General features: G+C 52.6%; 3 protein-coding genes across 3 annotated transcripts; 1 reads left to right on the top strand and 2 right to left on the bottom strand.

Annotated features, from left to right (window-relative positions):
- The first annotated feature begins 3,331 nt into the window (after positions 1 to 3,331).
- Positions 3,332 to 6,114, top strand: LOC133748478 (cone-rod homeobox protein). Its single transcript, XM_062177278.1, has 3 exons — positions 3,332 to 3,446; positions 4,328 to 4,479; positions 5,461 to 6,114. Exons 1-3 carry the CDS (start codon positions 3,347 to 3,349, stop codon positions 6,112 to 6,114), a joined length of 906 nt encoding a protein of 301 aa, XP_062033262.1. The 5' UTR covers positions 3,332 to 3,346.
- A 21,141-nt stretch (positions 6,115 to 27,255) lies between these two features.
- On the bottom strand, positions 27,256 to 50,542 carry SULT2A1 (sulfotransferase family 2A member 1). The gene is made up of 6 exons (XM_062177036.1): positions 50,401 to 50,542; positions 43,287 to 43,495; positions 40,628 to 40,754; positions 36,419 to 36,513; positions 35,846 to 36,029; positions 27,256 to 27,567 (listed from the first exon to the last, which is right to left on the bottom strand). Exons 1-6 carry the CDS (start codon positions 50,534 to 50,536, stop codon positions 27,458 to 27,460), a joined length of 861 nt encoding a protein of 286 aa, XP_062033020.1. The 5' UTR covers positions 50,537 to 50,542; the 3' UTR covers positions 27,256 to 27,457.
- Positions 28,708 to 31,889, bottom strand: LOC133748315 (uncharacterized). The gene is given in 7 exon segments (XM_062177035.1): positions 28,708 to 29,251; positions 29,253 to 29,537; positions 29,539 to 29,836; positions 30,180 to 30,557; position 30,657; positions 30,909 to 31,392; positions 31,394 to 31,889. Coding segments are annotated over 7 exon segments (1,923 nt in total). The 5' UTR covers positions 31,624 to 31,889; the 3' UTR covers positions 28,708 to 29,004.
- Positions 50,543 to 69,700: the final 19,158 nt, after the last annotated feature.

The following is a 69,700-nucleotide window of genomic DNA, read 5'->3' as shown; positions in this document are numbered from 1 at the left end:
TGTCTCTCCCTCTCTCTTTTTTTCTGTAACTCTGCCTTTCAAATAAAAATACATAAATCTTTTTAAAATAAATATTTTAAAATTATTTTCAGAGAGAGAGACTGAGAGAGAGAGAACTTCCATCTGCTGGTTCTCTCCCCAGATGTCCACAATAGGCAGGGCTGGGCCAGCCAGAAGCCAGGAGCCTGGAGTTCCATCCGGGTCTCCCATGTGGGTGCCAGGGGCCCTAGCACTTGAGCCATCACCTGCTGCCTCCCAGGGTGTGCGTTGGCAGGAAGCTGGATCAGAAGCAGAAGGGCCAGGACTTACACTCTGACATGGAATGTGGGAGTTCCAGTATTTTTTTAATTTTGAAAATAGGTATATTGTCTTTCTGTGTGGAATTTTTTTTAATGATTTTATTTATTTACTTGAGAGGTAGAGTTTGACAATGAGAGGGAGAGACAAAGATCTTCCATCCTCTGGTTCACTCCCCAAATGGCCACAATGGCTGGAGCTAGGACAATACAAAGCCAAGAGCCAAGAGCTTCTTCTGGGTCTCCCATGTGGGTGCAGGGGCCCAAGGACTTGGGCCACCTTCCGCTGTTTCCCCAGGTGCATTAGCAGGGGGCTGGATGGGACACGGTGCTGCCAAGACTCGAACTGGCGCCCATATGGGATGCTGCGCTGCAGTGCTGGCCCCTTTCCATGAACTTCTTGAATGTCCCTCGTATGTTTGCATTTCAAAATTTTGGGTGAGGCCGGCGCTGTGGCTTAACAGGCTAATCCTCCGCCTTGAGCGTCGGCACACCGGGTTCTAGTCCCAGTCGGGGCACCGGATTCTATCCCGGTTGCCCCTCTTCCAGGCCAGCTCTCTGCTATGGCCCGGGAGTGCAGTGGAGGATGGCCCAAGTGCTTGGGCCCTGCACCCCATGGGAGACCGGAGAAGCACCTGGCTCCTGGCTTCGGATCGGCGAGATGCGCCGGCCGCAGTGGCCATTGGAGGGTGAACCAACGGCAAAAAGGAAGACCTTTCTCTCTGTCTCTCTCTCTCACTATCCACTCTGCCTGTCAAAAAAAAAAAAAAAATTTTGGGCACCAAAGTAAAGTTATTCCACGAGCTAAGGGAAGTCCTGTTCATCCCGAGGGGCAGGAGGCGCTGGGCTGTGCGCCGAGCTCAGGGACGGCTCCCCGGGAGGCCGGGAGGAGCAGCGGGGGCTCCTGCCGGGGGTGGGGGGGGGCACAGGTGCTGCTGGCCCCGGGCGCTCGCCGGGGGCCCACGGGGAGCCCTGCAAAGCTCCAGCTTCCTTTGTGCAGATTTCGCGGTTTCTGTTTTGGGAGAGGCAGCTACACCGTGAGGGCGGTGAGGGCCCCCCCCACCCCGGCCACCTCGCTTCCTCCCGCCCTAGAGGGAGCTTGCACCTCAGCTAAATGGCACCTGCCGCCACGCATGTGCAGACACACACGCACGTATATGTACACACATACAGGAGTAAAGTCGCGCTGTGTTTTAAAGCTTGACAAGCGGGGCGGGCCTTTGGGCTGGTGGTTAAGATGCGCGCACATCCCCTATCCAAGTGCCTGGATTCCGTTCCTGACCCCAGGTTCCCGCCCGTGCAGACCCTGGGGGGCAGCAGTGATGGCTCCAATAATTGGGTCCCTGCGGCCCACCTGGGAGACCTGGACTGTGCGCCTGGCTCCTGGCTTCTGCCGAACCCACTGTGGGCAGTGAACCAGATGTCTCTCTGCTTCTCAAATATACACAAAATTTAAATATGAGTATAGGCTGGCGCCGTGGCTTAACAGGCTAATCCTCCGCTTTGCGGCGCTGGCACACCGGGTTCTAGTCCCGGTTAGGGCATCGGATTCTATCCCGGTTGCCCCTCTTCCAGGCCAGCTCTCTGCTATGGCCCGGGAGTGCAGTGGAGGATGGCCCAAGTGCGTGGGCACTGCACCCGCATGGGAGACCAGGAGAAGCACCTGGCTCCTGGCTTCGGATCAGCGTGATGAGCCAGCTGCAGTGGCCATTGGAGGGTGAACCAACGGCAAAAAGGAAGACCTTTCTCTCTGTCTCTCTCTCTCACTATCCACTCTGCCTGTCAAAAAAAAATCTTAAAAAAAAAAGAGTATAATGGTCATGTACATGCATTATACATTATATAATACATCTCATGCTCATAAAGGTGATAGCAGTACTTTGTAGTGAGTAAGATATTATATATGTAGCATCTGGTCATATATGCTATGTAACATACACAGACGAACACATCTATGGCAAAGTGTAGCTAAAAATATTTAAAAACCTGACTCTCAGATGCAAATATAATAATCCCAGGTGGAAGATCTACTGAGGGGTCGGCATTGTGGTGCAGCGGATTTCGCCGCCACCTGCAGTGCCGGCATCCCATATCCCAGCGCCCGTTAGAGGCTCGGCTGCTCTGCTCAGCTCTTGATCCATTTCTTTTTATTGCATAGCCATAGTGCCTTTTTTTTTTTTTAAAAAAGATTTATTTATTTATTTATTTGAAAGTCAGCATTACACAGAGAGAAGGAGAAGAAGGAGAAGAAGAATAAAGAGAGAGAGAGAGAGAGATAAAGAGGGAGAGGTCTTCCATCCGCTGGTTCACTCCCCAGTTGGCCTCAATGGCTGGAGCTGCACCAATCCGAAGCCAGGAGCCAGGAGCTTCTTCTGGGTCTCCCACGTGGTTGCAGGGGCCCAAGGACTTGGGCCATCTTCCACTGCTTTCCCAGGCCACAGCAGAGAGCTGGATCAGAAGTGGAGCAGCCGGGACTCAAACTGGTGCCCATATGGGATGCTGGCACTGCAGGCAGTGGCTTTACCCATTACACCACAGTGCCGGCCCCTGCTCAGCTTCTGAGCCAGCTCCCTGTTAATGTGCCTGGGACTCTACAAGGGTAGTTGAAGCGAGGAGCCCGGAACGGTACCCAGGTCTCCCATGTGAGTGGCAGGGACCCAAGGACTTGAGCCCTCACCTGCTGCCTGCAGGAAGCTGTGGTGAGGACCCGGGGCCGGGTGTGGTCACAGGCACCTCGGCAGGGGACGAGGGCATCCTCCCCGCTGGGCTGAATGCTCCCGACCCTGTCCCTGTCTCCACCATCAGGTGCTTGGGTGGAGCTGCTGCCGAAGCCGGTGCGGCTTCAGCCCACTCCCCAGCGTCCCAGGGGAGCCCCGGCAGCCTTAAGCTTGGACGTGCAGAGAGGTCAGAGATGGCCCGAAGCTAGGAGACAGAGGCAGGATTCGAACTTGAGTCTGAGTGTCGCTGGGTGCAGAGTGACTGGCGAGTGTGTGTCTCACCCCCCTTTCTCTCGCAGGCTCTCTGCCCCGGGCCCCAGGGCCCTAGAGATCATGATGGCGTATATGAACCCGGGGCCCCACTACTCCGTGAACGCCTTGGCCCTGAGCGGCCCCAGCGTGGACCTGATGCACCAGGCTGTGCCCTACCCGAGTGAGTGCCGAGCCGCCCCCACTCCTGGGGGCCTCTGGGGTCCCTCGCCTTCTGGAAGATGACGCTTAGAAGAGGGGGTGACACTGGGGCTGCATGGCAGCTCGGCGTGCTTATCTGCAGGGGCAAAAACACCACGAAGTGTCCCTTAGAGGGGCGGGGAGAGAGTGCTGGACGTGGCCGGAGAAATGAGGAAGGTGACTCTCTGGGAAGCAAGTCAAGGGTGCCTTCCCTCCAAAGCTTCCTTTATACAGATTCCTTTATTTGAAAGGCAGAGGGACAGAGAGAGAGGGGGGGAGGGAGGGAGAGCGAGAGATCGAGAGAGCGAGCTTTTCTGCCTGCTGCTTCACTCCCCAAATGGCTACAACAGCTGAGAGCCGAGAGCCAGGAGCTCCATCTGGGTCTCCCATGCGGATGGCAGAGGCCCACGGACTTGGGTCATCTGCTGCTCCCCCAGGTGCACAAGCAGGGAGCTGGATTGGAAGTGGAGCAGCAGAGACTCCAACCCCGGGCTCCTAAACAGGATGCCCGCCCCCCCCCCCCCCAAAGCCACAACACCAGCCCCCAGGCCCCATTTCTAAGAGAAGGGAGCAGTCAGTTATTCGGGGCTTTGTTTCTGAGTGTGAGCTTGACCCACACGGGCAGGGTCACGCTCCACCTGCCCGTCTTAGGCATTTTAGAAGGCGAAGGAGCGAAATCAGGCACCTGCTCCCCAGCTGGAGCCAGTTCCCCGGGCGGGGGGCACGGAGACCCTCCGCCCGTGTCCCAGAGCGACAGAGGGAGGTGTGGAAGGGCAGGGGCCAGGCGCCCGGGGTACTCCCGCCGCAGGGGCTCCCCCCAGCAGGCCCGGCTCACCCGAAGCCCTCCCCGCCCCCTCCCGCCAGGCGCCCCCCGGAAGCAGCGGCGGGAGCGGACCACGTTCACGCGGAGCCAGCTGGAGGAGTTGGAGGCCCTGTTTGCCAAGACTCAGTACCCGGACGTGTACGCCCGCGAGGAGGTGGCGCTGAAGATCAACCTGCCGGAGTCCAGGGTGCAGGTGGGAGGCTGTGCGCCCCGGGCCCCTCCCGACCCTCCCTGCGGCCAGGCCTGGAGGGTGGCCCCCGCATGTCGCCCCCCTCCTGCGCCCACTCGGACCCGGTCTCAGCCCACTGCAGCCACAGCGGCTCTCTGTGCAGCGCGCTCCCGCCTCGGGACCTTTGCGCGCTCTGCGTCCTTCAGCGGGAATGCTTATTCAGGTCCTGCCACTTGGTCCGGGTCTTTGCTTACCAATCAATAATCAATCCGGCCGCCTCATTCACCGAGGAGGCCCAACTGACCACAGCGTTTGCGACCGCAGCCCCCTCCCTCCCCACTGTGTAGCGCCCCCTTTGTCGCATGCGCCAGATTCTGAAATTCTGATTTACTGACTGAGCTCCCCTGGGGATCCCCGCGGTAGCAGGGCGTGGTTAATGCATGTTTAGGAACAGGTTGCATGGGTGGGTGGAAGAACGCATGGTGCTCGCATGGTCGTGTGTGTGTGTGTGTGTGTGTGAATGGCTGGGAAGACGGCTCAGTGTATGTGTGTACTCACGGATGGCTGCGTGTGTGTTTGTAGGACTGGATGGGTTCTTGCCCCGGTGCGTGATGCGTGTGTAAGTGTGTGACCGTGTATCTGTGCACACACGATTGGATGGAGGGATGGGTGTGTTTGCGTGTGTAAGTGTATCGCTGGAAGCCCGGTCAGACGTGTGTGCGATGGATGAATGGATGCACGCGTGCGTGCATGGACCGGTTCATGTACATGATGTGTACACGTCCCACCGTGCACACGTAACTGCATGGCCAGTGCCTATGTTGTCTCCGTGTGGCTGCCTGTGCACGTGTGTGATCAGGGGTGGGCGCACACGTGGGTAGGGGGACATGCATGTGTGCGCACGCATGTATGCCCCTTGTGGGCGGCCGCATGCTCCGAGGTTGGGGGCACAGCGGGGAGGCTCATCGCGGGCCTCTTCCCCACCCATCCCCGCTCCTCCCCCAGGTGTGGTTCAAGAACCGCAGGGCCAAGTGCAGGCAGCAGCGGCAGCAGCAGAAGCAGCAGCAGCAGCCGCCGCCGCCCGGGGCGCAGGCCAAGGCTCGCCCGGCCAAGAGGAAGGCGGGCGCGTCCCCGCGGCCCTCTGCTGACGTCTGCGCAGACCCGCTGGGGCTCTCCGAGGCCTACAGCCCGCCTCTGCCCGGCCCCTCGGCCTCCCCCACCGCCGCAGTGGCCACCGTGTCCATCTGGAGCCCGGCCTCCGAGTCCCCTCTGTCCGAGGCGCAGCGGGCGGGGCTGGTGGCCTCGGCGCCGTCTCTGACCCCGGCCCCCTACGCCATGACCTACGCGCCGGCCTCCGCGTTCTGCTCCTCCCCCTCGGCCTACGGGTCTCCCAGCTCCTACTTCAGCGGCCTAGATCCCTACCTCTCTCCCATGGTGCCCCAGCTGGGGGGCCCGGCCCTCAGCCCCCTCTCAGGGCCCTCCGTGGGGCCCGCCCTGGCCCAGTCCCCCACCTCCCTGTCGGGCCAGAGCTACGGCGCCTACAGCCCCGTGGACAGCTTGGAATTCAAGGACCCCGCGGGCGCCTGGAAGTTCACCTACAACCCCATGGACCCGCTGGACTACAAGGACCAGAGTGCCTGGAAGTTCCAGATCTTGTAGGAGACGCTGCTGAGTGCGGAGGCTGGGGCCGCGCCTCCCCGTCCCGGTCCCCGTCCGTCCGCCCGCCCGCGTCCAGCAAGCGCGAGGTCCGGTCCACGCCAGGTGCAGCTTAGCTGCTCCCAGTCCCGCCGGGTCGTCTGCAGGGAGCGGCTCCCGCTGCCTGCCCCTGGCTCAGCCCCAGGCCGGGGAAGCTGTGGCCGCGTGGACTCGCAGCCGGCTTTGGGGGGCTCCATTTGTCTCCTCTCCACTTGGGCTCTTCTCTAGCGCACGTTAGGGATCCTCGTAGAAATCCCCAGGATGGACTTGGAAGGCCAGCCGCAGCAGCCCGCTAAAACGCCCCCTGGGAACTGGCAGACTTCGAGGATGGCAGCTCTGCGTCAAACCACAGGGGATCCCAGAGCGCTCCTGGGAAGATGGCATTCGAAGAGAACGTTTATTTTGGTGCAAATGAAAAAAAAATTGAAATTAAAAAAATATTTAATAAGACACATGATCCATGATCTTTCTGAAGATTATGCCTATGGACACACACCCATATGTTTTCTTTAAAAAAAAAATATATTTATTTGAGAGGCAGAGTGTCAGAGAGAGAGAGAGAGAAAACTGCTGGTTCACTCCCCAAATGCCTGCGACCATCTGGGGCTGGGCCAGGCCAAAGCCAGGAGCCAGGAACTCCATCCGGGTCTCTAGCGTGGGTGGTAGGAATCCAAGCACTTGGGCCATCGTCCGAAGCCTTCCCAGGCACATTAGCAGGCAGCTGGATCGGACGCTGAGAAGCCAGGACCTGGACCGGGCTGTTACGGATGTGGGCATCCCAAGCGGTAGCTCAACCCACTGCACCACACTACCTGCCCGCCTGTTCCTTTTAAAAGACATTTGTCATCCACTCGCGCACACACGTACCAGAATGTGCACGTTTGGTGGGAGATGAGGGCAAGTTGCTCCTCCAGCTCTCCTGTGTATTTTCTGAAGGCATTGTCCCCTACACCTGGGCAGAGCTGGGTGAGCTTCGTGGGAGTGCACTGGCTGCCAGTGTGGGTGTGCCAGTGATGGCAATGAACTTGGAGTTGGGAAGAGATCTGTGCCGGCGAGCGGGTGGGTGCAGGCGGCACCAGCCCCCGCGTGCCAGGAGCAAAGCTCGCCGTGAGGAGGGGTAGGGAGGGGTGCACACTGTGTGGACCCCTGGGGGTGCCCACAGCTGCAAGAAGTCAGTTCCTGTCTCACGGGCCTGGGTTGTGAGCCCCATGAGCAGCTGAGACATGGAGGATGGCTAGGGGGCCACACATGCTGGGCGTCTGAGGGTGGAGTCCAGAAAACACGGGGTGTGGGGAGGACAGGGACAGGGCGGGGTGACCCTGAGTCTAGGGTCTGTGCAGGAGGTGGGGCCTCTGCTCTGTGCTGGAGTCCGCTGTTGGGGACAGGAACCTGCATTCGTGGGGGAGGCGAAAGACACAGAGGAAGCTTGGCGTGGGCGCCGCGTTCACCGCCACCGTCAGACCTTGAGGGACCCTGGTCCCAGAGGGAGACTGACCTGGGGGGAAACCCAGCCGGGGGCGCTGAGCCCCCTCACCTGTGCCCGCTGCATCAGCCGCCACTGGGGGTGTCCCACGCACGTCCCAGCCCCCACAGCCCGGAAGGTTGAGGAGGCGGCGAGGGGCGGGGCGCGAGGCCAGGGGCTCCCCCTCCCCCATCCCGCTCCTCCAGTCTCAGCACTCCCTGAGACAGGACTCGAGGCTGCGACCAGACTTTGTCCCGGAGCCTGGGGCCTGGTAAGAAGCAGCTCGGGGAACGTTTATTTATTGCCTTTTGTGCTAAAATGCACACAATTGTACAAATTGAAAGTATCCATTTCCCCCCCTCTTTTAAAGTGCACCATTCACTGGCGTGATGCGCACCCACAGGAGCGTGCGGGCCCGTTGATAGGAACCTTCAAAACAGGCGAAGCCAGGGGGCAGACGCGTGGCTGCTGGGCGGGGCCGGCTTCCTGGGCTCACACATCGAAGGCAGGTGTTCCAACAAGAGCGTGGCCACTCATATCCAGAGCAGAACTGTTCACGGGAACCCAGAGACAGAAGCACCCCAAGTGTCTCTCCACAGACGGCTGGGTCGACAAGCCGTGGTCTGGCCCGCCACGGGACAATTACTCAGCCCTGAAAAGGAATCAAGAAGCAAGCATGGCCCGATGGCCCCAGGGAGCACCGTGCTAAACGCCTAAAAGGCCCCAAGCTGGAAACCTTCCAAGGGCCTCTCCACCGCGAACACTGGCACGAGGGACGGAACCACGGCCCGGGCGGGGGATCCTGTGTGACGAGACCCCAGGAAGGACACTGGGGTCGGACAGTGTGGGATTTGTGCCAGCGGACACCAGGGCGTCCTTTTCTGGGGGCGTGTGTATTGGGGGTGTTAGACACGTTCTCTCCCTCGACTGGGGCGCTGGCTCAGGACTGCTCACTTGCAGCAGGTGGGTTCACGGACCGTGAATTACCCGAGAAGAAACCACGGGGCAGGCTGCTGTCTGCCCAGCGCTGGTGCTGGCTGGTCCCGTGTGTCTCTGTCACTTCTCCGTCAGGTCCCAGGTCCCAGGTGAGGTCACTGAGGCAGAGGTGACCCTCGGGGCCCTGCCCTGGGGAAGGATGGGGCCCACCTTTGTCTGGTCAGCTCCTCCTCTGGCCCTGCGTCCTACTGCCTACTTCTCGTCCTGTTTCTTCCTTTGGGGTCTTTCCTTCTCCGTGCCCCTTCCTGCTCCCCCCTGCGCCTCTGTCCCCCCACCTCTGCACCCCGCTCTCGCCCTCCACCCTGCCTGTTTCCTGTGTTCCCGACCAGGACTAATTTAGCAAATGCCTCAATCCTCTTAAGGACACCAGTCCAACCTCAGCAGAAGGGCTGGGGATTAGCGAGGATTAAGCCAGACCCGCGGGGGAGGGGCCATGTGGAGCCCCCTCCCCGGCCCCGCTCTGCAGGAAATCATTCCTGGCTGGGACCCACTAGCATCAGCCCCCTCCCCTCCCCAGCCCCGGTTACAGGTGCATTTCTCTGTCGCTAGCTCACTGGGTCTCCACAGCACCCTTCCTCCTGCTCTGTGGACCAGGAGGGGTTTACGTGCCTGGGGTCCAGTCCCAGCCTGCCCCTGGGCTTTCCTGGCTTACAGAGGAGGCGCCAGGCCAGCTGTGTCCAGGGCCTCCAGAGGGGATAGGTTTTCACCTCCCATGGAGCACAGAGGAGATGGAGAGGCAGAAACAGGGAGGGAAATGTGTCGAAGAGAAGCAGGGATGGAAGCCAGCATGGAGGAGGAGGCCAGGGAGAGGGAGAGAGGGCCAGGCAGGAGCTGGGAGGGGCCGCGGGCGCCGTCCCACACATCCCCCTTAACAGGTCAACGTGGGGTTTCCATGGCAGCCCAGGACTGTCCTGCAGGAGGGACCTTGGGGCGGGGACAGGAGTGAGTCACCGAGCCCTCGGCTGGAGCTGGGGTCTGCACGTGGCTAAGTTCCTTCGGCTGTGGCAGGACTGAGTTCTCCCCAGGCTGCCTCAGAGCTTCTGGGAAGTGGAGAGCTCTGGGCACCTCCGAGGCCCCACAAACACCTTCCTGTGACCCGGGATCCTCAGCCGATCCTCCATGTCCCTGCCCCGGCCCCCCGCCAGCCCCCTTTGCCCATTGTGCTGTGGCCACTGTGGCTTCCCCTTCTTTGTCTCATATGGCCGCTGCCCGTGCTGTTCCCTCAACCTAAATGCTCTTCTATGCCTGGCTGAATCCTCAACATTTAAATTTTTTTATTTTTAAAGATTTATGTATTTATTTTGAAAGGCAGAATTATAGACACACACACACACACACACTGGGGGGGTGTCTTTCATCTTCCATCCACTGGTTCACTTCCCAAATGGCCAGGGCTGGACCAGGCTGAAGCCGGGAGCCTGGAGCTTCATCCGAGTCTCCCACGTGGGTGCAGGGGCCCAAGCACTTGGGCCATCTTCTGCTGCTTTCCCAGAGCATTACAAGGGAGCTGGATTGGAAGTGGAGCAGCCGGGACTTGAACCAGCGCACGTATGGTATGCCGAGGAAGCAGGTGGCAGCTTCACCCCCTGTGCCACAGCGCCGGCTCCACCCTTCCTCAGCAAGGCCTTTCTCTACCTCCTCCAGCCCAGGCTCGAGCCCCTGCTGCTAGTCCGATTCTCTCACTTAGCCATTGGTATAACAGAGGTGAGCGGTGACAACGTATCCAGTGCTTGTCACAGGCCACGTGTGTTTCCTAGTGTTCGTGTGTTCATGCGTGTGCATGCTTGGTGCAGCAGGATAAGCCGTGCCTGTCTCGGAGCGCCTGGTTCAAGTTAGCCTCTGCGTCCCATCCAGCTTCCTATTAACGCGCTTGGGAAGGCAGCAGGTGACGGCTCGAGTAGTGGGACCCCTGCCAACCACGCGGGAGACCCAGGTCGAGTTGTGGGCACCTGGCTTTGGCCCGGCCCAGCCCTGGCTGTTGCAGCCATTTGGGGAGTGACTCAGCGGACAGAAGCTCTCCCTACGGGGCTGGTGTTGTGGAGTAGCGGGTTAAGCCACCTCTGAGATGCCTCTCCGAGTGCAGGTTTGAGTCCCAGCTGCTCCGCTTCTGATCCAGCTCCCTATGAATGACCTGGGAAAGCAGCAGTGGAGAATGGCCTGAGTCCTTGGGACCCTGCCACCCACGTGGGAGACCCGGATGAAGTTCTTGGCTCCTACCTTCTGCATGGCCCAGCCCCAGCTGTTGTGGCCATTTGGGGAGAGACCCAGCAGATGGACGATTACTCTGTTGCTCTTTTCAAATAAATGAATAAATCTTTTTAAAAAATTATTTGTTTACTTGAAAGGCAGACTTACAGAGACAGAGACAGAAACAGAGGAAGAGAGAGAGAAAGAGAGAGGGAGAGGGAGAGAGAGAGAGAGAGAGAGGTCTTCCATCCGCTGGTTCACTTCCCAAATGGTTGTAATGGCCAGAGCTGCGCCGATCTGAAGCCAGGAGCCAGGAGCTTTCTCTGGGTCTCCCATGCAGGTGCAGGGGTCCAAGCACTTGGGCCATCTTCCACTGCTTTCCCAGGCCATAGCAGGGAGCTGGATCGGAAGTGGAGCAGCCTGGACTCGAACTCGGTGCCCACATGGGATGCTGGCGCCGCAGGGGGAGGCTCAGCTCCCTACGCCACAGCGCCGGCCCCACGCACCATGCACTTCTGCGAGTGGGGACGACTTCTTAAGCCTCATCTGCAGCCTCTGCTGGCCTCAAGCGCTTGTCCTGCAGCGTCCTCCCCTCTCAGCTCACAGAACAGAAGAGAGTTAGGGCCTTGCTCTGGGTCAGGCTTTGACTTGGGGACCTCCTGGCTGACAAGATGTCTATTTGAGAAGCAGAGCTTCCACCTGCTGATTCACGTCCCGCATGCCTGTGACCGCGAGTGGGCTGGGCCATTCCGAACACTAGGATGTGGAGCTGCACCCAGGTCTCCCACTCGGGTGGGTGGCAGGGACTGAAGCACCTGCTGCCCCCAGGGTGTGCATGAGCCTGGACTTGGGCACGGTGTGCGTGCCGCAACGCCTTCCCCGGGGAGTTTCTTCCTTTTTCTTGCCCTCTCCAACAAGCAAAACGTTCCACTGACATTTCTTTAAAAATTACAGAGAGGGGGACCAGCTGGTTGAATCTCACAGGCCAAGGAAGTTACTAGATTATCCCTTGTTAACAGCAGGGCCAGCTTGATGGCCACGGTCTTTGCAGCTGCTCGGGGAAGTGGACCGAAGTGGCCGCTTAAGGCGGCGTGAGAGGGAGCCTTAACTCAGCCGCCGCCCACTGGCAGCCCAGCAGACTTGTGCCGCATGGGCAAATCCAGCCATGAAGGGGTGCTGAGCCTCTCCATGTCTGGGCCCTGGAGGGGCCACTTGGAAAGTGGACAGCAGTGGCCAGGGTGGCCTCAGCGGGGAGGCTGTTGGCTTGTGCCCGCAGGGGAGATGGTGTTGGGACGTGGGCTCCCAGCTCCAGGAAGGAATGGGGGTGGCTGGAGGTGCTTTTCCTGTGACGGGGCCGAGTGTCCCTGGGCTGCAGCCCCGGAAGGGGGGGCCCAGCCTCTCTCAGCCCACCTCCAGCTGCCCAGCTCCCACTCAGCACAGGGCCCAGTATGCAGGTGGTGCTCAATGATGGAAGGGTGAATGATTCCTCCTGGGTGGGAAGGGTGGGGTTGGGGGTGGGAGGGTGGAGACAGAGAACCCTCCCAGGGCGGGGCCAGGTGGGCAGGAGGGAGGTGGGATTTAAATCCCGGGTCCCAGGAGCACAGGAGCAGAGCTCGGGCCAGGATGGACGGTCCGGATCCTTGCCTGGGTGAGTCTGGGGCTGGGGTCCGGCAGCTCTGTGTCCTGCAGGGTGGGGGACCTCGGCCCTGCCTGTGTTGGGTTCCTTCAGTCCCTGGTGGGAGGCTTAGGCAAGGCAGCCGGGGAGGGCAGCAGGCTGAGGCGCTAGGCTTGGGAGCCTGTTGCACCTGCCCTTACCTGCGCAGGTGAGCCGTGATCAAGTCCATGCCGAGGGTGTGGGTGCTGAGGCCCAGAGGGGTGCAGGGTCTGACCAGGGGCTTGTGGGCCCAAGGCCAGTTTCTCTGGCTGCTCCCATGTTCCCACCTGTGCTGGAGGGGCTGCCCAGGAAGGGAGGTGGCCTGGGGATGTGTGTGGGGTTCATCTGACCTGCTTCTCCCTCCTGCCCCCAGGACCTCCAGGGCCGTCATCACCCAAGAGACCCCCGAGAACCCCAGCGCCCCCGGGGCCCTCAAGACCCCCAACGCCCCTGGAACCATCAATGCTCTCACTGCCCCTGAGACCCCCAAGGTCGCTGGTGTCGCCAGCATCCCCAGTGCCTTTGGTTTCTGGGAGATCCTCAACACCCCCAGAACCCCGAACACCTGTGGGGCCCCCGAGACCCTCAATGTCCCCAGGATCCCCAACATCTCCAGGACCCCAGAGATGCCCAGTACCCCTGGTGCCCTCAGGACCTGCGGTGCCCCCAAGACCTGTGGCGCCCTCACAGCCCCCAGTGCCCTCACCACCCCCGGGGGCCCCGAGACTCCAGGCGCCAAGGCAGAGGCCGTATCGGCATACCTTCACGGAGGTGCAGGTGCGCCGGCTGGAGCAGTTTTTCCAGGAGGCCCAGTACATCTCCCAGTGCCAGCGCGTGGGCCTGGCGGCCGAGCTCAACCTGGACGAGTACACAGTGAAGGTGGGCCCTCCCCACCCCTCAGGGACCACCGCCCACCGTAGCTGTCCCCTGGGCTCCCTTGAATCCGGGGGACCCTCCGAGAGCCAGTTGCACCCCTCCTGCCCCCTGCCCCTCTTCCCCAGGGGCCTCTGGGTCTGGGGGTGGTGGGTGGGGCTTGAGACTCACCTGTCTCACCTGCTCAGAGGCCCCGCCCCTTTCTCATCTCTCTGTGCCCCCTCCCCTGCCCCGCCCTGCCAGCTGTGGTTCAAGAACCGCCGGGCCAAAAGTTCCCAAGAACAGAAGCAGGCAGCGCTGAAGTCCAACGTCACGGTTGCCTCTGCGGACTCCACCAGCCAGGTGGACCCAGAGGCTCGCAGCTCCCAGCTGTCCGGCCCCACAGGGCCTTCTTCAGCAAGGCACCGCGTCTCGCCCAGCTATAGGTACCGGGGGTGCCCCCTGCACCCCGTCCTGATTCAGAGCCCTATGGACCGCAGCTCCAGGCCAGGCCGTAGGCCACCTCGTGACATCCCACAGCCGCCTTTGCCCCCGGATAGCTCCGGGGACTGCTTGGTCCCCAACAGGACTGCTGTGGATGACCAGGAGGAGGACATGGAGAAATGAGGCCAGGCTGTGGGCCCTGCAGGTGCCTGGCCGCCAGCTGCCCGGGGTCTGCTGCACAGATGCCCCCTAGCCCCAGACGCCTGAGGCCCGAGAATGTCCCACCTGGCTGCTGGGCCCCACGGTCCGTGTCGTTGTGCTTGGGGCTGGCTAGCTGCCTCCTGCTCCTGGCTGTTCTGGGGCCCCCGCAGGGCTGGCCCAAAGCTTCTGTCTCAGACCTGGGGCCCCAGGCATCCGCCTCTCATGGGACAGGAGTCTTCCGCCGATTTTATTTTCCCCATTTTTGTAGTTGACTTGATCCTCTTCAAATAGTTGTGATTTAAATATAAAATGTCTTTGATTTATAGCTACATCCTATTTTATGAGCTTGTCTTCTTTTTTTACTTTTACTGAATATATTAACCTTTATTTATTTGAAAGGCAGAGTTACAGAGAGGCAGAGGCAGAGAGAGAGGTCTTCCATCCACTGGTTCACTCCCCAAATGGACGCAATGGCAGGAGCTGGGCTGATCCGAAGCCAGGAGTCAGGAGCTTCATCCAAGTCTCCCACATGGGTGCAGGGGCCCAAGGACTTGGGCCATCTTCTACTGCTTCCCCAGGCCACAGCAGAGAGCTGGATGGGAAGTGGAGCAGCTGGGACTTGAACCAGCGCCCATATGGGATGCTGGCACTGCAGGTGGCAGCTCTACCTGCTATGTCACAGTGCCGGCCCATGAATATATTTTTTTGATGGGGTAAATCTTAATGTTTGTTTTACTATACTCCTGTATCTTTATTATTTTAACTTTTTCAAAAATAAGTAAAACTAACAGATCTTCTGTTTGCTGGTTCACCTCCCAGATGTTGCCACTGCTGGGCCAGGCTGAGGTCAGGGACCAGGAGCCCCATCCAGGTCTCCCACGTGGGTTGCAGGGGTTCAAGCACCTGCTGCCTTCCCAGACCATTAGCAAGGCGCTGGCTGGGAAGTGGAGCAGCTGGGTCTTGAACTGGCGCCCACATGGGATGCTGGTGTTGCAGCCTGGTCAACTCTGCCACAGCCCTGGCGCCTGTCCTCTACCTTTACATGGAGATTTGCACATTGAAACCTTAATAAAAGAAAACAAGCTGAGGTAGTCTAAATGCAAACACCGCTTCACAGGTGAGACTTTGCCCCACACTACCCCAAAGGCTGCCGAATGTCGCCTCCTGTAGACAGGGTTTGCAGACTGCTGCTGTCTGTGGTACGACGGTTGGGTCTCTCTTCTCCTCCTGTTGCCAATTTCAGTTGCGTGGGAGGAATCCCGCTCAGTCTTAAGGTTCTCGATGCGTCCCGTGTTTTCCCAGCAGAGCGTCACTTTCCACATTTGGGCCCTGAGTATAGATGGCTGTGCATGGTGTGAGGGAGGGCTCCGGTCTCGCTGTTCCCTCTCGTGAGTGACCTGCTGTCCCACATTACTGCTGCCCAATGCCACCTGTGTCACACAGAGGGCTCTGTGTTATATGGCACGTGTTTCTGCACTATTTTTTTTTTTTTAAATCAGATTTAGCTTTAAACATTTTTAGACAGTTTGAAAGGCAGAGAGATCTCCCGCACACTGGTTCACTCCCTGAATGCCTACAATGGCCAGGAGCTCTGTCCAGGTCTCCGGTGTGGGTGGCAGGGACCCCCCCCCCCCCCAGTTCCCATTAGCAGGGAGCTGGAATGGAGAGCAGGGCCTGGGCACTCTGATGTGGGCCGGCATCCGAACCGGTGCAGCACAGGTTCCCGGCCCCAGACTCCACACTCTGTGTTGGTGAGCTACACTGAGCTCCTTTCTGATCTAAAATGCTGACCGCGATGGACTGCATAGCAGGTCTCCATGGGATTCGGTAGGCAACGTCCTCTCGGCTTCTGTTGGATCTTTGTCTTGGCGATTTCCAAACGGCCCCTCAGGTTTCTGTTGGACATCTGTTGGAATTTCCGCCGGAATCACAGAAAATGTGCGAATGCCGGGGCAGCTGCTGGGCGTTACCTGTTCAGACACCGCCCTGGAGGCCCACAGCCCGGACTGGTGTGAGAGCTGATGCCAGGCTCTGCCCCCAACTCCCGCCTCCCGCAAATGAACCCCCAGGGAGGCAGCTGAGATGACTCCAGTGCTTGGGCCTCTGCCACGCACAGGGGAGACCCAGATGGAGTTGCCTGCAGGGTCTTAGTCCACCCGTACCAGGATGCACTGGGCCTCTCGCCCGTTCCCCAGCCTCCCGATCCGGGGACAATCAGATGCAGCGGGGAGCCAAGTCTAGCAAGAGCTCGTTTATTTTGCGCATAACAGAACCTGTCCCGGTTGCCCCTCTTCCAGGCCAGCTCTCTGCTATGGCCCGGGAAGGCAGTGGAGGATGGCCCAAGTGCTTGGGCCCTGCACCCCATGGGAGACCAGGAGAAGCACCTGGCTCCTGCCATCGGATCAGCGCGGTGCGCCGGCCGCAGCGCGGCGGCCATTGGAGGGTGAACCAACGGCAAAAGGAAGACCTTTCTCTCTGTCTCTCTCTACTCTGCCTGTAAAAAAAAAAAAAGATTAAAAACAAAACAAAACAAAACAGAACCTTTTATAGCACAAAACTGCAGAGTCATTGGGGCAGGGCTAAGGACCAACCAATCACTTAAATGGTCATTTTACGGGGCGATTTTTACAGGACTAGCCACATGTCTATATACACATCATCAGTTGTCACTTGCCCTGATGTTGTGCAGCCAATCAGCCTTAGTGACAAACACCTTTGAGTTCCGCCCATCTCACTTCCTCGGGGCGCCATCTTCTTTGCCCCTCTCGCAGGGTCCACTGGCGAAGAGGCCACTGGCATCATCGTGGGCAGCCTGGTCCCTCTCCATCTGGTTCCCGATGGTCCTCTTGCTGGGGGGCTGTGGCGGCCGCACGAGCTGCTCCAGGATCCACTCCCCCTCCTCACGTTTGCTCATGGCCCTGGGCACAGCGGCACCATGGCGGCAGCTGTGCACATGCTCCAGCGCACAGTCCCACTCCTCCAGCGCCTACAGGCCATAGATGAAGTCCTCATGCAGGCGCTGCAGCCAGCCCTGTGCCTCCTGGAGCCCGGCGCGCTTCATGTTGATCCCTCCTTAGCACCGCCTGGGGCCCCCGTCGTCTGCACCACCCGGTCCAGGGGCCAGAGCCACTGTCCGCCATGGTGGTGGCCGGGGCCATGTGCACACTTGCCGGGCCCCTCCCTGTGCCACCATCCCCAGGACACCTGCCGATGGGCTCCGCGGGCCCTGGCTCGGGTTAGTTCGTGGTTAGTTCTTGGGCTTGGCTCCGCGCGGCTCCGCATAGCTCGGCGGGGGTGCCCTGGGGCAGCTGTGCGTGTGGAGCCCCCGGGGCCTGGCCTGGCTGCGCCATGGCCGCGCTCATGCCCGCAGTTCCTGGCTTCTGGCTTTGGCCTGGTTCTGCCATGAGTATTGCAGGTATTTGGGGAATGAGGCAGCAGATAGGAGATGGCTTTCTCTCTGCCTTTCAAATAAAACACAATGAATAAAAATGATAAATGTGGGACTGCTGCTGTGGCTCAGAAGGGTAAAGTCGCCACCTGCAGTGCTGGCATCCCCTATGGGCGCTGGTTCGAGACCCAGCGGCTTCTCTTCCAATCCAGCTCTCTGCTGTGGCCTGGGAAAGCAGTGGAAGATGGCCCAAGTCCTTGGGCCCCTGCACCCATGTCGGAGACCTGGAAGAGGCTCCTGGCTCCTGGCTTCAGATTGGCACAGCTCTGGCCGTTGTGGCCATCTGGGGAGTGAACCAGTGGATGGAAGACCTCTCTCTCTCTCTGCCTCTCTGTAACTGCCTTTCAAGTAAGTAAATAAATTTGAAAAGATAAATGCTGGGGCCGGCACTGTGGTGCAGCAGGTTAAACCACTCCCTGCGACACCAGCATCCCGTTTGGGCGCCAGTTTGAGTCCCAGCTGCTGTGCTTGCTTTTCTTTCTTTAAAGATTTCGTTATTTAGTTGAAAGTCAGAGCCACACACAGAAGAGGCAGAGAGACAGAGAGGTCTTCTGTCTGCTGGTTCACTCCCCAGATGGCTGCAATGGTCGGAGTTGTGCCGATCCGAAGCCAGGAGCCAGGAGCTTCCTCCGGGTCTCCCACGTGGGTGCAGGGGCCCAAGGACTTGGGCCATCTTCTACTGCTTTCCCAGGCCATAAGCAGACAGCTGGATCGGAAGTGGAGCAGCCGGGACTCGAACCAGCGCCCATATGGGATGCTGGCACTGCAGGTGGTGGCTTTACCTGCTGTGCCAAGCACCAGCCCCTGCTCTGCTTCTAATCCAACTCCCTGCTAATGTGCTGGGAAAGCAGTGGAAGATGGACCAAGTGCCTGTGTCCCACATGGGAGACCCGGATGGAGTTCCAGGCTCCTGGCTTACAGGTTGCTGCAGAGTGAACCAGCGGATGGAAGATTCTCTCCCTCTCCGTCTTTCAAATAAACAAATTTTAAAAACAGTGGTTTTGGGAGGAACTGATATCTTTCCAACACTGAGTTTTCCAGTCTACTCATTGTGTTCTTTATTATTATTATTTAATTTGACAGAATTAGATAGAGAAACAGAAAGGTCTTCCTTCTGTTGGTTCACCCCCCAAATGGCCGCTACGGCCATTGCGCTACGCCAATCTGAAGCCAGGACCCAGGTGATTCTTCCTGGTCTCCCACGTGGGTACAGGGTCCCAAGCTCCTGGGCCATCCTCCACTGCCCTCCCAGGCCACAGCAGAGAGCTGGACTGGAAGAGGAGCAACCAGGACTAGAACCCGGCACCCATATGGGATGCCGGCACCACAGGTGTAGGATTAACCAAGTGAGCCACGGTGCCGGGCCCCGTACTCATTGTATTCTTATACCGTGTGGACTTCTGCAATTTTTAAAAAATTTCTTTTACTTTTTTTTAAAAAGATTTATTTATTTGAAAGAGTTACACAGAAAGAAGAAAGGCAGAGAGAGAGAGAGAGAGAGAGAGAGAGGTCTTCCAACTGTTGGTTCACTCCCCAATTGGCTGCAACGGCCAGAGCTGCACTGATCTGAAGCCAGGAGCCAGGGGCTTCCTCCATCATCTACTGCTTTCCTAGGCCATAACAGAGAGCTGGATTGGAAGAGGAGTCGCCGGGTCTCGAACCGGCACCCATATGGGATGCCAGCACTTCAGGCCAGGGTGTTAACCTGCTGCGCCACAGCGCCAGCCCTCAACTTCTGCAATTTTACCAAGATTCTTCCCCAGGTTGCTAAGCCACAGAGGCCCTGGACACCCCTTCCTAGTGCGCCATCTTTGTTATTGTTTGACATTTTGGACAGTATTTTTTCTTTTTAAAATTTAATTTTAACCTTTTAAAGACTTATTTATTGGGGCCAGCATTGTGGTGTATGTAGCCTGTAAAGCCTCCACCTGTGGTGCTGGCATCCCATATGGCATCAGTTCTCATCCTGGCTGCTCTACTTCCAATCCAGCTCTCTGCTATGGTCTGGGAAAGCAGTAGAAGATGGACCAAGTCCTTGGGCCCCTGCACCCGTGTGGGAGACCCGGAGGAAGCTCCTGGCTCTTGGCTTCAGCCTGGCTCAGCCCTAGCTGTTATGGCCATTCGGGGAGTAAACCAGTTGGTGGAAGATCTCTCTCTCTCTCTTTCTCTCTCTCTGTTCGTAACTCGCCTTTCAAACAAATATTTTAAAAAATTAATTTACTGGCCAGCGCCGCGGCTCAATAGGCTAATCTTCCGCCTAGCGGCGCTGGCACACCGGGTTCTAGTCCCGGTCGGGGCGCTGGATTCTGTCTCGGTTGCCCTTCTTCCAGGCCAGCTCTCTGCTATGGCCTGGGAGTGCAGTGGAGGATGGCCCAAGTGCTTGGGCCCTGCACCCCATGGGAGACCAGGAGAAGCACCTGGCTCCTGCCATCGGATCAGTGTGGTGTGCCGGCCACAGCGCGCCAGCCACGGCAGCCATTGGAGGGTGAGCCAATGGCAAAGGAAGACCTCTCTCTCTGTCTCTCTCTCTCACTGTCCACTCTGCCTGTCAAAAATAAAAAAAAAATTAATTTATTTGACGGGGCTGGCTCCATGGCGCAGTAGGTTAATCTACCTGTTCTAGTCCCAGCTGCCCCTCTTCCAATCCAGCTCTTTGCTATGGCCTGAGATAGCCGTGGAGGATGGCTCAAGTCTTTGGGCCCCTGCACCCGCATAGGAGACTGGGAAGAAGCACCTGGCTCCTTGCTTTGGATGAGCTCAGCTCCAGCTGTTGCAGCCAACTGGGGAGTGAACCAGCGGATGGAAGACCTCTCTCTCTGTCTCTCCCTCTCACTGTCTGTAACTCTACCTATCAAATCAATCAATAAATAAAAATCTTAAAAAAATTAATTTATTTGAAAAGCAGAGATCTTCCATCTGCTGGTTCACTCTCCAAATGCCCACAACTGCCAGGGCTGTGCCAGGCTGAAGCCTGGAGCTCTATCCGGGTCTCCCACGTGGGTAGCAGGGAGCTGAGACCTTGGGCTGCCTTTCTCTGTCTTCCCTGGTGCGGCAGCAGGGAGCTGGGTGGGAAGTGGAGCAGCCGGGACGCGAACCAGAGTGCATACAGGGTGCCAGTGTCGCACTGCAATGCCTGTGCCTGTCTCCTTTTCAAAGTCTCCTAGGGGCCGGCACCTTGGCATAGCAGGTAATGCCGCCGCCTACAGTGCTGGCATCCCATATGGATGCTGGTTCAAGTCCAGGCTGCTCCTCTTTCGATCCAGCTCTGGCCTAGGAAAGCAGTGGAAGATGGCCCAAGTCCTTGGGTCCCTGCACCCACATGGGAGACGGGGAAGACTCCTGGCTTCCTGCCATTGCGGCCATTTGGGGAGCGGATGGAAGACCTCCCTCTCTCTCCCCCCTCCCCCCTCCCTCCCTCCCTCTCTCTCTCTCTGCCTCTCTGTAACTTCCTTTCAAATAAATAAATCTTCAAAAAAGAAATCCCCTTTGTCTTGTGCACAGGATTCAGTTGCTCTATTAACTTTGTGTCTAGAAGCCTAGCTCAGTTCCTTTCCACTTCTAATAACTTACTGGACCTTACCACGGGAGGTGAAGTTCAAGTTCAAGGTCACCGTGAGCCCCATCCCTCCCTGTGACCGTGCCCCTCGCCTCTTCATCCTCGGCCATTCAGGTCCCACAGCCGGTTCTCTGACCCTGTCCTGGTCCCATTTAGCAAATGGCTTAATCCTCTTAGGCCCGCAGCCTCAGCATGCGGGGTGGGGGCAGGGTGGGGAATTAGATCAGGTTTCTGGTGGGGAGGGCGGAAGGAGGACACGTGACAAGCCGTGTTTGTGTGTGTGTGTGTGTGGGGGGGGGCAGAGCGTCAGGATGCGACGCAGGCACAGGAGTGTCATCGCCACACTGCGGCCAGGCTTCGCTTGTGGACGTCCAGCCTGGCGTGGTCTGAGTCCCACCCTGGGGCTTCCTGGGAATGCAGAGTGGGTTAATTCACCCCTGAGTGGGGGCGGACATGGCCCTGAGCTGTGGCCAGCCGGACGGAGAGCAAGCGGCAGAATCAGAACAGGGTCCCCCCTCCCTCATCTCCACTCCATTCCACCTGCTCCTCCCAGGCAGCCCCAGCCCCTCCTGCATCTGGGGTCACGTGTTCCCATGTGCTTTTTTTTTTTTTTTTACCAGCAGAATAGACAGTGAGAGAGACAGAGAAAGGTCTTCCTTTGCCGTTGGTTCACCCTCCAATGGCCGCTGCAGCTGGCGCACCGCACTGATCCAAAGGCAGGAGCCAGGTGCTTCTCCTGGTCTCCCATGGGGTACAGGGTCCAAGCACTTGGGCCATCCTCCACTGCACTCCCTGGCCACAGCAGAGAGCTGTTCTGGAAGAGGGGCAACCGGGACAGAATCTGGCGCCCCGACCGGGACTAGAACCCAGTGTGCTGGCGCTGCAAGGTGGAGGATTAGCCTAGTGAGCCGCGGCGCCGGCCGTGCTGTGTCCTGAGCATCCCCTGTAGAAGCTTCTGGAGTCCTGGGGGGAGGGGGAGGGGCCTCCTCGGCAGGTGCTAGAGCTTCCGCACATCTGGGCTGGGCCACAGCCCGCATTTCCTCTGATCTCCTTGCTGGTAGGAGAAGAGGAGGCAGCCAGCTGTCTCACCTGGGACCAGGGCCCCGAAGTCGCCACCACAGATGGCCTGGGAGCTACCACAACACTTTGGGTGGTTTCCATGGAGATGCTTGTGGACCCCAGCAGCGCCCCCTGGGGGAATCTGCCCCACATGGAGAGAGCGTGTCCGTCTTTTGCTCCTTCAGCCAAGGGGTCTTAATTCTGCTCCAGGCGCTTGGAGTGGGGTGGAGGGGAGGCGGGCCGACGTGTCCTCTCCCGGCCAGGACTGGGGAAGGTGGACCCTGGGAGCCCGGGACAGAGAGTGTCACTGAGTCAACAGGGAAGAGAGAAACTGCGTCGAGACGTTCAGGGAGCAGCCTGGGCTCCAGCCGGGCCCAGAGACACGGGACCCCCTTGCCCAGGTGGGACAGAGCCAGGAGAAGCCGACAGGAAGAAGGCCACAGTTGTCCAGGCTTCTGCACGTGAGTCTCTGCGGCTCCATTGCCAGGAGAAAGAGACTGCAACCAGAGAAAACACGAGAGGTGGCCCATTCTCCAGCAGGGGCAAACTGAGTCTCCACAGGATGCCCAGGAGGGGGCACTGTTTGACAGAGAGGAGGCGGGGCTCCCACAGGGGTCTCCATCCAGCGAGAGCCACCTGGCCCGGGTCTGCCGGTGCTCCTCGGGCCCCTGCGGGCTGCCCAGCCAGAGCCTAGGGCTTTGGATCTAGTTTGTGGCTCAGTGCGTCTGCATGGGCCTGTGATTGGGCGTTCTTAACCCGTCACCAAGTGCTGCTGAGGCCACCAGTGACATTGCTGCTATTAGCTGACCCCACATTGGGGTCACCTGGGGGACTTCTCCCAGGCCAGCTGACAGTGTCAGGGTGGGGTAGGGGCGAGAGTGGGAGCTGTGGTTTTACTAAATTTTTGGGGGGTCTGACCATTTAATGGAAGGGCTTGCAGGTGGAGCTGAAGCAGTGCGGGCCCCGAGGAGACCTGGCGCCCTGAGCCGGGCCAGCTGCTGCTGGCCGTCGTGTTTCCCAGGCAGATCTGATCACCGCCATTCCGTGCCCTGCCCAGCCCTGCGTGGGCTCCACAGAGCTAAGGTTTCACTGCCATTATTTTATTTCCCTAAAATAAAATTCACTAGTGTCTTATCTGGTTGCTGCTTTTCACATAAATCGATTGCTACAAAACACTTAGAATTACTTTTTAGTAATTCTGAATAAACGTGTTTTCATTTTATGTGTGAGAGAGATTTCCCACCGCTGGTTCACTCCTCAGGTGTCTGCAATGGCAGGGGGTGGGATGCTGGAACTCAATCCAGGTCCCCCAGGTGGGTGGCAGGGGCCCAAGGCCTTGAGCCTTCATCTGTGCCACCCAGGGTGGAACTGGGAGTGGAGCCCGGACTTAAACCAGACACTCCACGGTGTCCCAAGTGGTGTCTTAGCTGCTGTGGCAGAGCTTGGCCCCATAAAAACACTTTTAATGGTTACCAATTTCTTTTACAGTAAATGAGCCCCATAGTCACTAGTAAACTTGTTAATTCAAAATATTTTCAAAACTCCTTTTAAGGGACTCTTTCCCTGAAATCCTTTGGGAAAACATGCTTGTCTGACAGGAAACAGAGCAAAAATGGACTGTTTTGTCCATTACTTCAGTGTCCCCAGAACTGTGGGGTCAGATCAAAGAGGGGGCCCATTCAGAGGCACCCACAGAACTGGAAGAGAAGGCCCTATCCTCCATGTGTTGTGACATCCCTTGGCCACCAGGGGGCAGTGGCACACCACTGTTCCCACGCTGGGGACTTCGGGGTGGGATAGGGAGAGATGGGCACATTGTGTGGGTGAAAAACAGGGGAAAGCCACCGAGGTAATATTATTATTATTATTAGTAGTAGTACTACATCAGTGTAAGTTAACCTAAAGCCAGACAGCTAGGAAATGCTAGTTTGGCCAGGCTGGTGGGAACGAGCTCTTTGGAAGCGGGTTTACAGCATCTGTGAAATCTCCACACGCATCCCATGACCTGGCAGATCCACTCCTGGGTGTAGGATCCCGGGAGGAAATGTCCACCAAGACACACAGAGAGACACCAGCTTCCCCACGGCCCGTGTCCAACGTGATGGCTCGAGGAAGGCCCGGGGCATTGGCCCGGCCCTGAATCCCACACGGGAGCGCCGCTGTGAGGTTTCACGTGTGCCCGTCTGCCCCAGGCTCTGGCAAGTGTGCGCGTTGGTAGCAATGCAATTCAGCTGCTCCGTCCTCACCAGCCCCGGGCAACGTCAGCACTTCTGCTTTTATTAAAAAGTTTGAACGTTTTTACCCAAGAGGCAGAGAGGAAGGCAGACAGAGAGGACTCCCACCTGCTCGCTCACTCCCAGGGGAGCTGGGAGCCGGGAACTCCATCCGAGTCTCCCACGTGGATGATGGCAGCCCAGGCACCTGAGCCATCGCTGCTGCCTCCCGAGCTTTGCCCAGAAGCTGAGTCAGGAGCGACAGCCAGGCCTGCCTAGGTATTTTTCTTTCTTCTTGTAGCCATTTTACCAGCCATGTGCTGGTGTCCGACTACGTGCTGCTAAAGGCCAACAATGCAGCTGCCTTTATTTCTACAAAGGTTTATTTATTTATTTGAAAGGCAGAGGGAGAGAGAGAGAGAAGATAGACACAGAGCGATCTTCCACCCACTGGTTCACTCCCCAAATGGCCGAAACAGCGAGGGCTGGGCCAGGCCGAAGTCAGGATCCTGGAACTCTACCCAGGGCTCCCACATGGGCGGCCGGGGCCCAAGTAGCTGGGCCATCAGCTGCTGCCCCCTAGAGTGCCCATCCGCGGCAAAGTTGGATCGGAAGCGGAGCAGCTGGGACTTGAACCAGGCACCTGGACAAGCGGTGCTGGCGTCCCAACTGGCCAGTTAACCGCTGAGTCAGCTCCTTTCCCGCGCAGTCACTTTCTGAGGTCCTGGAAGTCGGGGCTTTAAGGCGTGCATCTGGGGAGGCCCTCGGCCCACGGCAGCAGGTGGGCCTCTCTGCTGCCACCTGGGGGCAGAGAGCCGCGCGGCGCTCCGGTAAGCCTGAGCGGGCTCCTCTCCCCAGGTGCTGGTAAGGGCTTGCCCCGGACGCCAGCAGTGACTCCCAGCAGCTCCTCTCTCTCCTCTCCCTCCGCAGATCCGGCCACCCGGGGCCTATTTCCGCAGACAATTCTGGTGTTGGGCGGCTGGTGGCTGTGGTAGCCATGTGAACCCTCGGGGCTGCCTTGGCCTCACTCGTCTGATGCTGGCCCGGTCCTCTGTGACAGAGAACCCAGACGGGCTCAGCAGTCTTTCTGAAAAAAGTTTTTTAGAGATTTATTTATTGGGCCTGGCACCGTGGCTCACTTGGCTAATTCTCTGCCTGCGGCACTGGCATCCCATATGGGCACTGGGTTCTAATCCCAGTTGCTCCTCTTCCAGTCCAGCTCTCTGCTGTGGCCCGGGAGGGCAGTGGAGGATGGCCCAAGTGCTTGGGCCCTGCACCTGCATGGGAGACCAGGAGGAAGCACCTGGCTCCTGGCTCCTGATCAGTGTAGCTCCAGCCATCGCGGCCATTTGAGGGGTGAACCAACGGAAGGAAGACCTTTCTCTCTGTCTGTAACTCTGTCAAATAAATAAATATAAAGAAAAAAAGGGATTTATTTATTTATTTGAAAGGGAGGGAGGGAGGGGGAGATGTAGCTTTCATCGGCTGGGTCATTCCCCAAATGGCCGCAATGACCAGGGATGCGCCAGGCTGAAGCCAGGAGCCAGGAGCTCCATGTGGGTCTCCCATGTGGGTGCAGAGGCCCAAGTGCTTGGGCCATCACCTGCAGGCACACTTGCGTGGAGCTGGCTCGGAAGCAGAGCAGCTGGGACTTGAACTGGCGCTCAAGGGGCCTGCTGGCATCACAGGCAGTGGCCTACCCCGCTGTGCCACAGCGCTGGTCCCCCCGATGAATACTGTGAAGTCACAGCAGCTGGAATGATTAGGCCTTTTGGGTGAAAGTAGGGATCTGTGGGAACTATGGGAGAAACAAGTCCGGTGACATTTCGTCGAGACTGAAGACGAACGAGCCTCAAGTTCACGTCCAGCTGTCCCTCCTAGGAAGATGCTCGTCTGCGTTTGTGTCAAGGCTGTGGGAGGGAACACTGGGGAGCAAGGAACCCAAAGTCCTTCAGGGGAGAAGGGGTAACCCGGTTACACGCCGAGCCGGGGCCGCACGCCCCCACCAGGATGGAGCCTGGGGAGAAGGTGAGGGCTACATCTGTCCTAACGGGCGCATCCCAGCACACGCCGCTCAGAGACGTCTCCACCGTTTCCACGAGTACCGTCTATCGTTCACGGGCAACAGAACGGAGCCGAAAGCTTGGAATCACATTCTTCCAGGGCGGCTCAGGAAATGTGGAGATGCCTGTGCAGGCGAGAATGGGCCCCTCACTGACTCTCTGGGTTCTTACTTAAAACACACACTGAGGAGGCCGGTGTTGTGGTGTAGCAGATTAAGCTACTGCCTGGGCTCCGGTTAAAGTCCCGGCTGCTCCACTTCTGATCCAGCTCTCTGCTATGGCCTGGGAAAGCAGTAGAAGATGGCCCAGGGGCCGGCGCCGTGGCTCACTTGGTTAATCCTCTGCCTGCGATGCCAGCACCCCATATGGGCGCCAGATTCTAGTCCCGGTTGCTCCTATTCCAGTCCAGCTCTCTGCTGTGGCCCGGGAGGGCAGTGGAGGATGGCCCAGGTGTTTGGGCCCCTGCACCTGCATGGGAGACCAGGAGAGAGGCACCTGGCTCCTGGCTTCAGATTGGTGCAGCACCAGCCATGACGACCATTTAGGGAGTGAACCAATGGAGGGAAGACCTTTCTCTGTCTCTCTCTTTCACTGTCACTCTACCTGTCCAAAAAAAAGGATTAAAAAAAAAAAAAAAAAAAGAAGATAGCCCAAGTCCTCGGGCCCCTGCACCCACATAAGAACTGGAAGAGGCTGCTGGCTCCTGGCTTTGGATCGGCAGAGTTCCGGCAGTTGCGGCCATCTGGGGAAGGAACCAATGGATGCAAGAGAACTCTCTCTCTATCTGCCTCTCTGTAACTCTACCTTTTAAATGAATAAATAAATATTAAAAAAAACCCACAGGCACTGAGGGTTCGGGCGGTAGCTGTTACATTGTTCACGCAGGATTCTGAATCTGACATCTTTGAGCATTGAAAACAAAACACTTGTGTGTGTGTGTGTGTGTGTAAGTGAAAGGGGATTACCCAGGTAGTTTTTATTGTTTATTTTTATTACTATTGTGTTACCCTGGTAAATTTTTAACAAGCGTGTGCTCCTTCCCCTGGGTAATTCAAGGCTGTGGGGTAAAGGGTTAGGTTTTGTGCCCAGGACCCTTGGTCACGCACGCAGACACAGGGATGGGGAGGACACACGGCGGGGTCTGGGCAGGGCCCAGAACATTCTGGACGTTGTTACCATGGGAACAGCTCTTGGGGGAGACCTGCCATCTTCTCCTTGAAGACTTTGTCGAATTTTTCAGCTTGGGTTACTGTAAAGTGATTTTTCCAGTCCCCAGAGATGCCTGGAAGACATGAGACAGGGGCTGGGGTCAGATTGGTTGTAAGGCCCCAGCATTGTCTCCTGGCCAGCCTCCCCCTCCTGCCTACAGGACGCAGACAATGTCGCTGATACAGCAGCACCACCAGGGCCCCTTGGAGGGCGCCCACACCTGTTCGCTACCTGCCTGGGAGCAGTTTCCTACTTCCTCTTCTTCAGCCCATCCTGGGCCCTCTCCAGCGGCGATGGCGCCATCCGGGAATCCTGATGCATCCGGAATCCAGCTGCCGTTTCCACCGCCCTGACCCAAGCCAAGGTCATTTCTCACCTGGATTCGTGTCCTGGGCTTGTAACTTGGTCCCCGGGCCTGCGACCTCTCTCCCTTTACAGGTTATCCTCGGCGTTCCCTGGGAAGCTAAGCCGGGGGCAGCCCCTTCCTGCCCAGGTTCTCTGAGAGCCCGGGCTCCCTCCACGAAGGGGCTCTCCGTGGCCTGGGCCCCTCATGTTCCCCACACTCCACTCCTTCACTCTGCTCCGTGGCGCTGAGTTTCCAGATCTGCCTCGCACCTGCCAGGCACCCCCGTGCCTCAGACTTGAGCTTCGTCTCTGGGACATAGCCGGGCCTCGCCCGCCTGCCAGTGCAACCTCCTAGTGAGGGCTCAGCACCCCATGTGAGGCAAAAACCACCCCCATCCGGCCACGTTCTTCCCCAACTCTCATCTTGTGTCCCAAGCTCTGTGTGTCTGTGTGTGTGTGTGTGTGTCCCTGATGACAAAGTCTGCATTTTCTTTTCTTTCTTTTTTTTTTTTTTTTACTGGAAAATACTTTCTATATCTTTATTTTAAAGTGTACATTTAGGATAAACAGTGCTGAAAATGTATAAAAATAATTTCTGAATTAATCCAACTTCAATATTTACATGGTCCCTTAAAAGATTTTCATTTTATTATCATCAAAATGTATTTCAACAACTTCCATGGTATTCTTAAAAATCAGGAATCTAAAGATTTTCTAATAGAAAAATTTTAGTATTCACCTACAGAAAAATAATGAAACTAGGAATGATATCAATAATATTTAAAATATGTTATCTCAGCTATGCTATGCCACACAGAAGAATAATCCTTACACTAAACTAGAATAATCTCGTGTTGGCATTTTTTAAGAATAAAGCACAAAAAGATTTTATAAAAGAAAGTATCTCATTGTAAAACTTATAAAGCTGAATGCCAAACAAATATATCTGAGGTCTGATTTCATAATATCAAGTTTTCATATGCCCTTTGTAAACACACACTCATTATAGGCTATCAACTTGGAGCCAGTTACCACTAAAAGATAGAGTAAAAAAACAAAAATTTCAGTGCAAAAACATATTACCTACTGACTTAGACAATTTTAATATAAAATTCACAACCTGAACCCCATATTATGAAGTGATCCTATAAAGACTAAATGAATTCTAAATAACAAGCTCTACAACAGGAGTCAAGTTTTCCTTGTTACTATTCTCTTTTAATGCTTTCTTCTGATTAGCTTTTACAGTGTCATGAGGAGAAGCTGATTTGAAGTCAAATGGTGTTATTGCTACAAGAGGACTCATTTCTTTGTCCTTTACGTCTTGGACTTGTCGACTATAAAGAAAAGTCCTAGAGAGGTCAAGGGTGCGTTGCTTGCGGCCTTTCAGTGGGTAACGAAGACCCAGTGTTGAAAGCTGAAGGTCTAGCAGCAAGGGCCTTGGTCCAAGAGAGAGAAAAGGGTATTTTTCTAGTCAGAGAGCCTTTTTTGTTTTTCTTATTATCTTTAACAGAACTGGAAGTTTTTCCTAACTTTGAACTTAGAACTTTAGCTCCTGCTGTTGGAGCAACCAATTCATCTACTATAGGCTTTGGAACAACATCTGATGTTTTTATGGGGACACTAAGATCAATATTTGAATCTATCCCAGGAGACTTCATTTCAGATGAATTGGGCTCCAAAGAATCTTTCTTAATGAGAGTTGTCTACAGCAATCGTTTCTGCAATCAAGTCAGAAAGTGACAAATTCTCGCGGTCTCTTGTGGGAGATTTATGAAATGCCAAGGATGAGAGAGATCCTGTTAATTCTGATATCCCAGTTGAAGACTGACAGCGATTTGCCAGCTGGGACAGGGGAAAGGATCCCAAACTTCGATCTGTGAAACTGGAAGATGACTGCTGGTTACAAAGATCAGATAAAGTGACACAGTGACTTGGATTGTTTCCTTTGTTCTCCTGAAACAGTTCAGCTAGGATGGGCTTTCCGGCTGGGGCAACTGTGAATTTTTTTTTTTTTTTGACAGGCAGAGTGGACAGTAGAGGGAGACAGAGAGAAAGGTCTTCCTTTGCCGTTGGTTCACCCTCCAATGGCCGCCGCGGTAGGTGTGCTGCGGCCGGCGCACCGCGCTGTTCCAATGGCAGGAGCCAGGTGCTTCTCCTGGTCTCCCATGTGGGTGCAGGGCCCAAGCACTTGGGCCATCCTCCACTGCCTTCCCGGGCCACAGCAGAGAGCTGGACAGGAAGAGGGGCAACCGGGACAGAATCCGGCACCCCGACTGGGACTAGAACCCGGTGTGCCGGCGCTGCAAGGCGGAGGATTAGCCTACTGAGCCGCGGCGCCGGCCGAATTGTCTTCTTCTAAGATGTGATTCTTGTCACCTGGCCCAACTAAAGAAACACTTGCAACTTCAGTCTCTTTACTAGCATTTAAATTATCAAGAGTCATATTTTCCAATGAGCTAGTTAAGTGCAAATGCTTATTTAAACTTACTAACTTGCTTTGTACTGGAACGTTTGGTAAATCAGGTAGTAAGTTATTTTGAATGAACACAGAATTATCAGGTGGTGTACTCTTTATCATTAAAGACTGTAAGTCTGGTACTCCTTTGAATGCAGAATCATCTTTGGAAACACATTCGGATACATGATGTCTCAACAAATCAGTATCTGGATTTTTTGAAAGCAGATTTTCCAAACTATCTGTGGATGATAATCTGACTGATGGCAGACTTTTTCTTTTTTTTTTTTTTGACAGGCAGAGTGGATAGTGAGAGAGAAAGACAGAGAGAAAGGTCTTCCTTTTTGCCGTTGGTTCACCCTCCAATGGCCGCTGCAGCTGGCTCATCACGCTGATCCGAAGCCAGGAGCCAGGTGCTTCTCCTGGTCTCCCATGTGGATGCAGGGCCCAAGGACTTGGGCCATCCTCCACTGCCTTCCCGGGCCATAGCAGAGAGCTGGCCTGGAAGAGGGGCAACCAGGATAGAATCCGGCACCCCAACCGGGACTAGAACCCGGTGTGCCGGTGCCGCAAGGCGGAGGATTAGCCTGTTGAGCCACGGTGCGGCCGACTGATGGCAGACTTTTATAAGAATCTGTTGGTATATCATGAATTAGGTCAGCTACTGAAAGCTCTCTTGTTAACTTACATGATTCTAGTTTCTTTTCACTTTGAGGCCTGTCAAGTTTCTTTTTTCTCTGGGGTAAATAGTGACTTGGTACAACTGAAGGTTTATGATATAATCCGTAGTTGGCTACAGAACTACGAAAATCAAAGGGTTTGCTACTGCAATTCAAATGGTTTCCTGATTGAGAGTAAGAATTTTGACCATTATCAGCTGAAACTTCAGAGGAAGAAAATAAGACTCCTTTTGCTGTGTTTCCCGTAGTTACTACTCTCTCACTCTTGTCCTTCAGACGCGGCAGGTTATCTTGTTCCAGAACCACTGACAAAGCCTTCTGCACATCACACTTGTTCTTCAGAATTGCTTCTGTGAGCATTTCACCTGGTACAGCATCTCCAAGTACCTTTCTCATGTGATCAAGGCATGAATAGACGAGCTTGATCAATTCCGCTTAGCTGATGGTTTGAAAGCGAGCTGGAAGATTGCTTCAGTTCTTCAGAATCATATTCTTCTGCAGGCTCAACAACTGAAGGTGAGTAAATAAACTGAGCAGCTGTTGATGGAGAAATATGGTAATCATCCTCCACAGACTGGCCGTAATAATCATCATCTTCAAGATCTTCATCGTGGTGATAGCCTCTGACATTCCGATGTCGGGCCATGGCGGTGGACAGGGCGTTTGCCACCGCCCCTTCCAAAACACCCCGCTCAGACACTGACTAGGTGCCAACCGCGGCCTGGCGACCCCTTGTACGCCATCTTGGCTTCCGGCAGGCCTCTTCTGCGTTTTCTTTTTAAATCGCCCAGACTTCGTGTTTCAAAGCGTGGCAGGCGTACGGCACGTTCTCAGTGGGTACTTGCCGACAGGGTGACTGAAACACGAGGACTGCGCTAATATTATCCCATTTTTTTTTTTAAGACAGGCAGAGTTAGACAGTGAGAGAGAGAGAGAGACAGAGAGAAAGGTCTTCCTTTTTGCCATTGGTTCACCCTCTAATGGCCGCTGCGGCCGGCGCACCATGCTGATCCGAAGCCAGGAGCCAGGTGCTTCTCCTGGTCTCCCATGTGGATGCAGGGCCCAAGGACTTGGGCCATCCTCCACTGCACTCCCGGGCCACAGCAGAGAGCTGGCCTGGAAGAGGGGCAACCGGGATAGAATCCGGCGTCCCAACCGGGACTAGAACCCGGGGTGCTGGCGCCGCAAGGTGGAGGATTAGCCTGTTAAGCCACAGCGCCGGCCAAGAAATGGCACTCTTAATGACATGACGATAGTAATAGCCTATGCCTTATATAAGTTAATACTTGCATATTACATTAACATATAATTAAATAACTAGATTATATAAAATACTGTATGTCAACAATCCATTATATAAGCATGAATTATGTCCTCAATGCATATGAATATAAATGATAGAGAATGTCTAGCATGGAACTGATGAGTTCCAAACACCCATTGCTACTCTCATGCTCATCATTTTTTAAAAAAGATTTATTTATTTATTTGAAAGACAGACAGACAGACACACACACACATACAGAGAGAGAGAGAGAAAGAGAGAGAGAGGGAGCTTCCGTCCACTGGTTCACTCTCCAAATGGACGCAAGATGGGCCAGGCTGCAGCCGGGAGCCTGGCACTCTAACCTGGTCTCCCACTTGGGTGCAGGGACTGACGTTCTTGGGCCATCCTCTCCTGCCTTCCCAGGTGCAGTAGCAGGGACGTGGATCAGAAGTGGGGCAGCCAGGACTTGAACTGGTGCTGACGTGGGAAGCTGGTGTTGCTTGACCTGCTGCAGCTCAGCAGTGGCCAACCACGCTCACGGTCATCTTCATTAGCAGCTCCATTTCTGTTGCTGACTTCTGCTTGTGCATCACCCATCACGTGTCTGACCACGGGAAGCCGGAACTCCTGGGGGACTGCAGTGTCCACCCACTATCATCATCACCACCATCATCGTCGTCACATTGTCACTGCTAACTGTCACGATCATGCTCCCCATCACAATCATCTTTGTTCCTCTGGACACTCTATACCATTCAGCCAATCCCATGAGTGATTGGAAGAGGTTCAAAGTCCAAGGTGGGGGCTGGCACTGTGGCGTAGTGGGTAAAGCTGCTGTCTGAAGTGCCGGCATCCCATATGGGCGCTGGTTTGAGTCCTGGCTGCTCCACTTCTGACCCAGCTCTCTGCTATGGCCTGGGAAAGCAGTAGAAGTTGGTCCAAGTTCTTGGGCTCCTGCATCCACATGGGTGACCTGGAGAAAGCTCCTGACTCCTGGCTTCAGATCAGCACAGCTCTGGCCGTTGTGGCCATTTGAGGAGTGAACCAGTGGATGGAAGACCTCTCTCTCTCTGGCTCTACATCTCTCTGTAACTGTCTTTCACATAAATAAAAATAAATCTTAAAAAAAAAAAAAGTGCAGGGTGGTCAGCTCTTGGAGGACTCATCCCGGGCCAGAGGGAGCACTGAGAGTCCCCGTGTCTGCTCCCTCGGGTCTCTGGGGTGTTGACTTCCACGTTTCCCTCTTCTGGGCAGCCGTGCTGTGTTCCTGGAGGCATCTCACACCAGTCTCGTATGCACACACAGCACTTTTATCTCAGCTGGACCCTGGTGTGTGAAAGGAAAGCTATGGATGGACAGCGTGCCCTTGGCTCCTGGTGGAGTGTGAGTGGCTGGGTCAGAAAAAGACAACGGCCATTTCCATCCCACAGCCTGGGGGCCTGGGAGTCGGGGTCAGGTGCTGGTTGGTCTTCTCTGGAGCCATGGAGGCATGCAGACGGCTGTGGTCTCTTCTCTGTGCCACACCCAGTTTTCCTCTTACAAACATGGTGGTCCTATAGCCGTGATTCCGACTTAATCACGTCCACTTAGAGCTGCTGCATACAGGCATGGCCATTGTGGGGCAGTGGATTCGGCTGCTGCTCGCAACCCTGGCAGCTCATTAGAGTGCCTAGCTCGAGTCCTGGCTGCTGCACTTTCCATCCAGCTTCCGCTAATACATCCCGGGAGGTATCGGACGATGGGTCCCTGCTGTCCATGTGGGAGACCAGGATGGAGTTCCGGGCTCCTGGCCTTGGCTTGGCTCATCCCACCCCTGGCTGTTGTGGGCATCTGGGGAGTGAACCAGTGGATGGAAGATCTCTGTCTCTGTGCTGCTCTGCCTTTCAAGTAGATGAAAATTAGTAAGTAGAAGACCTTATATCCAAGCATGATTGCATTCTGAGGTCCTGGGGGTCAGGACTCCAACGTAAGGAGTTCCGGGGGAAGGAGCACTAATCAGACCACAGTAGTCCACCCTCTGCCCTCCACTCCACAGGCAAAATTCACAGACCCCGTCCCAACAGCTCAGGAGTCTTTACCCATCAGGCACTCTAAGTGCAAAAATCCCATCTAAATACCGTTTATGTCATGAACAGGTGAGGCTCAGGGTCTAATTGATTCTGGGGCAGAATTCCCCTCCAGCTGTGGGCCAGACGTCTCCTTCTCCCAATATCTGGGGTTAGCGCGGGACAGGCACCCCAACTCCAGTAAGAACCAACTGGGGAGAAGAAAGGGCCCACGGGCCCCGCGCAATTCCAAACCCAGGAGGGCCCATCCCATCAGATGTGAAGGCTCCAGAGTAATCCTCTTGGCCTTGGTGCCCAGTCTTCCTGGCCCTCGGGCGAAGGCCTGGGACCTGTCCAAGGTCATTCAAAGCATAGAGGTTTCCTTTGCTCCCAGCTCCGTGTGAACTGCAGGATTCTGCAAACACGCAGCCTTCGGCGCCGTGCCACAGATGTCTTCATTCATCTTTTGGAGGCCAAGGGTCTGGGTGAGATGAATGGTTCACGCAGGAGTCTCTCCTCACTCCTGCTCCCAGTGGGGTCATGTCTGTCTTTCCTTTAAAGGCTCTTTTTATAAAGATATTTACGTCTTCACCTTCACTGACGTGTCAGGGACTTCACGGAGTTCTCTGTGATTTCTCTGCCTGACAAATCAGACAGACTTCCTCACCACGGGCTTACTGTTAACAACTTCCAAATGTTCTCTGATCATCTCCACCAGTGAAAAGAAAGTAATTCCACAGGCTTAGGAGTGTTGACAACTCTGCCCACTGGTGGAAGCACTGGTGTTTTTAAACTATCAGGACAGAGAGAAACATTTTCACAGTGTGGGGTGTGACTTTCTTTTTTGATTTGAGGAAAATGCCACTAAGTGGGGAAAAATGGCTCCTTAATAAAATTCAAATCATTAATTGATTGTCTGAATAATGAAGGTTGAGAGAGAGAGAGCGTGCAAAACGAAACAAGTAACATAGGCGTCAGTAACACAGGTATCCTTCCAGACAGGAGGTCACCACAGCGCCTCCCACAGGCCAGGAGGACCATTGCACCATGTAAATTACATGGCTCATTTTGTCCAAGGGTAGTACACTGTTCAATATGAGATTCTGTCCATATAATAAAGAGTTGCTATCTTCAAAATACCCTAGTAGATGTGAGAAGGAAACAGAGTCACTGCTTCATGTTTCTTGCTTCAAGATAGTTCTCTTTGCTCACTTACCCACAGAGCAACCCCAACATGACCATCCCAAATCCCTCACACCCTTTCCCACGTCAATCCTGTGAGTGTGGCAGGTGTATCTGGTTCACCTGGCTACTGTCTGCAGCATGGAGACCCCCATGCCCAATTCTGAAGCCAGAGAAACTGAATGACCAACCCTGGCCAAATTCCTCCCAGGAGCTTGCCGTCCCCATCGGACCCTGCAGAGACTCCCAGATCCCAGTGTGTGAGGCGTCGTGTGGGTGGTGAGCAGTGAAGCCGGACCACTGCACGTGGCCGGGAGCTCCAGTGCGCCCTCCGTGGGATCCGACACATTTGGAATCCAGAAATCAGCTTTTACCTTTTCTCATGAACGAACCACGGCCTTCGTGGACCAGGTCGACCTCGCTCAGGAGCGAATAGTTGGACATCTTGTTCTCTTTCATGGCCTGGAAGGAGCTGTTCTTGAGGACTAAGTTGAGTTCCTCCGGTTCCAGCTTCTCTCCCAGGAAGTGGCAGATCTTCTCGATGGTGCTTCTTGTGTCCTACAGGGAGCAGAGCGGAGATGACAAAGTCCACAGTGGCCAGGAGAGGAGGAGAGGGAGAAGAGAGGAACAGCATGCAGAAGCAAGAGAGACTGAGCTGGATGCAAGCAGTGGGGAGAAGAGGGAAGGCCGAAGAGATGTGGGCCTCAGGCCTGCGTTTCCCCAGAGGCTGCTACGTCTGGGACACTCTCACAGTAAAACAGCCGGGGGCTTCCAAGGAGGCTCACAGGAAGGCTTCTAGGCACGATCAGGACGCAGCAAGGAGAGGTTCCGGGGGAACTCGGAGAAGGCAGAATGAAGACCCCGCAGGTCGGAGGGAAGTCAGCGGCAGTGACAGAGAGGGAGGGAGCGGGTGTGTGCTGACGGTGGGAGGTGGGGATGGCGGCTACCTGCTTCAGCTCTTCATAGCTCAGCAACAGGAAGTTCTTCTGGTCTCTCAGGGACAGCCAGCCACGAATGTGCTCAAACCAGGAGCCGTACACCACTGTGGGCAGCAAGAGGGACAGGCGACACTCGTGCGAGCAGGGACGCAGGCAGTCACGACGGCCCTCCTGCTCCCCAGCTGCTTCAAGGTGTAACTGACACATTGCACCCCGTCTATGTTTATAGACACGCACGACATGATGTTTAGACACACGAGGCCCTTGAGAAACGATAAGGTAAAGCTAATGAACACACTCAGCAGCTTATGGTCTTGCTTTCGTGGTGTCGAGAACATGTAAGGCTTACCCTTGAGGCAATTTCCAAGCATTTGGTATGTTATTATTAACCATAGTTGGGAAGATCTCCAGAATCTATTTGTCTTGTCTGCAACAGAAACATGGGGTCCTCTGGCCAATAGCTCCCCACCCTACCACCTCTATCCCCTTCAGCCTCTACTCTTCTTCAATGAGTTCAACTCTTAAAAAATACCTTTAATTGACACATAGGAATTATACATTTTTATGGGTGACAGTGTGATATTTCAGTGCACGTATATGCTGTGTAATGATTGATTGTGGAAGCTGGCAAATTTGTCACTTCAGATATTTATTATTTCTTTGTGTTCGGAACATCTAAGATCCTCTCTGCTAGCTATTTTGATACGTTCAGTTAATTGCTGTCTGCCACCATTAGCCTACAGTGCTACAAGATAGTAACATTTCCCTCATTTAGCAGCATGCCTGTACACACTCAACATTTTTAGACACCACATATGAGCGAGATCACGCAGGGTTTGTCTTTCTGGCTTATTTCACTTTGCAAACTGTCCTCAACGCGCATCCGTGTTGTTGCAAATGATAGGATTTCTTTCTTTTTAAAGGCTGAATAATATTCCATTGTGTGTGTGTGTGTGTGGGGGGGAGATATAGAGAGAGGAAGAGAGAGAGAGAGAGGGAGGAGGACAGAGAGGGAGACACACTTTTTTGTTCATTTATCTGATGGACCCTTCGGTTGATTCCTTATCTTGGCGGTTGTGAGTAGTGCTGTTATGACAACAGAAACACAGATGGCAGATGTCCGTCGAGGGATGACTGGGTAAGGACAACGTGGATCACATCCCTTTGGCAATGGCATCTTATTCACCCTTGAAAAGAAGGAAACCCTGTTGCTTAGGACACGTGGGTGCACCTAGAGGACTTTACATTGAGTGGAATATGCCAGGCACAGATCTGCAAATACTGCATGATTTCACTTCCATGTGGAACCTGAAACAGTTGACTTCAAAGAAGAGGAGATAGAATGGTGGGTGGTGATCAGGGACTGGGGATGGGGAGGCAGCCGGAGGGGACATTAGTCAAGCGATATAAAATTTCAGTTAGGAGGAATAAGTTCAGGAGTATTTACACCATGATGACTATAGTTAATAACTCACGTATTGTATTCTTGAAAATTGTCAAGGGAGAAGATTTTAAGTGTTCTTACCACAAAATATGGTGCGTTTGTGCAGTAATGCCTATGTTGGTTGATACAGCCATTCCATGATGTGTACATATTTCAAAACATGTTGTACAAAAGAAATGTGTACACTTTTATCAATGAAAAGCGATTTTCTCATGAAAATTAATGAATTATTTAAAAAAATGGAATGGGCCATTCCCAGTTCAGGTCTTTTGGGATTCATGTTTCTCTGAGTGCATGTCCTTGTCCTTACAGACTTCTTGCTCTGTGTTCAGAGTGGGGGACCCCTAAGGCCTTGCTGTCACAAAGCTGTGCTCCAAGTCCCAGGGTCCTGTGTGGGGAACCCTGCTGCCTAGGTCCAAGGGTGGAACTTACATTCTTTTATTTATTTATTTATTTATTTATTTTTTGACAGGCAGAGTGGACAGTGAGAGAGAGAGACAGAGAGAAAGGTCTTCCTTTGCCGTTGGTTCACCCTCCAATGGCCGCCGCAGCCAGCGCGCTGTGGCCGGCGCACCGTGCTGATCTGAAGGCAGGAGCCAGGTGCTTCTCCTGGTCTCCCATGGGGTGCAGGGCCCAAGCACTTGGGCCATCCTCCACTGCACTCCCTGGCCACAGCAGAGAGCTGGCCTGGAAGAGGGGCAACTGGGACAGAATCCGGCGCCCCAACCAGGACTAGAACCCGGTGTGCCGGTGCTGCAAGGCGGAGGATTAGCCTAGTGAGCCATGGCGCTGGCCTCTTTTTTTTTTTTTTTAAAGATTTATTTATTTGAAAGGCAGAGAGAGAGAGAGAGAGAGAGAGAGAGAGAGAGAGAGATCCATCTTCCATCTGCTGGGTTCACTCCCCCAGTGGCCTCAATGATTGGGAATGGGCCAGGTGGAAGCCAGGAGCCTGGAACTTCATCCTGGTCTCACACATGGCTGGCAGGGGCCCAGATATTTTTTTGGGCCATCTTTTGCTGCTTTTCCAGCACAGGGAGCTGGATCAGAAGTGGAACAGCAAGGACTCAGAACAGTGCTCACATGGGTTGCCAGTGTTGCAGGTGGCAGGTTAACCCACTGTGTCACAAAGATGGCCCTGGAGCTTAAATTCTTGTGTGGGGAAGGGGTTCCAATGACCCTGCTACAGGGCTATAGACACCTCAGTATATTGGTATGGATGGCAATAAAAGTTCTGGGGGGTGAGCGTTTAGCCTAGTGGTTAAGATGCTCATGTCTCACATCGGAGCCCCCAACTTTAATTCCTGGCTTTGCTTCCAATTCCAGTTTCTTGCTAATGCAGACCACCGGAGGCAGCAGCAATGGAATAACTCGGTCCTGCCACCCATGGGGGAGACCCAGCTTGAACTCCAGGCTTCTGGCCCCTTGGCCTTTGTGGGGACTTGGGGGAGTGAACCAGCATATGCGAGACCTCTGTCTCCACTTCTTTGTTGTTTAAATGATGTAAAATAAAGACTTCAGGTGGTTGGTTGTGGATTGGGTATGCAAGAGAGGAGCCTGTGCGTAAATCAGGGGGGACTCGGGGGTGGCGGTGAGGTTTCCAGGAAGTGTCTCCAGCACCCATGACAGTGGCCTGGACTCCCCACGATTCCTGGGACTGCTGAAGCACAGTCCGGGCTGCTCACACCCCACATGACAAGACCACCTCCGGCACTGAGTCAGGGCAGGGTGGCACTCTCTTCCTGCCCGGTCTCCCTTCAAAGCAGGAGACAGGACTGAAGGGTGCAGCCAGGATCAACCCAACAGGAAACAGGAGTGGGTGCCCAAGGTCTCGCAGACTGCCGTGAAGAGAAAATGAGCCATGCCACGGACGACTGAGGGTCACCGCACAGCTCCGAGGGGCTATGGACGACCGAGGGTTGCCACACAGCTCCAAGGGGCCAGTGAGATGCAGGTGTGGACCCCAGTGACCAGCCCCTTCTGTCAATGCAGGCGAGAAGAAGTGGCAGATCTAGGTCACCATGCACCCGTGGCTGTGGTGGCAAATGGGCACTTAGTGCTCCAGAGAGGCGGGCTGGAGGCTGGCCAGGCGGCAAGGGCCATTCTTCCACCGGCATCCAACAACGAATCACTCGAGAGCTTACATTTTAGAGGGGAGACGCGTGGAATGAACAAATGGGAGAAGACAGCTGCTGGCGATGGGAACTAGGGAAAATGAAAGGAGACGGGATGGAGCCAGGGAGGGCTGCTGTGCTCTGCAGGGCACAGAGGGACGGCCGAGGGCCGCTGGAGTGTGGGAGGTGACTCCCAGCTGAGGCCTGGGCCTCATCATGCAGTTTTCAGAGCAGTGGCAAAATTGAAGGGAGCTGGAATAGCCCAGATAACCTGCAGAATGCCAAGTGTCGAGGGCCCAGATGCAGGCAGAGGAAAAGAGGGAGATGGGTAACTGAAAAATAAAAATGATGGGAGGTGAGGACCGTGCTGTCTGGGAAGGCTACAGAAGGCTGACTTGCAGAGAGTGTCACCAACTAGGAGAGGGGGAGATGAGGGGTCCGTGTCAGCCCTGGGGACTGCAAGGGCTTCGGAAGTGACTGGGATGGTCGATGATGGGTGGGGCAGGCCCAGGGCTACCTGGAGCTCTGCTGCTGGTAGGGGAGGAGATGGGCCCAGTGGGTTCGGGTTCCAGGGAGACGTGCTGGTGACAGGTAAGAGATGTAGGGAGCGTGTCGGATAGAGGACTCTGAGAATCTCGCAGCCACGTCTTACAACGTACTCACCATTCCCATCGAGGAACGATTCGAAATACTCTTGCAGCGACTTTGGGTTCTCCACAAACTTCACGAAATTCCAGAAATAATAACCAGATATGAGAACATCTCTGGGATTTCTCATGAGATAGATCACCTTGAATGGAAAGACGGGAGAAGGAAAAAAAATAATCAATGTAGCCATTTTCCATCTTTCTTGATCGTTACAGAAATGGAGAAAAAGTGAATCCCTATACCATTCCTATTTATTATTTTTTGTTTTAAGATTTTATTTATTTATTTGAAAGTCAGAGTTACACACACACACACACACAGAGAGAGAGAGAGAGAGAGAGAGAGGTCTTCCACCACTGGTTCACTCTCCAGTTGGCTGCAACGGCTGGAGCTGCGCAGATCTGAAGCCAGGAGCCAGGAGCGTCTTCTGGGTCTCCCACGCAGGTACAGTAGCCCAAGGACTTGGGCCATCTTCTACCACTTTCTCAGGCTATAGCAGAGAGCTGGATTGGAAGTGGAGCAGCTGGGACTAGAACTGGCACCCATATGGGATGCCAGCACTGCAGGTGGCAGCTTTACCCGCTACGCCACGGCGCCGGCCCCTATTTATTCTTTTTTTTTTTTTTTTTTTGACAGGCAGAGTGGACAGTGAGAGAGAGAGACAGAGAGAAAGGTCTTCCTTTTGCCATTGGTTCACCCTCCAATGGCCGCCGCGGTAGCGCGCTGCGGCCGGCGCACCGCGCTGATCCGATGGCAGGAGCCAGGTGCTTCTCCTGGTCTCCCATGGGGTGCAGAGCCCAAGCACTTGGGCCATCCTCCACTGCACTCCCTGGCCACAGCAGAGAGCTGGCCTGGAAGAGGGGCAACCGGGACAGGATCGGTGCCCCGACCGGGACTAGAACCCGGTGTGCCGGCGCCACAAGGCGGAGGATTAGCCTATTGAGCCACGGCGCCGGCCTATTTATTCTTTTAATACATTAATTACAGCATTCATGAACCAAAAATAAAATCTCAGTTATGCCTATAGTAGATAACAATGGGAAAAATGGGAACGGAAACACTGCCCCTTCCTTTGGTGACATTATGATTGACTCACAATAGGAAGGGATTGGAAAGCTTTGAAAGACAAGTGGCACTGTGCTTGAGTTCCATGGTTTAAAGATAGTGAATAGGAGAATGGATTCACAACTTCTATATACGTGTAGGTACGCAGCAAGGTATGTCCACACATACGCCGAAAGCAGGAGAGAACCTCAGAGACATCGCACTGGGGGATGGGAGCGGGCACTTAAGAGTTCATGCAGCAGAGTCCATGTCTGTGAAGTTCAAGGACAAGGACAACTCCTCTACAGTTGCAAGTCAGGAGGGCACCGTGTACCTCACTGGGTGAGCCTGGAGCAAGAAGGGGCGTGCAGGAACTCTGGATCTGGGTGCTGGTTACCTGGTAGTACACACTGAGGGTTAGCGTACACGCGCACGTGCCCATGCACACGCAGGTGCACAGGCATGCTCGCTCGGGGCTTGGACACCCAAGTTTTACTTGGGATTCTGCCCCGAGTCTCCGTGGCATTATCCTTATGCCTCATCTCTTTAGGCCTCAGTTTCCCCACCCAGGGATTTACCGAACACCCACAAGGTGTGCACAAGCAGGTGCATATCATAACAACTTGTGTTGCTGCATGCTGGGAGATTTCCAAGAGGAGTGTATTATGCTAAATTTCTCAGTAGAGTTTAAGCATGAAACAAGCAATTCACCGAGACAAGATAATTCTGGGGTACCCGTGGTCCTTTCTCCCCGTAGGAGATCTGTATGGCAATCATCAATGGATGGCTATTGTAAATAGTAAGACATGGTAGCTGGAAACAACAGCTATGACATCAGAGCCATCACACTGGACTTGCGTGTTGATTCATGAATGGGCTGCTTCCTCACAACTCAGTATGTGGCGCCTTCCCCTAAGCGGTAGGAGGCATTTATTAAATTAAGGCCAGCTAATTATTTTCTTTGAATAATAAAAGGGTGGTTAGCTAGCATATAACACAGCTACAAGGGCAGTGCTGTGGCATAGAAGGTAAAGCTGCCGCCTGTGGTGCCGGCATCCCATATGGGTGCCGGTTCAAGACTCAGCTGCTCCACTTCTGATCCAGCTTTCTGCTGTGGCCTGGGAAAGCAGTAGAAGATGGCCCAAGTCCTTGGGCCTCTGCACCTGCGTGGGAGACCTGGAAGAAGCTCCTGGCTCCTGGTTTTGGATCGGCACAGCTCCGGCTCTTGCAGACATTTGGGGAGTGGACCAGCAGTTGGAAGACCTCTCTCTCTGCCTCTCTTCTCTCTGTGTAACTGTGACTTTCAAGTAAAATAAATCTTTAAAGAAAAAGAGCTACAAATTCTGGCTGGGCTTAACATGAGATTTCCTAAGATTCTGGTATCATCATCTCATGCCACCCCTCGGGTCTCGCTGGGAAAAGCCACATGATGGTCTACCCCCCCCTCTGCGCCCCGTACTCAAATGTGCTCCGTGGAGCAGTCACACCAGCCCCACCGAGTGCAGAATCTCAGGCCTTCGCCTCAGGCCTCCCGAATGGGAAGGCATTTCAACAAGACTCCAGATGACTTCTAGGAGTGTTAAAAGCATGAAAGCGTTGATCAAAGTTGTCTCGACCCACAGGCACTGACCTTGCCTTTGGTAGTGTGGATAGACTTGGGGAAGATGCGGATGGGGAGGTGGGTGCTGACGAGGCGTGGGCTCTCCATTGTCTTCAGGTCTTCAAACCCACTCTCAGTCTCTATCCAGGGGGAGCGGACCCAGATGGGCACAGACTGGATCCATGTGGGATCGCCCTTGGAACGGATCAGGCAGAGAATCTCGATCAACCAGTTCGTTCCTGGATAAGGAAAGGAAAATCATGGTCACTCATCTCACACTGATTAAAAAAAATTTTTTAAGAGATATTTATGGGGCCAGAGCTGTGGCATAGTGTGTAAGGCCACCGCCTGCAGTGCCAGCATCCCAGATGGGCGCTGGTTCTAGTCCCGGCTTCTCCACTTCTGATCCAGCTCTCTGCTATGGCCTGGGAAAGCAGTGGAAGATGGCCCAAGTCCTTGGGCCCCTGCACCCATGTGGGAGACCTGGAAGAAGCTCCTGGCTCTTGGCTTTGGATTGGCACAGCTCCTGTTGTTGCAGCCAACTGGGGAGTGAACCAGTGGATGGAAGACCTCTCTCTCTGTCTCTACCTCTTCTCTTTCTGCGTAACTCTAACTTTCAAATAAAATAAGTAAATCTTTAAAACAAAATTTATTTATTTAAGAGAGAGAGAGAGAGAGAGAGAGAGAGAGAGAGAGAGAGAGAAACTTCTATCTGCTGGTTTATGCTCCAGATGGCTACAACAGTTAAGGCCAGGCCAGACTGAAGCCAGGAGTCAGGAACTTCACCCAGGACTCCCATGTGGGTGTAGGGGCACTTGGACCATTCTTGGCTGCTTTCCCAGGCGCATTAGCTGGGAGCTGGTTTGGAAGTGGAGTAGCTGGGATCTGAACCGACACCCATATGGGATGTCAGTGCTGTAGGCAGCAGCTTTACCCACTGGGCCACAATGCCCACCTCTCACACTGACTTTTAAAAGTACACATGATGTAAAATGTATGCTTTCAACCATTTTTAAGGACACAGTTTTAGTAGTGTTGAGTACACTTTTTTTTAAAGACTTATTTATTTGAAAGTCAGAATTACACAGAGAGAGGAGAGGCAGAGAGAGAGAGAGAAAGAGAGTCTTCCATCTGCTGGTTCACTCCTCAATTGGCCACAACAGACAGAGCTGCCCCGATTTGAAGCCAGGAGCCAGGAGCTTCCTCTGGGTCTCCCACATGGGTGCAGGGGCCCAAGGACTTGGGCCATCTTTTACTGCTTTCCTAGGCCACAGCAGAGAGCTGGATTGGAAGAGGAGCAGCCGGGACTAGAACTGGCACCCATATGGCATGCCAACGCTTCGGGCCAGGGCGTCAACCCACTGCGCCACAGTGCAGGCCCCATGAATACATTCTGTTCTTCCACTGTTGCTCAACCAATCTCCAGAATGTCTTTTCTTCCAACACCAAAACTCTGCACCCAGCAAACCGCCCCCATCTGCTCCTCCTCCCAGCCCCTGGCAACCATCCTATTTCCATGAACTTGATACCTTACACGAGCACGGAGTCATCAAGCATTTTAGACCTTTCTGCAACTCATTTATTTCATTTAGCATACAGTCTTTGGGGTGCATCTGTTGTAGCTTGTGCCAGAATTGAGTAACATTCCATTGCAACATATTATCACGTTTTCTTTACCCATTCATCCTTAAATGGACATCCGGGTTGCTCCTACTTTTTGACTTTTGTGAATCACGCTGCTATGAAAGACCGCCTTCGCCGGCTCCGCGGCTCACTAGGCTAATCCTCCACCTGTGGCACCAGCACCCCGGGTTCTAGTCCCGGTTGGGGAACCGGATTCTGTTCTGGTTACTCCTTTTCCAGTCCAGCTCTCTGCTGTGGCCCGGGAGGGCAGTGGAGGATGGCCCAAGTGCTTGGGCCCCTGCAACTGCATGGGAGACCAGGAGGAAGCACCTGGCTCCTGGCTTCGGATCAGCACAGCGCACCGGCCGTAGTGGCCATTTGGGGGGTGAACCGATGGAAAAAGGAAGACCTTTCTCTCTGTCTCTCTCTCTCTCTCACTGTCTAACTCTGCCTGTCAAAAAAAAAAATAAATTAAAAAAAAGAAAGACCACTGTCAGGGCTTTTGGCTGTGTGCCCAGATGTACTGCTGCTGAGCCATGTGGTCATTCTGTTTAGTTTTCTGAGGAACTACTAGTAGGGCTATGCCCTCTTATACTCTCACCAACAGTGCACAAAGGCTCCGATTTTTCCACATTCTAGCCAATGCTTGCTATTTCATGGTTTTCTAAAGAGTAGCTATCCTGACAGCTGTGAGGTGACTGCTCATTGTGGGTTTGACTCCTAGTTTCCTAATGATTAGTGATGTTGTTGAGTGTCTTATGTACCTGTTGGCATTTTTGATATTTTCCTTGGAGAAAAGTCTATTCAGGTCTTTCGTCCAATTTTAAAAAAAAAAGATTTATTTATTTGAGAGGCACAGTGTCAGAAAGACAGAGAGAGACAGAGGAAAGAGAGATCGCCCATCTGCTGATTCGCTCCTCAAATGCCCACAATAGCTGGGGCTGGGCAAGGCCAAAGCCAGGAGCCAGGAGCTCCATCCAGGTCTCTCTCGTGGGTAGCAGGCAGCCCAGTAAGTGAGCCATCACCTGCTGCCTCCCAGAGTGCATATGGCAGAAAGCTGGACCGGAGACAGAGGCGGGACTCAAACCCGGGCCCTCGGATATAGGATGAGGGCCTCCCACACGGCAGCTTCATCTGCCGCACCAAACGCCTACCCCACCTTGGCCCATTTTTAAATTGGGTTATTCTGCTGTTGACTGGCAGGGATTCTTTAGATACAGTCTTCCAAGTATCTTTTCCCATTCTGTAGGTTGCCTTTCTACCCTATTGATGTAGAGACATGGGAAGTTTGATGTAGTCTAGTTGACTGAGTTTCACGTTTATTGCTTGTGTTCAGACCTCGACCCCACTTCACTACTTTTTTATCACTTGCTAGATTCACTGACGATCTTCAGGTCACCACACCCAACTGCTTGTCTGATTCAACCTCTGACTTCATCCTTAACAGAGGCTGCTGCTCGCCCTCCCTGCCACACCCTCGCGTGACCCTTGCGGTATCAGGGCCCTTCTTTCTTTTTTTTTTTAAATATTTATTCTATTTATTCAAAAGTCAGAGTTACACACAGAGAGAGGAAGAGGCAGAGAGAGAGGTCTTCCATCCACTGGTTCCTCCCCAACCGGCCACAATGGCTGGAGCCACGCTGATCCGAAGCCAGGAACCAGGATCTTCCTCTAGGTCTTCCCACGTGAGTGCAGGGGCCCAAGGACTTGGGCCATCTTCCGCTGCTTTCCCAGGCCATAGCAGAGAGCTGGATCGGAAGTGGAGCAGTCAGGACTTGAACTGGCACCCATAAGGGATGCCAGCACTGCATGCGGTGCCTTTATCCGCCACGTCACAGTGCCGACCCCACAGGCCCATTGTTTTTAAATTGCCTCTCTGGATTTTCCTGTGCAGTGTCTCTCACTTTTCACTAGAAATCTAATTGACTACTTTGAGAGGAAGACATAAAGAAGGTCCTCTCATCTGCCTGGTTCACCCCCCAAATGCCCAAGAGCCAGGAACTCAGTTCAGGTCTCCCATGGGGGTGACAGGGACCCAGGCATTTGAGCCATCACTGCTGTCCCCAGGGCATGCATCAACAGGAAGCTGGAGTCGAGAACTGGGGCTCTAAGCCAGGCTCTCTGATACGGCATGTAGACACCCCAAGCAGAGTCTTAATTGTTGGGTCAAATGCCCACCTCACACTTTTTCTCTCCCCACTTCTGTGCTTTCTAGGTAGACTTAGTACTCTTAGGGTTAGCAGACTACAGAATGAACAATCAAGCCAGAAAGCTGATATAGCCCCAAGTAAATGTGGCACAAAAACAGTGCACAGCACAAAAGGTTAAAGCCCTGGTCTGAAGCGCTGGCATCCCACATGGGCGCCAGTTCTAGTCCCGGCTGCTCCTCTTCCAATCCAGCTCTCTGCTGTGGCCTGGGAAAGCAGTGGAGGATGGCCCAAGTCTTTGGGCCCCTGCACCCGTGTGGGAGACCTGGAAGAAGCACCTGGCTCCTGATCGGTGCAGCTCTGGCCGTTGTAGACAATTGGGGAGTGAACCAGCAGATGGAAGACCTCTCTCTCTGTCTCTCTGTCTCTACTTCTCTTTGTAACTCTTTCAAATAAATAAAGTAAGTCTTAAAAAAAAAACAGTGAGAGAGACAAACTGCAAGTGTTAGGAGTGATGTTCGCCACTGTCCCTGACATCTAAGTGGGGGACTTGGATGGAGCTGCAGGCTCCTAGCTTCTTCCTGGCCTGGTCCCAGCTGTTGTGGCCATTTGGGGAGTGAACCAGTGGATGAAAACTCTCTCTGCTGCTCCTTCTCTCTTTCACTCTACTTTTCAAATAAATAAAATAAATCTAAAAAAGTTATGGCATGTTTTATGTATGTATCTGTAAGAAAATTCTGAAATGTATTGTTTGTGTAGCATGCTTGGAACTTTGCATGTGTCCCATCAATACAAAAGAGAGTGATCTTCATACATATGTTAAATCCACAAGGGATAGTACAATGCATGTTACAAAAAAGTTAAGCCTGGCTGTCAACTTTGTTTGCACTGACATAAACTTCTCTTTTAATTTCATTTCCCGTGAACTTTTTTTTTTTTAAAGATATATTTATTTGGCCGGCGCCGTGGCTCACTAGGCTAATCCTCCGCCTGTGGCGCCAGTACTCCGTGTTCTAGTCCCGGTTGGGGCGCCGGTTCTGTCCTGGTTGCTTCTCTTCCAGGCCAGCTCTCTGCTGTGGCCCGGGAAGGCAGTGGAGGATGGCCCAGGTCCTTGGGCCTCTGCACCCGCATGGGAGACCAGGAGGAAGCACCTGGCTCCTGGCTTCGGATTGGTGCAGCATGCCAGCCCGTTGCGGCCATTTGGGGGGTGAACCAACAGAAGGAAGACCTTTCTCTCTGTTTCTCTCTCTCACTGTCTAACTCTGCCTGTCAAAAAAAAAAAAGAAAAATAAATAAAGATTTATTTTTATTTATTTGAAAGGCTGAGAGTTACAGAGAGGGAGAGGCAGAAAGAGAGAGAGAGGTCTTCCATCTGCTGGGTCACTCTCCAGATGGCCACAATAGTTGAAGCTGTGCCGATCCTAAGCCAGGAGCCAGGAGCTTCATCTGGGTCTCCCATGTGAGTGCAGTGGCCCAAAGACTTGTGTCATCTATTGCTTTCCCAGGCCATAGCAGAGAGCTGGATCAGAAGTGGAGCAGCCGGGTCTTGGACCAGTGCCCATATGGGATGCTAGCAAGGCAGACTGGGGCTTTAACCCACTGAGCCACAGTGCTGGACCCCTTACTTATAATTTTAAGGTAACATTATTTTAAATTCTCAAGTAACAATTACATACATTTTATGACATGTGATGTTTTGAAATATGTATTTGGGGCTGGCACTGTGGTGTAGTGGGTAAAGCAGTGCTGACATCTCATATGGGTGCCAGTTCAAGTCCCGGCTGCTCCACTTGGATCTCTGGCTCTTGTGTCCAATTGGGGAGTGAAATAGTGGATGGAAGACCTCTCTCTCTCTCTCTGCCTCAGCTTCTCTCGGTGTAACTCTGTCAAATAAATAAAGTAGATCTTAAAAAAAATATGTATTCATGGTGCAAAGGTACATTAATATACTCCTTCAACAATCCCCTTAAATTTCCTTTTTTTCCCTTAAGATTTATTTATTTGAAAGGCAGAGTTAACAGAGAGACCAGGAGACACCAAGAGATTGTCCTTCTGCTGGTTCACTCCTCAAGTGGCTGCAATGGCCAGAGATGGGTTAGGCCAGAGCTGGGAGCTGGAAGCCTCTTCTGGGTCTCCCCTGTGGGTGCAGGGGCCCAAGCACTTGAGCCATTTTCCATTGCTTTCTCAGGCGCATTAGCAGGGAGCTGGATTGGAAGTGGAGCAGCCAGGACTCAAATGGGTGCCCATATGGGATGCTGGCATTACAGGCAGTGGCTTTACCCACTATGCCAGAGCACTGGCCCCAAATTTCCTGAACACTGAGTGGGTGGAGCAAATGTTACAAAATTATGCTCTAGCCATTCCTTGCTTCAATCCTTTAAAAAATGTTGCAATTAAACTCCCCTAAACTTTGCCATTGTGACCACTTTTAGGTCAAGGTCAGCCTTGTTAAGGATGTTCCCATTGTTGTTTCACCCATCTCCACAATATCATTGTACAAAACTAGAACTCTGGACCGATGGAGCAAAACCTCTCTTCCTAGTCCCTGGCAGCCCCCACTCTACTTTCTGTCTCTATTACTCTGGCTGCTCTGGGTACCTCATATAAGTGTAATCACACAGTATCAGTCTGGTTGTGACTGGCTCATTTCTTTTAGCATCATGTTCTCAGGGATCACCCATGTGGTAACCCATGTCAGAATTCCCCCTTTCCAAAGCTGAGTAATATTCCATTCCACCTAGACTACTTTTGTTCCAGCCACTAACCCATCAGTCGGTTGCCTCTGCCCTTTGGTTTATCCACTAACCTGTCAATGGGTTGCTTCCACTCTTTGGCCACTTGTTGAAATCCTTTTGATATGTTCCCATAACCCTTGTCCTTTCAGGGCCACATCCCTCCCAGGGTCTCTGTCCTTAATGCTCCTAGTCCCTAGCCCCACTCCCATAGAAGCATCACCCACATCCTTTTAGGTCTTTGAATTTTCCAAGCTTTTTTCTCTAATACGTCAAGAAATTTCTACCTGAAAATATCGCTCTTGATCAAGTAATTTCACATTCATTTTTTCCATGTCAACATAGATGGTGTTTCTTCTGTTAGGATTTCACTGGTCTTCTCCAATCCCAGCCCCCATCCAAACACTGGAATCTCCTTAAGATTTACTCCTGTGGGTCCCTCTGATACTTGAAATGATCTCCCTTGGGTACTGATCTTACTGCATTGTTGCCTGGTTCATTCCTCTCTCTGAATGTAAATGATGTGAGGCATGGATTTGCCCCTACCCCCAGAGCATCACACGTGCCTTTGTGGGGGTACACCCTTTGTCTCCTGAAGGAACAAGGAACAAGCACCGCCCTTTCATGACCCTGTTTTCTTACCTGATTTCGGGAAGGTCACTGTTAATACATCTTCTTCATTGACCACAAACTCCTCGTATGCTTTCTTTATGAGTTCTGGGTTGAAACCCACAAAAGGGAAGGCAATCCCTTCGTACCACACATTCTTCTGGGTCATGGTGCTGAGTACCAAGTACCAACGTACCCAAGTACGTTGTGCTTGGGATTGGGCTCAGCAGTAACCACTGTTGGGTTTTATGGCAATGGCTCAGAGTTCAGATTTTATTGGGCAGACAAAAGAATGATTAATCTCTCCCCAGTCTGTTGTGAAATGAACTGGATAAGAAAGACATATTGGCACTGATGATCAAAAGGTTAGTGGTGTTGAGCAACTGTGAACCTATTCAGAGAACATTCTGGGATTTCGAGTTCATGGATTGAACCTGGAATCCAGTAATGAGCACAAAACATAGAAGTGTGGCAGAGTGGATAGTGAGAGAGAGACAGACAGAGAGAAAGGTCTTCCTTTTTGCTGTTGGTTCACCCTCCAATGGCCGCTGCGGCCGGCGCATCGCGCTGATCCGAAGCCAGGAGCCAGGTGCTTCTGGTCTCCCATGGGGTGCAGGGCCCAAGCACTTGGGCCATCCTTCACTGCCTTCCCGGGCCATAGCAGAGAGCTGGCCTGGAAGAGGGGCAACTGGGATAGAATCCGGTGCCCTGACCAGGACTAGAACCTGGTGTGCCGGCGCCGCAAGGCGGAGGATTAGCCTGTTAAGCCACAGCGCTGGCCCAAAAATATATTTTTAAATTATTTTCTTAAAAATTGTTTGACTACCATGGAGCAGCACTATGGCATAGCAGATAAAGCTGCAGCCTGCAGTACAAGCATCCCATACGGGCACCAATTCGAGTCCCAGATGCTCCATTTCCGACCCAGCTCTCTGCTATGGCCTGAGAAAGCAGTAGAAGGTGGCCCAAGTTTTTGGGTCCCTGCACCCATGTGGGAGACTTGGAAGAAGCTCCTGGTTCCTGGCTTCAGATTGGCCCAGCTTCAGCCATTATGGCCATTTGGGGGGTGAACCAGTAGATGGAAGATCTCTCTCTCTCTCTGCCTTTCAAATAAATATATATCTTAAAAAAAATTTCTGATTACCTTTTTGATTGTAACTTTTTATGGATTGCAACATCTCAGCTATAGGTTTTTTTCTTTAAGATTTATTCATTTATTTGAAAGGCAGAGTTAGAGAGAGAGCAAGAATGAATGAATGAATGAATTTCTACCCACTGGCTCACTCCTCAAATGGCTGCAACTGCTGGGACTGGGCCAGGCCAAAGCTGGGAGCCAGGAGCTTCATCTGGGTCTCCCATGTGGGTAGCAGGGATCCAAATACTTGTGCTATCTTCTTTTTCTTCTTCCTCTTCTTCTTTTTTTAAAAGATTTATTTATTTATTTATTTGAAAGGTAGAGTTAGGCAGAGGCAGAGAGAGAAGTCTTCCATCCGCTGGTTCACTTCCCAAATGGCAGCAATGGCTGAGCTGGGTTGATCCGAGGCCAGGAGCCAGGAGCTCCATTGAGACTCCAATGCAGGTGCACGGGCCCAAGCATTTGGGCCATCCTCCACTGCTTTCCCAGATCATTAGCAGAGAGCTGGATCAGAAGTGGAGGATCTAGGACTCGAACCAGCGCCCATATGGGATGCTGGCACTGCAGTCAGAGGCTTTACCTGCTATGCCACAGCACCAGCCCCCTGGGCAATTGTCTGCTGCTTTCCCAGGTGCATTAGAAGGCGATGGATTGGAAGTGGAGGAGCTAGAACCCAAACTGGTATACACATTGGATGCAGGTGTTGCAGGCTATGGTCTAACCTGCTCTGCTACAATGCCAACCCCCAGATGTAGGTTTTCATAAAGTGTTTTAATAAGCTTCATTTTTTAAAGCACGGTTTTAGACTGATAGAAAATTACCAGAGAGAGAGTTTCCATAGTCCACCCTTTATTCAGACTTCCTTTCATTTTACCTAATACCCTTTTTTCTGTTCTGGGCCTCCACATTGGAGCCCATCTCACATATGGTGGTCTCCTTAAGCTCCTCTGGGCTGTGACAGTGTCTCTACTGTCTTTTTTTTTTTAAGATTTATTTATTTGAAAGGCAGAGTTACAGAGAGGGGGAGAGATACACACACAGAGATCTTCCATCCACTGATTCACTCCATAAATGGTCACAATAGCCATGGCTGGGCCAGCCCAAGACAGGAGCCAGGAACTTCATCTGGGTTTCCGACAAGGAGGGCAGAAGCCCAAGTACTTGGGTCATTATCTTCTGCTTTCCATGGTGTAGGAAGCTGGATCAGAAGTGGAGCAGCTGGGACTCAAGCTGTGAGGAGTTGGAAGAATTAATAGGCAGTTTGGGATTCCTGCCTGGGAGGAAGGACCGTGAGGAGGCAGCAAGAGGAATAAGAGGTAGAGAAAGGTAGGGAACCTAATGGGTCTCATAGGAGCTAGGCTCCAGCGCCACGCCACGCCACGCCACGCCACGCCACGCCAAAAAGCAGTGTGTCTCAAGTGCTTCGTAACTCAAACCAAGTGCTGACAACACCTACATCTAAGTCCAGGCCAGTCATCACTCTGTTTATGTTTCTGGGCCAGGAAGACCAAAAATCAAAACATGTCTAATGTTGCATCTCAAAGGTAAGTGGGGACTATCAAGGTAAGGAACTGGGAGAGGGGGTCCAGCATTGTGGCATAGGGGGCTCAGCCTCTGCATGTGGTGCCAGCATTCCAAATGGGTGCTGGTTTGGGTCCTGGCTGCTCCGCTTCTGATATAGCTCCCTGCTAATGGCCTGGGAAAGCAGTGGAGGATGGCCCCAGTACTTGGCCCCCTGCAACCACGTGAGAGACCTGGAGGAAGCTCCTGGCTTCGGATCAGCCCAGCTCTGGCCATTGTGGCCATTTGGGGAGTGAACCAGCAGATGGAAGACCTCTCTCTGTCTGTAACTCTGCCTCTCAAATAAAATCTTAAGAGAAAAAGAACTGGGAGAGGACCTGTGCTCTAGATAGACAGAATATTGCCCACATCATGATCCCAGAGCATTCTGCACATCTGACTTCTGCTATGCCATCTCAGTGAGCATAGAGAACAAGTGAGGAAGTTATGCACCTGACCTCAACACCTGTGAAGATTAAGACTTGGGATGCGATGGTTAACTTTTTTGGAATGATTCAGCCACTCAGCAGCAGTGTGAGGCTTACAACCAGTGCCTTGGACACTGCACTCTGCTCCACATTGGATGACAGTTCTCCCAAGTAACACTGTGTCCATTGTCTGTACTCATTTATGGCTTTCCCTGTTCTCTGTTGAGAAAGCTAACCTTCATAATCTTGCATCACAACTAGATTTGACCAAGTTGTGATTTATGTCCTGCTACATAGTCTTTTTTCCAAAGCACATTTATAAAAAAAGAAAGTCCTCAGAATCAGCCTTTAAGGCATTTGGATCTGGCTAAAAAGCCCATGAGAGTTTCTCAGGCATGGGAAGCCAAGACACTGTGGCACAAAATGACCTAAATCGAAGATCTCTGTGAGGGGCCAGCACTGTGGTGCAGCGGGTTAATGCCCTGGCCTGAAGCACAGGCATCCCATATGGGCGCCAGTTCAAGACCTGGCTGCTCCACTTCCGATCCAGCTCTCTGCTGTGGCCTGGGAAAGCAGTAGAAGATGGCCCAAGTGCTTGGGCCCCTGCACCCATGTCGGAGACCTGGAAGAGGCTCCTGGCTCCTGGCTTCAGATCGGCACAGCTCTGGCCGTTGTGGCCATTTGGGGAGTGAACCAAATGGAGGGAAGACACCTCTCTCTGTCTCTCCTCTCTCTGAGTAACTCTTTCAAATAAATAAATCTTAAAAAAATAAAAGATCTCTGTGAGTGAGATCCCAGTGGAAAGAATGGGCCATCAAAGAAGGCAATACCTTTCTCTGATAGGAGGAGAGAACTTCCACTTTGATTATGGCCTTGTCTAAATAAGTTTGGAGTTTGTGAACTCAAGAGGCTTCCATAGCCTTGGCAGCTCATGACAAGAGCCTTGGGCGATTACTGACATCATAAATAAGAGTGTCAGTTGTTAAATCAAAAACAGGAGTCACTGTGTACTTACTCCCCATGTAGGAGCTCTGTCCTTAATGCATTGTACTATGAGAATTAATGGTAAAACTAGTCCTCAAACAGTACTTGATACTTTGTGTGTCTGCGTGAGTGCAAACTGTTGAAATATTTACTTAGTATATACTCAGTTGATCTTATGTATATAAAAATAATTAAAATCTTAATGAAGAATGGGATGGGAGAGGGAGTAGGAGATGGGATGGTTTGCAGGTGGAAGAGTGGTTATGGGGGGGAAAACTGCTATAATCCAAAAGTTGTACTTTCAAAATTTATATTTATTTATTATTATTTGACAGGCAGAGTGCACCGAGAGAGAGAGAGAGAGAGAGAGAGAGAGAAAGGTCTTCCTTTTCTGTTGGTTCACCCTCCAATGGCCGCTGCGGCTGGTGCACCATGGTGATCTGAAGCCAGGAGCCAGGTGCTTCCTCCTGGTCTCCCATGCGGTGCAGGGCCCAAGGACCTGGGCCACCCTCCACTGCACTCCCGGGCCACAGCAGAGAGCTGGACAGGAAGAGGAGCGACCGGGACAGAATCTGGCGCCCCAACCGGGACTAGAACCCGGGGTGCCGGCGCTGCAGGTGGAGGATTAGCCTATTGAGCTGTGGCGCCGGCCCAAAATTTATATTTATTAAATAAAAGTTTTCTTTAAAAAAAAAATAAAGTCCTAAGCCGGTGCCGCGGCTCAGTAGGCTAATCCTTCGCCTTGCGGCGCCGGCACACCAGATTCTACTCCCGGTCGGGGCACCGATCCTGTCCCAGTTGCCCCTCTTCCAGGCCAGCTCTCTGCTGTGGCCAGGGAGTGCAGTGGAGGATGGCCCAAGTGCTTGGGCCCTGCACCCCATGGGAGACCAGGAGAAGCACCTGGCTCCTGCCATCGGAACAGCGCGGTGCGCCAGCCGCAGCGCGCCTACCACGGCGGCCATTGGAGGGTGAACCAATGGCAAAAAGGAAGACCTTTCTCTCTGTCTCCCTCTACTGTCCACTCTGCCTGTCAAAAAAAAAAAAAAAAAGTCCTATATAGAAATGAATGACCTATATTTTTTCTAGTATTTCTTCCTATTGCCAATCCACTTAGTGAGCTTGCAGAAGGCTACTGTCCTGCCAACAAAGGAGTAAGATAAATTCCAATGTATTAGACTAGAATCTTTATAAATTATTCAAAATTCCAGTTTTAATCTATTCAAGGAGTTGTAATTAAAATCGCAGTATGATACTAAGAATAGTCCCCTCCCAAGGCAACACTTTATGGAAATGATTATGGTTATGAGAAATTGAAATGTATTTGTTGTCAGTGGGTGGTACTTGAAAAATCTGACATGGCAGGCAAAGAGAAGGTTTCAGAACATTTTTCCATCTATTCGTTATGTCTGATCTGGCTTTTGGAGGCAGTGGTGGTGATGGCTCAGGTAGTGGGGCTCCTGCCTCTCATATGGGAGACCTGGATTGAGTTCCCAGCTCCCGGCTTTGGCTCAGCTCTGCCCTGGCCATTGTGGCCATTTGGGAAGTGAGCCAGCAAATGGGAGCTCTCTCTCTGTCTCTCAAATAAGTTAAGTGAATAAAAATAAGTATAAGAAAATGCCCTGGGTTATCACCCTCACAGAACCGAACAGCACACAAAACACCTATGGGCCTACTTGCCGAAATCAAGGGGGGACCTCGCCAAGTCCAACATGCTATCTCTCTCTGTCACACTGGGTGCCAGATGTTGCTGTGGATTCGTTCTGAGTGGAGGAGTGTGGTGGGGGCAAGAGGCACAGAGTCACCACACCGACCCTGGGAGTTGGCTGAAAGTGGGCCAGAGGCGAGCAGCCCGCAGACTCGTTTATTTCAGTTGGTGCATCAGCTTAAATAGCCAAGGCAGCCAATCCAGTCAAGGGGCAGTCTATGCCCTAACCAATCACAGCCTGTTGCCAGGCAGTATCCGAAGCCATCCAATCACAGCCTATTGCCAGGCAGGCTCCGTTGCCATGTGGTTTCCAAAGCCATCCAATCACAGCCTGTTGCCAGCCAGGCTCTGTTGCTAGGTAGTTTCCTAAGGGGCTTCCCAGGGGGTTTCCGTAGCCACTCCTGAGTAACTGACGCTGGCTTGCCAGCAGCCATCTTGGCATGGCCTTCTCATTCCACCACAGTGTAAAACTTGCAAATCAAAAACTACAACACTTGTTGTAGGAAGTTAAACAAGGCCTCAATAAGTGGAAAGAGTTTGCAGGAATTGGAAAACTTCATATTGTTAAGACTGTAATAGTTCCCCAAGTAACTACAGATTCCATACAGCCCTGTAAAGATCCCAACGTCTGGGGCAGGCATTTGGCTTAGCAGTGAGATGCTGGTTGACAGCTGGGTCGCACGCTGGAGTGCCTGGTTTGATCCCTAGCTCTGGCTCCTGTCAGTGCAGACCTCTGGAGGCAGTGGTGATGGCTGAACTATTTGGGTTCCCACCACCCAAGTGGGAGACCGGGATGGAGTTTCTGGCTCCCAGATTCTACTTCCCTGCCACTGTGGATATCTGGGGAGTGAACTGGTAGTAGGGAGCTTGCTCCTTCTGTTGCTCTGCCTCTCAAGTGAAAATAAACAGGGGCCAGCATTGTGGCCTAGTGGGTAAAGCTGCTGCTTGCCGTGCTGGCATCCCATATGGGCGCTGGTTCTAGTCCCAGCTGCTTAATTTCTGGTCCAGCTCTCTGCTATGGCCTGGGAAAGCAGTAGAAGATGGCCCAAGTCCTTGGGCCCCTGCACCAGCGTGGGAGACCTGGAAGAAGCTCCTGGCTCCAGATTGGCCCAGCTCTGGCCATTGCAGCTATCTGGGGAGTGAACCAGTGGGTAGAAGACCTCTTTCTCTCTCTGCCTCCCTGTAACTCTGCCTTTCAAATAAATAAATATTTTTAAAAATTGTGAAATTTCAACAGATTCACGTCTGAGAAACAAATCCAAGGCTAAGTCAAAATCAAATGGACAAAATGAGGGATGAGTGAGGCACAAAATCCCAATGCTTACTGTTTTATAAATGCTTTCATGCATACTGCAGACCTGTTATTATCTGTATTTTAGAGTTAGAAACATGGAGATTCAAGAAAGTTAAGCATTTTGCTGGGCTGTGTGACTGCTAAGTGGCAGAGCTGGGATTCAAAGCCAGGTCGTGGCATTCGGGAGTCTATGCTCTCGGTGTAATTGTAATCTCCCCCAAAATACATCCGTGTCCAAGGTCTGGAATCTGTGAACATGACCTTCTATGTAAAAAGGGTCTTTTTGGATGTAATCAGGCAAAACAGAACGAGGTTATCATGGGGTTCTGGTGGGCCACATCTCCTAAAGAGGGACAGAAGAGGGGAAGACGCTCAGAGGAGAAGCCACGTGATGATGAAGGCCAAGTGGAAGTGACGTGGCCACAAGCCAAGGAATGCCTGGGGCCACCAGAAGCAGGAAGAGGCCAGGCAGATCCTCCAGAGGGAGCACCGCCCTCCTGACACCTTGATTTTGGACTTGGAGCCTCTGGAATCTGAGAGAATCAATTTCTATTGCTTTAAGTTACCCTGTTTGTACAGGAAATTAACACATTGTCAGTTCATTCTGTTAGACCACCTCCTTCAGGATTACATGAGTCCCCTATGAGTTGATGTCCATCAAATCCATCATGGGGAACCACACACTAACTCTGGGGGATGTCCAGGTGGCAAGAATGGTCACAGATTCCATAAACAGGAAGTTCTAACATAGAACTCAGAGCTTCTCTAGAACCACACCTACAAGCACCCCAAAGACATTTGGAGACTCTGGTATCATTTTCATGCCACCAAGCTTGCCCTGGGATCTGCAGAATTTACAGGCATTCCTAGTGCACAGGCAGTAGTGTGTGGGAGGCAGACAGGGGCGGCCTGGGACCATGCTTCACCCCAGGGCACCAGCAATGCCCCAGTGAATGGCATCTGCAGGTACAGTTCCAGCTCAGCTTTGAACAGAATGTTCAGGCATCTGAGAGGCAGAGCAGATACTGACCCTCCGCTCCTCACCTCATTAACCTTAACGATGTTCAGGTGATACATAGAGTACTACAGATTTTTAAGGTCCAAGGGGGCATGGTCACACCTTGCTTAGACTCAACATGTCGTGCAGGACTGTGTTTTATCACTGTTTTGCCAAATTTACAGGGACCCCACCTGAAGCATTGGGCAACTGCTGTGCGAGTCTTCCAGGGAGAAAGGACCTCCTCCTCTTTCACATGAGGGTTTCCTCACAGGGCCAGAGCCATGGCCACAGGCACAGCCTACACCCCCATCTGACCTCTGCTCAGCTTTAGCCTCTTGCAAGAGTGGGAGCAGTTTTGTCCCCTTGAAGTCATTTTCCATTGTGTCTTAATTCAGGTCTTTGCTAGTTTTATTGCTGTCCCTAAGGATAAGAGGGGGCTTAAAAAGTTCTGGGAAAATTCACATCCTAAGAGAACTTTGTGGGGACCAGTGCTGTGGCATAGTGGGTAAAGCCACCGCCTGCAGTGCCGGCATCCCATATGGGCACCGGTTCAAGTCCCGACTGCTCCACTTCCAATCTAGCTCTCTGCTATGGCCTGGGAAAGCAGTGGAAGATGGCCCAAGTCTTTGGGCCTCTGCACCCGTGTGGGAGACCAGGAAGATGCTCCTGATCAGTGCAGCTCCAGCCATTGCAGCTGGAGTGAACCAGCAGATGGAAGATCTCTCTTTCTGCCTCTGCCTCTCTGCAACTCTGCCTTTCACATAAATAAATCAATCTTAAAAAAAAAAAAAAACTGCACACAGATGAACATTTTGAAGTATCTTTGTCCATGTAGCCATACAGTATTTGTGTTTTCTCTTTATTTCTTTTGTGTCGAATTTCCTGTTATCTGTTTGAGGTTATTGTCCCTGGTTCCTTCTCCAGTTTTTAAAATGTGTTGGTGCTGCATGAATCCCAGTGCTGCTGAGAGAGCTGAAGTTATCAGGAGCCTCTTATGAGGAATGAAAACCCATCCTTAAGTCACTGCTTGTTGAACTTACTTCTGCCTTCTTTTATTGCCCCAAACAAGTGTGCTTCTTCTTTTTTTTTTTTCTAAAGTTTATTTGAAAGTCAGAGTTACACAGAGAGAGATTGAGAGAGTGCTCTTCCATGTGCTAGTTCACTCCTCTGATGGCCACCATGGCCAGGGCTAGGCCAGGCCGAAATCAGGAGCCAGGAGCTTCATCCGGGTCTCCCACGTGGGTGGCAGGGGCCCAAGCACTTGGGCCATCCTCTGCTGCTTTCCCAGGTGCATTACTAGGGAGTTGGATTGGAAGCAGAGCAGCCAGGACTCGAACTAGTGCCGTATAGGATGCCAGCACTGCAGACAGTGGCTTAACACTCTGCCCTATGGTGCCAGCTCCAAACTTTAGTTCTTGAAATTCACATCATTCTCCAAAAATGTGTCTCTAGTATGGTGTGGTGTCAGTAAAATTTCTGATGTTGTGCTGTGTTATGTATATCAAGGTCAAAAAGTAGACATGGCTATTTTTCACTTCACAAAATCAAGAACTCCTGAAGTTCAACCAACTTTCCAGAATGACTGAACTTGTAAATTCAAGAACAACTTTCTCTCTTAATCAGAAAGCTTAGAGGCCGGTGCCGTGGCTTAACAGGCACTTAACTCCGCCTTATGGCGCTGGCACGCTGGGTTCTAGTCCCGGTTGTACCTCTTCCAGGCCAGCTCTCTGCTATGGTCCGGGAAGGCAGTGGAGGATGGCCCAAGTCCTTGGGCCCTGCACCCGCATGGGAGACCAGGAGAAGCACCTGGCTCCTGATCAGCGAGATGCGCCAGCTGCAGCAGCCATTGGAGGGTGAACCAATGGCAAAAAGGAAGACCCTTCTCTCTGTCTCTCTCTCTCACTATCCACTCTGCCTGTCAAAAAAAAAAAAAAAAAAGAAAGCTTAGAAAGGAATGAAACCTATTAGAGAGGCTGGTGCTGTGCCACGGCAGGTTAACGCCCTGGCCTGAAGCACTGGCATCCCATATGGGTGCTGGTTCTAGTCCCAGCTGCTCCTCTTCTGATCCAGCTCTCTGCTATGGCCTGGGATAGCAGAAGATAGCCAAAGTTCTTGGGCCTCTGTACCCACGGTGGAGGACTGGAAGAAGCTCCTGGCTCCAGATCGGCGCAACTCTGGCCATTGTGGCCATCTGGGGAGTGAACCAGCAGAAGGAAGACCTCTCTGTAACTCTGACTTTCAAATAAATGAAATTAATTTTTAAAAAGATTTATTTAAATTTAAATTTATTTAAATTGGGCCATCTTCTACTGCCCATATGGGATGCCGGCGCTTCAGGTCAGGGCGTTAACCCACTGTGCCACAGCGCCGGGCCCATGAAATAAATCTTAAAAAAAAAAAGAAACCTATTAGATAAGAGTTATGACATTGGGTGGAATATTGCCCAATCACAAAAAAGAAATGAAATCCTGACATTTGCAACAAAATGGGTGGAACTGGAGGTCATTATGTTAAGTCAAACAAACCACAGAATACTGCATGTTCTTTCTCATATGGGGAGTTTTTAAAAAAGGTTGATCATAGATAGTGATAACTTGAGGTAGGAAGGGTGGGGGCAGGGAGGACAGAACGAATACAATCAATTTACCTATGTATGGTGACACGCATACACCCACAGATCTTCAGGAAGTTCATGGAAATGCATGTCATGAAAAACTACTGATTTAGAAAAATTGTTTTGTACCAAAATAAACATGTTTAATTCCATTTTCCACATTCTTTAAAGTGCCCCTGCTTGTTCTTTTTTGTATAAATTGGCTCACCTAATCGTGCAGGGTGACAGGTCCCATGACAGGCCTGCTGTAGCCTTTCTGGAAACCCAGGAAGCCGGTGCTGGGATCCAGTCTGAGTTCGAAGGCCTCAGGACAAGGAAAGCCAATGGTCTAACTCAGTCTGAGGCCAAATGCCTGAGGGCCCAGGCAGCTGCTGGAATAGGTCCTAGGATCTAAAGGCCAGAGAACTGGAAGTTCTGTTGTTCAGAGCAGAGGGAGGCAGAAAGCAAGCTAACCCTTCTTTTGCCTTTTTATTCCATCTGGGCCCTGAGTTGACCAGATGATGGCCAACCACACCAAGGGTGGATCTTCCTTCCTCAGCCCACCGACTCAAACACCAAGGTCTTCCGCATAGACTCATGCTCCCACAGACCCCAAAACAAGGCTTCAACAGCTACCTGTGTATCTCTTCATGTGACTGATATCAGGAGCACTGGATTTGCACTAACTTGGCTCTCCAGTAGCGAGCCTGTGGGTACATACGTTGTCTTGCCAGTGCAGGATGCAAGGCGGCCACTATTGAGATGAGAAACAATGCCTGAATCCCATACGGGTGAAATGGTCTTGTGAGAGACACTGAAGACGCAGAAGTCAAAACAGAAGCATGGCGACTATGTGGCTCGAATGTTGATTCCCAGGCTTCAGGTGTTGGCGTGATGTTGGGAGGTGGTCGGACCTTTAACAGGTGGCCCCAGTGTGAGGGCCTTGGGTCACTGAGGCCCTGACCCTGGAGGAGCGGTCTAGGAGCTGCAAGTGTGAGCCTGAGTCTCTCTCTGGTTTCCTGTTTGGGGATAGGCTCTCTGCTGCTCACACAGGCTCCTGCCTCACAAGAATTGAGCTGGAGTTGGTGCCGTGCCCTCGGATCTCCCTGAGTGTGAAGTAAATAAACTTCCTTTCTCTACAGTTAACCTGCCTCAAGCATTTAATCACAGCAATGAGATGCACAAACATGGTGAGTAACCAGGTCTGTGTTCACCCTGTCTACCAGGTAGCACTGGGTTGACCATGGGGTATCACCCTGTCTGGGTTCAATTTCCTCACTTTTTTTTCTGCTAAAACCAAACGCCACAAGCTGGGGGGCTTACAAATGATGGGAACTCATGTCATGTAGTTCTTGGGAGGTCCAAGCTCAAGGCAGGCTGGGGGTCTGGTGAGGGCCCATGTCTGGTTCATAGGTGACAACTTCTTGCTGTGTCCTCACATTGTGGAAGGGGTGAAGAGTCCCTCTGGGGCTCACTCACAAGGGCACCTCCTCCATGGAGGTGGCACCCTTATTACCCAGTCCCCTCTCAAAGGCCCTGCCTCCTGACGCTATCACCTTACGGGTTAGGTTTCAACAGAGGAATTTTTTATTTTTTTGAGTGAGGTGAACATCCAGACTATAGCACTTGCATATTTTAGGTATCAAGTTGCTAAATCTGAGGGGGTGGATTCAATAAGACTTTGTATGTGCCTTGGACTTTAGGGGTACACCATGGATGGGTGTGGAAGCTGAGTGAGGCCAGTGAAACGGGGGACTCCAGGATGGTGGGGACAGCATTAACTTCAGCAACAAGGAAACGATCAGCTTGAAGAACAAAATGAAGGGAAGGGCAGAAGAAGAACTGAACAGAACTGGATTTGGCACCATCCTCTTCATTCTCCCCTGCCCCCTGTGACTGTTTGTCTCACGAAAAGGAACAAGGTTTAAGCTTCTCCACTGGGTGTCCCAGTCATTCATGTAGCTCACAGAAAAGCCTTCTTTCACCCCGGCCATCAGTCAGAAGAAGAATCATGACTCTGACTGGGTCACGAGTCCAAGCAGGGAGACAGGGTAAGAAGCTGCATCCTGAGCCACCTTCCAGATCCCTGAGTAATTACTGAGGTTGGAGGTAGTCTTCTCTCTGCCCCCACAATGCTCATTGCAGCGGTCAGCCTCTGCCTTCCTGGCTTCTGCACGCATGGACTCAAAAGTGCATTGAAAATTTTGACAAAAAGTTGCATGAATACAATTTACGCTGTGACTTTGGGTGCTGTAAGTCATCTACAGATGAGTTACAGTGGGAAAACATGGACAGGTTCTATGCAAATATGGCACTGTTTTATCTAAGGGGACTTGAATCTCGGTGGATTTTGGTATCCACGAGGGTCCCAGAGTCTGTCTCCTGTGGATAGCAATGGCTGAAGAGCCAAATGGACACAGCATTCACACAGCTGTGAGGATGGAGGCTCTGCGTTTACACAGGGCAATCTGGGTGAATCACACAGCACAACACTGAGGGAGAGTGGTCCAGTTTATATGAAACACAAAGATGCAAAATGAATCCAAGCTGGGGTTACCCTTGGTGGGTCAGGCCTGCAGAGGGTGCCACTGTTGTCAGTGACATGGAAGGTTCAATCTATGAAAATTAGCCCGGGTCTGCACAAAAATATGCAAACTTTTTTTTTGTTTTAAGATTTATTTTTATTTTTCCAAAAGCCAGAATGACAGGGGCCAGGATAGATAGAGAGAGAGAAAGATCTTTCATCTTTCCAAATTCACTCCTCAAATGGCTGTAACAGCCAGGGCTAGGCCAGGCTGAAACCAGTAGTCTACAATTCCATCCAGGTCTCCCACGTGGGTGGTAAGGGCCCAAGTACTTGGGCCATCTTCTGCTGCTTTCCCAGGCGCATTAGTAGGGAGCTGGACTGGAAGTGAGCAGCTGGGACTTGAACCAGGAGCTCAGGTAGAAGATGCCTGTGTCACAAGCAGCACCTTAATCTGCTGAGGCCCAGGGCTGGCCCAACATGTATACTTTAAAAATGAATATTCATAGATAAAGAGCACATGGCCTGTCCACACAACCGAACATCACTTGGCCACAAGAAGGAACTAAATACTGACAGACGCTATGATGGCATGAATCTTGACAACCTTATGCTGAGTGAAGGAAGTCAGGCACTGAAGGTCATGCATGAATGGGCAAATGTACAGAGGATGTACAGAGGCAGGGAGCAGGCTGATGGTCGCCAAGGGCTGGGGGCGGCGGGAAAGGTTGGGAGTGGCTGCTTCATGGGTGCAGGGCTTCCATGTGGAGCCATGGAAATGTTAATTAGGTAAGGGGATGGCTGTGCTGCCTTGTGACTGCATAATATGCATGGGGTTTTCACTTTTAAATGGTCAACTGCATGTCATGTAAATTTCATTTCAAAATTAAAAATAAAAGATTTACTTTAACCTAAAATGTTTTAAATTGCAGGGCTGGTGTTGTGGCACAGGGCTTAAGCCACTGCTTGCAATGCAGGTACCCCATATGAGCACCTGGTTCATGTCCCAGCTGCTCTACTTCCGATCCAACTCCCTGCTAATGTGCCTGGAAAAGCAACAGAAGATGACAAGTGCTTGGGCCTCTGCACCCACGTAGGAGACCTGGATGAGTTCCTGGCTTCAACCTGGCCCAGCCCTGGCTCCTGTGGCCATTTGGGGACTGAACAAACGGATGGAAGTTCATTCTCTCTCCCACCCCGGCCCATTTCTGTCACTCTGCCTTTCACATAAAAAGTATCACAACTGCATAAGGGGAAGGCTAAAGTTCTCTGAGACTTAAGTTAACATGCCCAGGATCAGGCTATTAGCAAGTAGTCAGGATTTTGGTTTGGAAGCCAACTCTTCCCCACAAACTCCAGGGTTTGCCACCCACACTGGTCCACATTGGACTGGGCACCACTGGGCATTGTCCAGTTTGTTTTCTCCCAAGAAAAGGAGCCCTTCCTGCGAAAAGGAGGTCATGAATTTATTTATTACATCAGAATGGTCATCGCTGGGAAGGGCAGGGTTCTGTTTTGAGAGGCAACTGTTGAATCTGTGACTTCTGCTTCTTCAAAAACCACCAAGACTTATCTAATTACTGGGGAGGAAAAAGAGAAGTTAGGACCTGCATGATACCACTCCCCCCCCCCCCCCTTGCAGATAGCTAGCTCTGCTCCCTGACGGGAGAGCTGGTCTACCTCAGAACTCACAAACAGCCGTGACTCAGCAGAACAACTAAAGGACTGGCATGCCCTGGGGGGACCAGAGTCCTAAGAAGGCTGTAAAATTCCTTTCTCTCTGAGGCCGAAGCTACCATGATGGATTACTTAAATGATCACATAAGCTTTGTGGCCCATTTTGGAGACAAAATTTATCACACTGATCCTTTTCAGAGTTGAGAAAGTTGTTAAAAATGGGCTTCTTATAATTTTGATAGAACATGATTTGGAGTAAGTTAGAAGTTAAGCTCACACACATCCACTGTAATACACAATGGACATATGCTTTGACCCAGTGGTTTTATTCAACGGTTCCAATGAAAAACAAAACAGAACTTCCTCAAAGATCAGTGGAGAAGAAAACCACTTGGTCCTGGGAATCTAAAGATATCTAAAACAATCAAATCATACTTTAGTAGCAGAATGGCACAACCACATTACGAAGTTTGGTAAAATCATGGAGAAAGGAGAAGTGGATTGATACATTCTCATGGAAAAGCTTCATAATGTTTATTTATTTATTTACTGGAACTCAATCAGGGTCTCCCAAGTGGGTGGCAAAGACCCAACTACTTGAGCCATCACCTCTGCCTCCTACAGTGAGCATCAGCAGAAAACTGGATAGAACTGAGGTAGCTGGGCCCTCTGATACAGGATGTGGATGCCCCAAGCTTAACTGATCTGCTCTGCCTGCTTAACACTCACAGGACAAAGGGGGAGAGTAGAATTTATTTATGTTGAAAAATATCTTAAAGATATCTGCATATAGGAAAAAGTACAGGGGCCAGTGCTGTGGTGCAGTGGGTTAAAGCCCCAGCCTGCAGTGCCGGCATCCCATATGGGCGCTGGTTTGAGTCCAGGCTGCTCCACTTCCAATCCAGCTCTCTGCTATGGCCTGGGAAAGCAGCGGAAGATGGCCCAAGTTCTTGGGCCCCTGCAGCCACGTGGGAGACCCAGAAGAAACTCTTGGCTCCTGGCTTCGGATCAGCTCAGCTCTGGCCACTGTGGTCATTTGGAGAGTGAACCAGTGGAATGGAAGACCTCTCTCTCTCTGGCTCTACCTCTCTCTGTAACTCTATCTTAAAAAAATAAAAAAGTAAAAAGTACAGAATAAACCTAAAAGAACACACTGAATTGTTTACTGTATTTTCTGCTTCAAAAGGGAATAGAAAAGGAAGAGAGAAAAGTAAGAGCAAGATTAATGTGAGTCCCCACAGTCATGTGCCATTTTGATGTTTAAATGAGCACTTACTCAGGTATTAATTGTGCAAAAATCAAACTAAATGTTAAAATAAAAAAGTACACATATGATTACGAATATTAGATGGTACTTAAAGATGTATGAAGAATGTGAATGGTGCCAAAAACCTACAAAGGTGACCAGTATTAACATTTCCTCACTGTCTCTGTCCAGAACATTCTCTTCCTACCTTCATGATATGAGAGTACTTTAAAAAGCTCATGGGAAAACAAAATTAAAAGGTGACTTTATTTTGGTGGATAAACCTTTTGAAAACCATGCACCATTTTTGCATCATAGGTGTCTCTAGGAGATTTTTGAAGACCCCTCATATAAATATCTGTGCTTTGAACTTTGTGTTTCTTGAAGTTGCATACCTTTGCCCATTACGTTATCTCTTGAGCACTTTCACACATTGCTGTCAACCTTGGAACCTGATTTCAGTACTCTATTTCACAGTGCCTATCACCTGATTGATGAATACCTTGGCTTCTTTTGGTCACTGTCAGAATCATCCCTTTGTGTTTGTTATCTGTACACATGTCCAACTTTCCCTTTAGGATGCAAATTCTAGGGGGCTGGCGCTGTGGCGTAGTGGGTAAAGCCACCATGTGCAGTGCCGGCATCCCATATATGGGTGCTAGTTCAAGTCCTGGCTGCTCCACTTCCGATCCAGCTCTCTGCTATGGCCTGGGAAAGCAGTAGAAGATGGCCCAAGTCCTTGGGCCCCTGCACCAGCGTGGGAGACCCTGAAGAAGCTCCTGGCTTTGGATCGGTGCAGCTCTAGCCATTGTGGTCAATTGGGGAGTGGACCAGCGAATGGAAGACCTCTTTCTCTGCCTCTGCTTCTCTCTCTGTGTAACTCTGACTTTCAAATAAATAAATAAATAAATCTTCAAAAAAAAAAAAAAAAGTTCTACAGACTGGAAATCCCCTGGTCAAAGGGCATAGTGGCTGGCTCACAGGGAGGGTCCAGATATCACCCTCAAGACAGGTTCCTTTCTATACCTCATTCATCCTGTCTTATTTTTTCACCTACTTCTCATTCACATAATTTTTCTTTTTTTTTATTTTTTATATTTTTGACAGGCAGAGTGGATAGAGAGAGAGAGAGAGACAGAGAGAAGGGTCTTCTTTTTTGCCGTTGGTTCACCCTCCAATGCCGCTACGGCCGGCGCATTGTGCTGATCCGAAGCCAGGAGCCAGGTGCTTCTCCTGGTCTCCCATGCGGGTGCAGGGCCCAAGGACTTGGGCCATCCTCCACTGCCTTCCCGGGCCATAGCAGAGAGCTGGCCTGGAAGAGGGGCAACCGGGATAGAATCCGGTGCCCCAACCGGGACTAGAATCCGGTGTGCTGGCGCCTCAAGGCGGAGGATTAGCCTGTTAAGCCACGGCGCCGGCCATTCACATCATTTTTCATTTTACATAATGATGTGCTTTCTTTTGAAATTATTCTTTAGAAGATTGGAAATATTAAGACAGGGAGGGGAAACAAGAAGGGAGGAAAGGGAAGAACAAGAAAAATGCATACATGTGACACATGTGACATCACGGGGACTCCTTATCAGCATCACTCTGAATGCTTTACAGAATCAAATTGCCTTGCTCATCAGAGCCACTCCCTGAGGAATGGCCAATGAATTATGCCCAGCTCTGTGGCCGCCATAAATGGTTATGAAGTGGTTAGGAGTGGTTATGTGCTAAATGCCCATTTTATGAAGAATGCAGGCACAGGGAGGTGGAGAAATTGGAAAATTATGTCAGCACTTGCTCTGAGGGTTTCTTTTCGAGCCGCTGTGTGAATGGTCTTTCAGAGAAGAAAGGTCGCTGGGGTGGGAGGAAGAGATATTTTCACACAGGAAGTTGAACATCCCTTGTGAAAGGGAGCGGTGAGCCCCTCCGACAATCTTCTCTTGCAATGAGGTTTTCAACATTATGGGCGCTGTAACTAATGGAGCCAAACACTGATTCCCCCTTACCATGTCTGCTGGCTCTTTCCTCAAATGTCCCCACAGGCTGGGATTGTGCTGGAGTCAAAGCTGAGAGCCAAGAACTCAGTCCAGGTCTCCCACATGGGTGGCAGGAACCCGATCACTTGAGCCTTCACCTGTTGCCTCCCAGGTCCTCCATTGGCTGGAGTCTAATGCTGGTCCGAGCCGGCAATCAAATCCAGGCACTCTGATGTGGGTGCCCTAAATGATCTAAGTGCCAAGCCAAACACCCACCCCTTCCTTGGTTCTTCAACCCAATGACTTTATGGTTGTAAAGTGCATTATTCTTATCTTAAATGTTTTAGACCAAGGCAATCCACAAGAGAGGAAGCAGATAGAGAGAGGTGTGTCCGAGAACCTGACCTGAGACAGGAGAGCAGGTGGAAGATGGAGGTGGGGCTGGACCCCAGACCCTTCCCAGCCCGGGGTGGTGACGATGGCGGGGGTGGGGGTGATGCCTTTACGGGGACAGGTGGCCAGCAGACAGCCGCTGGCGCAGGGTGGGGTCCGGCTGTGCAGACTCCCCATGTTATCAAGGGGATCCCGCGGGAGGCCCGCAGCCAGCCGCCCCCTGCCCACTCAGGGCACCGAGGGGTCGCAGCTGAGTCCTGCAGGCCCGCGTCCACGCAGCACGCCGCACAGCCGGTGAAAGGCTCGGCTGGCCAGCCAGCCAGTGGTGCACAGGGCCAGTGGCCCGGCCGCCGCCGGGTCCCAAGTGCCCGCGATGGGAAGCGCACGCACGCACGCAGCCCTTCCCCGGGGTCGGCGGACGCCAGGGGTCCTCAACGAGGTCACAGGACGAAAACCAAGCACGGGTTTCAATTACGGTTTTTTTTTTTTTTTGGCGGGGGGGCAGCTTAAGAAACTCACCATTCCCTCCACTTCGGGGGTCCTTCCTGCAGTGCCCGCAGGTCCTGAGGAGACTTGTGTGGCGCGTTCGCCGCCCCGCGGCCAACACCCCGCGAACAGCCCTCTGGGCCTCTCACTGACCTTCCGCCATGACCCCAGGAAGTGGTTACAGGAACCGGAAGCCCAGGGGGCCTGGGCTGTGCCCACACGCAGCGGTCAGCCCCATCATGTTAATGAGGCACCGCAGAGAGACCACCGACCAGCGGCCCCTCTCGTGGGCTCTGTCCTCAGCTTTTCAGTCATTATCTCCCACCTCACCAGACTCCATT

Source organism: Lepus europaeus, chromosome 19 (assembly GCF_033115175.1).
Source record: "Lepus europaeus isolate LE1 chromosome 19, mLepTim1.pri, whole genome shotgun sequence".
Lineage (NCBI taxonomy): Eukaryota > Metazoa > Chordata > Mammalia > Lagomorpha > Leporidae > Lepus > Lepus europaeus.
Note: the sequence above shows the minus strand (reverse complement) of the source record. Positions and strands in the feature narration are given on the sequence as shown.

What these genes read in the sequence shown, in the direction of transcription:
- SULT2A1 (XM_062177036.1), bottom strand. Translation starts at nt 50,536, where the DNA reads ATGACCCAGAAGAATGTGTGGTACGAAGGGATTGCCTTCCCTTTTGTG. An exon ending in AGTGACCTTCCCGAAATCAG is followed by an intron (nt 43,496 to 50,400) that starts GTAAGAAAACAG and finishes TTCCTTATCCAG; the next exon opens with GAACGAACTGGTTGATCGAG. An exon ending in TCCACACTACCAAAGGCAAG is followed by an intron (nt 40,755 to 43,286) that starts GTCAGTGCCTGT and finishes TTTCCATTCAAG; the next exon opens with GTGATCTATCTCATGAGAAA.
- LOC133748478 (XM_062177278.1), top strand. Translation starts at nt 3,347, where the DNA reads ATGATGGCGTATATGAACCCGGGGCCCCACTACTCCGTGAACGCCTTG. An exon ending in CCAGGCTGTGCCCTACCCGA is followed by an intron (nt 3,447 to 4,327) that starts GTGAGTGCCGAG and finishes CCCTCCCGCCAG; the next exon opens with GCGCCCCCCGGAAGCAGCGG. An exon ending in TGCCGGAGTCCAGGGTGCAG is followed by an intron (nt 4,480 to 5,460) that starts GTGGGAGGCTGT and finishes CTCCTCCCCCAG; the next exon opens with GTGTGGTTCAAGAACCGCAG.